General features: G+C 37.6%; 2 protein-coding genes across 20 annotated transcripts in view; both read right to left on the bottom strand.

The window, feature by feature from the left end:
- Positions 1-7,103: 7,103 nt before the first annotated feature.
- Positions 7,104-39,035, bottom strand: uts2r (urotensin 2 receptor). Its single transcript, XM_077503955.1, has 4 exons — positions 38,604-39,035; positions 35,874-36,598; positions 31,613-31,991; positions 7,104-7,882 (listed from the first exon to the last, which is right to left on the bottom strand). Exons 2-3 carry the CDS (start codon positions 36,585-36,587, stop codon positions 31,614-31,616), a joined length of 1,092 nt encoding a protein of 363 aa, XP_077360081.1. The 5' UTR covers positions 36,588-36,598; positions 38,604-39,035; the 3' UTR covers positions 7,104-7,882; position 31,613.
- A 27,741-nt stretch (positions 39,036-66,776) lies between these two features.
- cacna1g (calcium channel, voltage-dependent, T type, alpha 1G subunit) overlaps positions 66,777-72,089 on the bottom strand; it is a 255,234-nt gene continuing 249,921 nt past the window's right edge. For 16 of the 19 annotated variants that reach the window (XM_077503948.1, XM_077503953.1, XM_077503942.1 and 13 more), the window contains one exon: positions 66,777-69,317. In XM_077503948.1, the coding sequence (XP_077360074.1) occupies positions 68,454-69,317 (864 nt within the window). In that variant the 3' untranslated portion in view covers positions 66,777-68,453. Of the gene's footprint in view, positions 69,318-72,052 lie in introns of all 19 variants that reach the window. The other 3 variants (XM_077503950.1, XM_077503949.1, XM_077503951.1) reach the window with 2 other exon arrangements.

Below are 72,089 nucleotides of genomic sequence, written 5' to 3' on the forward strand. Positions count from 1 at the left end.
GAGCCTTATCTTTATAAGGCTCAGTGTTTGTTTTTTACTTTGGTTTGGTTTATTCATTTTTTCCTTTCGGACACATTACAGCTTACATCAATCACATCACATCATTTGCAACATTGACATCCGAAAGAAGGGCTGACGGGTAGAAGCCAAGGCTTATTCGAGACCCGTCCCCATCGACCCATTACTATAACGCATCAGTCAAATACATTATTTAGAATAGTCATTGATTTTTATCGTTATCCATCCCATACTATCCCAGACACTGCTCGCTCAGTTCCTCTTGAATGTCCGTGTGTAGATTGTGGCTAGTCCCAGTCATTTGGAACTGGTGAGTCAGTTCCCAGATGCCACCAGCAGGCCCACCCCGCCAGGCAAGCAGCCAAGGCAAGCAGAAGAGTAGACCGGCTTGCATTCTGCCCCTTGCTTTCAAGCAATTTTTGCCTCGATTCTAGCTCAGCTTGACACACCACTGTTGCTAGCACTTTGTAGTTCTTGATGACTCCTGCGCTACCCAGCCTAGCTCACCCTCAGAGCGGCCCACGCCAGCTGCATTCCAGGAACCAGACCACCAACCCCCATTTTGCGTATTGACAGCAGTTTCATTGTAGCCACAATACAGCCTTATCATGTAGCCTTGACTGTTACAACAAATGTCCAAATGTCTTTCAGATAGTTATCAGCATATTTTGACGTCAAACAGTCCATTCACAAGCCAATATTCTGCATGTGCTGTGGAAAATTCCATGAACTAATGATGCTGTGGAGTGTTAGAGGCGATAAATGTAAGCAGTTAAAAATAACAATTTAGCGTAAATTGTTTTTGGTGTGATTATATTGATGTCTATGGCTGTAATAAATTCAACATTTAAACAGCTCTGCAGTACAAATATGCTCATCTACATATCATCACCCTCTTAAAATAATTACCCAAGTCTTTATTTTTTATTTTTTTAATTTTTTGACTAAATCATCTCCCAGTAAATACACATGGTTCATTTAAAAAAATGAGAATTAGGCAATTATTTCCTAGACTTTTAGATCAGTTTTAATAAAAAGTATTATGTTGCTCACTCAAAACTCATTCCCAACAACATGAACTGAACTGGCTAGTTTCTTCCTGTCGTCCTTCCTTTCTGTCCTTGAAAATACAATTCCACCTTTTTAATGTTGTAATGGCTTTAAAATCAAGCTGAATGATTACTATAGTTTGCATATTTTCATATTGTAGTCTGATAGATTAATCATAGTGGCTGGAAAAAAAAACATGGTTTGATCAATGCGGATATTATGGTTGTGTGTACAGTTTTCACAATAGATTTGTTGAATGTTCCCTGCATTTACTTCATAAATGTCCGATCAAACTGTAATGTGAAAATAGAGGTCTTAGTTTGTCACATAGAGGGCATGAGGTAAACGGGTTGTATTTATATAACAGTCTTCCTTCAGTATTCATAGCACTTGGCACACAATCCAAACAATAGAGGACTTGAATATACAGTAAATTCTTCATAGACTCATATATCATTCTGACCGTCTGTATTGATTGCAATTTTTCATAGACCTGCTAGTAGTGTCTGCACAACAGATTTGTTTTCATTCACAATCACGCTTCATGTCATTCAAATTGTGTCATGTTACAGTTTTATAATTTCGTAAAAGCCACCGGACACTACCATACAGTACATAGTAGAGTTGACACATGTAACGGGGGGGGCAACAAAATCTTATGATACAATATCTTGAAGATATTAAAGCCATGGTACAGTATTACTTCGATATTGAAAGAACTTGGGGAAAATTTTTGATTTTTTTTTGTGTGAAAGTTTACTGTCAGCAATATTAACCTTTGAAAAATGATCAACACAACAATGAAAAAGTCAACTCAAAACACAAAGGAAAGATTAAATGAAGTCTTATTTAAGCAAAACGTATGTAGTCATGTAATGTAGTCATTAATTACAATTAATATCACTTCTGCTCAAACATACAAATTAATATACAGGCCTGTCTAACATTATTTTAATTTTTATATCTATTTACTTCTATGCATTATTTTAAACATATGCATAGTGCAAAGTAGTGATAAGAAAAATGAAGCTTCATGAAGCACTTGTGATATATATACGGTATATATTGTTTTACTGCTCTTGGTTTAAATATATAGGATAGTGCAATGGAAACTGATTACATTTCCACCGCATCTTTAACCCAAGACTGCCATCTAGAGGAGTCAAAAAATATTACATGAAGCTTCATTTGTCTATCAATGGACTGAAAAGTATTTAAACATGTAAACAAGAACAACATTGAGGTTGTTGGAACATCTGCGACATGAAACCTGTTACCAAGATCAGATTATTTTGCATAACAAAAATATTAAACCATCAAATGAAAAAATAAATATCAATACACATTTCAGCCACTTAATATATTCAAAATATTGCTGAACTATTACTTTGCCTCACTTATCAACAATTTCTACTTGCTGTTTTACTTATTTTTGTTTTAGTAAAAATACAACCTTATTTTTGTAAAAAAAAAAAAAAAAAAAAAAAAAATTAAAAGAGCATTTTTTTGTTTTTTGTTTTTTTGTTTTTGTTTTTTTAAAGCAGGAATCTTATGGTAAGTCAATCATACAAGGTACCCATGTAGGTATTATTATTTTTCCAAACAACACAACAACATTAAACAACACCATAATAATTCATTGCAAATTGTGTTGAAGAAGTTTTTTTTTTTTTTTTTTTTTGGAGAGGGGAAAGTGTCTATTTGAGAAAGGGTGCTCATTTGTTACAAAAGGTCAATGGCTTCCAGATGGAGGAGGTTGCGAATAAAGAAATGAAGTCAAACCAATCAATTGCTCCTCTATTTGTGTGCAACAACAGTGCAAACTCAGGTTACTTCTTAATTGGTTATCGTTCACATCATAATCACAAAGTGGCTGAACAGTGTTTACATTCGAATTTCTGGCTGCCAATATTGAAGTTGAACATTTTCTATTGTCAGCCCTGGCTGTTTTCTGAGCAGATTGAATGGACCCTTCAAGACAACATGACAGTCTGACATTGCACGGAATCGCTTCCGCCGAAAAGAATACAAAGATAATGAGAAAGAACTATCTATTGAATATTCATCACAGTCCTGCCCTTGAGGAAAATATCAGTCATAGACCAAGGCAAAATGGACAAAAGGAGTTATACAAGCGGTAGGAAGGAAGTGGAAAAAGATCCAAATTCCACACACATTATCAACACATGCTTTACTTGCACCGTAATTATGACTGGGCTTGACATTTACAGAAGTTGTGAGGATGCAGACATGAGCCTAGAGCTTATAGCCGTAATTAAAACGACCATATTTAGAATGTCATTCTTGTTCGCAAGTTAGATAATTGCCTCACATGCTGGGGATCACTGATCTGACATTTTGCAGCCACACGAGGAATCCAACCTGCATATCACTACCTGGGGTTTTCATCTCAGGCCTGCACTTGTCCGTCATGATTTTCCTGGAGTGTGATGTGTGGTAATATCACCATTTTTCTTTTTTTCTACAAATACAAACAAGGGAAGACTTATAATATAGGAACCTGTATAACGTGAACGAAAACAAACGCACATATAAAGTCTCGTTTGTCTGTTTCCAACTATGTGATTCCCTAATGACCTGCACATACAGTATCTGCGCAAGTATAAATTAATTTTCTGGATTCCCAAGGGATGGAATCAATACTTCCAATGAGTATTATTGTCATGTCTGGGGTCACGCCAGGGTTAAGTTTGAGTTCATGACCTGTTAAGTTTGGGTTCACGACCGTGAGGTCAAGTGTTTGTTTTGAACTGATGTAACCATCATGTAATCTGGTTTCAACTGGAAAAGACTATGTGATGTCATGAGCTTTGTGATGTCAATCTTTAATCCTTTACTTAGTCACAACCAATTAGGTCGATTCACTGTCTGTGGTAGCAGTCTGAGAAGTGTGTGTGTTTGCCAGATTATTGCTTTCTGTCCCTCTGTGCAACTCTTTGTTTCTCGTCTAGTCAAATTTGTTCCACGCCTTTCGATGTGAATAAATAGTTAAAATCTTATTGGGATCCAACCTTCAGCACATGACAATTACTGTGGTATGTTGTGACTAATATTGCACGAAATATTTACATTCTCACATTTTTTTTATTACGTGGGAATGATGTAAATATATACAATTAAAATGTACATTCAGTATTTAACTCTTTCACCTCCAAAAACGTTTAATACCGGTTAGTAAAATCACGATGTATGCCGTCATAAACGTTAATTTAATTTTATTTTTTTAATCAATGGGCTGTTCACCAATGAGTTGTGGAATCAAAAACCCTCACTATCTATAGCCAGCAGATGGCAGCATTGTATCTCTTTTCAATGGTCTCAATGTGTATGAAATTTAATGAAACAATGTTTTCAAGGATGATGTAAATGATCAAAGCCTTTGTCATATTAAAGTTTATATATATATATATATATATATATATATATATATATATATATATATAAATAAACGTGTGGCAGTAAAAGAGTTAATGTTCAACCGGCAATATCTTTGACGTCTATAGCCGTCTATGGCAGTGAATGAGTTAAAAGCAGAACATCCTTAGGTTGAATTGAAAAAGGCTTTTTATGATGTGAAATCAATGTCAAATGTTCCCATGCAAATCCAAGTACAAGATTCCTCCTGAGGAAACAGCGGTTAATTATGTATCACCACGGCAGTGTTTACAGCTTTTCTTTTGTGTCACTCAGTGAGTAAATCAATACATGTAACAGCTGGATGCACACCTGGAATCGTGCCTGTAGGATTTGCTCTCCTTTCTGTAGGACTCAAAGAAGTCCCAGTGTGATCAAGATGACATCAAATCCGAACAGACTGAAAGAAAACAGTAAAAGCTCTCGTGGCTACGATATCTCTGTTAAATGGAACTAAAACAAATTCCATTTCGAATGTTATTGAAAAGAACAAACACAAAACATATGAAGATTCAACACAATTTTATTTAACACATTCTGACATAACTTATTTTTGTATTTTACCACCAAAATACAATTGCATGATAATGAATGACTGAATGTAAATGTATTTACTAGATTTTAGGCAATTTTATTTTATTATAGCTACACATAAAAAAAACAAAAACAAAACAATACAAAACATGTTTGATTAGCTTCATATTTAACAAAACAGTGGAATCTCTTGACATAAAAATATTACTGTCTATTTCATAGGAACATTGAATGAAAACTTGTGCTGGTTGCGTTTTGGTTTTTATGCACCTTTCTGTCTTTGGTACAGACGGCTACACTGAAAAGAAAAACAATATTCATACAATTATATCACAAATACTATAGTGGCAATATTACAAGAAAACAATTACTTTGTGCAATGGTATTAAAAGAAAAATCCAAACATTTTACAATAATAATGCTTTTTTTCCCCTTGAAAATACAATTTCATTTATTCTTGTAATTTTATGACATGTAACATGTAATTTTTTTTCTTGTCATTGTGTCCAAATCTTTTTTTCAATACAAATTTAATGGACAATCATAGCCACATGTACTGTGTAACATATACCATATAAAATTGTAGGATATGAGTCATCGTTTTTTGTAGCATCTTTAACATCAGCAGGGCTAAACTCAACCAAAGTGTGCATTTCTTACAGATACATAATTTTCCCAAGACACAAGCCTGTTGAAATCAAGTATATACAACATGTAGCAGCATTAGACATGTCGTGTAAAATGAGTATATTTTTAAATATTCCATCTTCAAAGGAGGGATACAAATGGACTTATTAATTTGCATTAAAAATACATAAATCTCAAGTTGACTGCCTCTTTCTGAACATGTCTCTGTGAGTGAACTGTTTTTCGCTTGTGCCTTACTGTTACGACACAGTGTGGCAAATAAATAATAAACACACGACCTCCGAGTTTGTCAGATTAGCTAGGCTGGCCCGAATTCCAGGGCTAATATACATCTCTTCGACTTGCTGGACAAAGCACAACCATGTCAATCCTAAGCCAAAATGTAAGCTAGCAGAGCTGTTACAACAAGCTAGCATTAGCCAACAGCGATGTTAGCATTAGCCTTTGCTAATAATGTTCAGATAAGTTGCCGATGTGGACGTGGGGGTTGTTTCTTTTTGGTGATGTCATGTGCCACACACACCACTACACTAATTGGCAAGTGTTAAGCCCTTTTCACACTGCATTTAGCAAGGCTTCGCACACCATCGTCAAACCTATTCATTGTGTATGTGGTGAGGGTTGGCGCAGAGTTGTGACGTCAGCTAAGCACATCCAATTGAAGGGGAGCTGGCGGAGGTATCTAGTTTTATAAGTAACGGTATGAACTTATAAAGTTCCTGCCGCGTTTTCCTCTGCTGCTTCTGTCCTTTAAAAATGAATGATGCATCTTGTCAAAATGCGGTCTAAACAGTGTCAAAATCTCAATTTTTACTTCATGGTACGCTGCTTTGTCAGCACTTCGAAATATGGGCACGCTGGAAACCGGTAATTTCCTATTGCAGAGCGACACCGTCACACTGAGCGAGTGCAGTGTGAAAAGGGCTTAAGAGGAGATGGATAGTGGTAGATAAGATTTTTTTTTTTGAATGATGGCTTGACAAAGAAATACTAGGGCCACAATGATAAGAATATGGTTACAATTTGACAAGAAAAATTAGGTTTTAATATGAAAACCAAACCACAAAATTAATAAAATAATATAGTATGCTCCCAAAAAACAGACATTATTTCATAATGTAACCACATTAGCCAATCAAATGATCTCAAATTTTAATGAGATGTAAGTGAACTTTTTCTTTTTAGTGTGAAGCTTGACATTCACTAGCAATGAATATTTTTTTCTTACAATGTTTGAAGTTGAGAGTATGCAGCTGCCATTTTTAAGAAAATAATTAAAAAAAACAAACAAACGTGGAAATCATGGCGAAATGACACTTTACGAACTTGATTAAATACTGTATATATACATACATATATATATATATATATATATATATATATATATATATATATATTTTTTTTTTTATCAAAATATTTTTTACTTTCAAAATGGAGTCTATCAAATTCTGTTCTCGCCTAGGACAATTCACAGTTTTTACTCCAATATTCAAATTTCAAATGATGTCAGTGTTTGGGGAACAGGTGGCACGACATTCATTCTCTTCGCACTCTTCTTGTAACGTTCTGACAGTTTTCTTGCTATTTTACTACTTTTCCCATTTCACTGTGGCTCCATAGTATGATGTACTTATCAGAGGATGTCTTTTCAACACTGCTAATCACTAAAGTTAGCCATCCACATTTTGATTTCCAGATTTGTCCTCAACAAAGATGAATAAAAACAAATTAAATGTGGTCAGAATACTTAATTATGCATTACTGCATGTATGTTTGATGTTATGGTGGTACTGCACCTATCTAATTATCGTGCATTTTAGCCAGAAAAATCCACACAAGCATGGCCTCCGTCGTTACATTGTACAGTACTGAATTAGCCTCAATAACCTAATCACAATTTTGTGATACATATTCATGCAGACATATTGCATAACAAGGAGCACAGATGGTTTACTTTTTTAGCACAAAGGTCATTCCTATGTTCATTCGTCGGAAAATGAGCACACATCAATGTGAATCGTTTGTTTAAGCACACGGGTTCGAAAAGCTTCATCTCACAGCATCTACGATAACATCTGTTGGTGTGCAAACACATTTGGCACGTTTCCTCTTCTTCTGCCAATTTGGTAGTTCGTCTGAATGCCATTTACATGCGGTTCTTTGGTCCTTTTCTTCATTCAGCACAACTCAGACAGATCTGTCAAGGACAGAGAGAAAGACTGTTGTCATTGTAATTAAAAAAAAAAAAGTAAACAGTGATGCATGTTGTATTAGGAACTCTACATATACTGATATGTGAAGTGCATGAAATATATTGAGACTGATTGTGCTTGAAATAATTCATGTACTACACATCATAAAAGTCACAATTTCATGACAATACAATTCTATTTTTAGGAGAATATAGTCACAATGGTACGGGCATAAACATATGGTATCGCTATGTTGAGGATCTTCTAGTTATAGCAGTTACAGGAGGATTTTTTTTCCTCCTAACATGATGTGTTGTTTTGTTTTTTTCCCTAGTAATATTGCTACACTCTAAAAGGCCGCAAACCAACTTTTTGGTTGATGTATTTAACTTTATGGGTTATTTGTTTAAACCCAAAAATTCCCAAAAAGTTGGGTCAATCCCTTTGTGACTCAATTTGGATTATTTCTGACCCACCTTTTTGGGTTATTTATTCAAATTGGAATGTTAAAATAAGCACGTTTTCACCTGCAATGGACAGGAGGCACTACTGTGGCACAATGACTATTTTCCTGTAAAGTGAAATAATGTTGAGCTGGAAACTTTGCTCTGAGCATGACGTCATGCTCATGATCCTGGCCGTGTGCACGTCGCTGGCATCCATTCCGTGTTCGCCAGAGGGGTCGCAAATGTGCAAAAACTTTGAATCCTGCGTCATGGGCTTTTAACGCAAAAAGTTGCAATCACATACCTTTTTTTTGGTGGTGGTGGTGAGGGGGGGGGGGGGGGGTAGTTTTGTACAAAACATAATTTTTGGGGGGATGGCGGGGGTGTTGTTGTGGGTTATTCATTTGACCCAACATTGTAAATGAGTAAATCACCATTTTTTTCTGATTGTTTTGTACAAAACAATACAAAACAACTTTTTTTTTTTTTTTTTTTTTTTTTTACGTTTCAGCCTGGAAAGTTGTGTGGGTTCCTTTTCTGCCCAAGTCTGAGTTATTGTTTGACACAAATGAGTTTACATATGCATCAATCTAAATGCAGTTGGGTAAAAAACAAAAAAACAAAAACAAAAACAACAACAACACAATTTGGGTAAAAAATAGACAAATACACTACTTGGGTCAATTTGACCCAACTTTTTGGAGTTGTTTTTTTGTTTTGTTTTTTTTAATTAACAGGCTGTCCAATTTTAACCTGGCAATAGCCAGATGGATATGCGCTCCACTCAAGGGAGTTCTCCGCAATATCCATCCGGTACCTCTCCACAATAATTTGGTCGGAAAAGGCGGGACATTCTGAACAATAATTCGAGCTGATTGGACGATTCGGCAATCTATGCATTTGTTTTAACCAATCATGGCCATGGGTGAAAATTCCGTCTTCGTTCTTGCCGAAGGGGGGGAAAGCACGAACATCTTAGCAGCTCGAAATGCACAAAGTGCCCCTCGCTGTTCAACATTCAACAAGGAAACGGTGAGTATTTCTGCAAGACCAGAATTAATTGTCCATGTCAGGTTTGTTTGTTAGCCCCGGTGTCGGCGCTGGCTTCCTGGGTTCGTCACAGTTGCATATCCCACCCCCAAACACAGTGTCACTCTGTGATTGGTGGTTTGGAACAGCGGTTTTCAGCGGAAGTGGTACAAGATGTATTCTCCGGGATTTGTGAACTCACAAATACTGCGACAATTCATCTTGAGAGAGCAAGGCTAGTCCATTTTTTGAGGTTGGGTCAAATTGACCTAATTACTGGATGGGTCAATTTTTCACCTGTTTTTAATAGGGAGGGAGGTAGTTAATAACTTTATTCTTGTAATCTTATCCCCTTCCACGAGTGGCTTTCGTGATCATGCCAATCACACGTTGAACCATGTAACTGCCTTGGACCACAGATGGATGGATTTTCTGACTGTCTTCTACCAATTAAAATATAGTGAAAAAGCTACTCCACGATTCATTTTTTTTTAAGTGGAATGAAACAAATATCGGCAACATATTTCTTTATTAAGGACTGTTGGCAATGTACTGTAGGCTATGAATGACATTCTGATTCAATTTCAGATACTAGACCAGGGGTGTCCAAAACTTTTCATTTGAAGGCCACATACAGAAAATCAGAAGGACGCAAGGGCCACATAATGTTATGAAGAGAAATTGTGCTTAGCCCTAAAAATTGTACAAATAATTTGTGCTTTTGCATATTTAGAAAAATGCTACAGTATATAAACAAATTTATTTGTAATATGGCAGTAGGGTTAAATGGCCGTAAATGGCCCCCGGGCTGTAGTTTGGACACCACTGTACTAGACTCACTCCTTGACAATACAGGTAGTAATTTTGCGGGGGAATATATGATCCTGTAAGCTCTAAAAATATACTAAAGCTGGACCAGAATGATGAAGTACAGCATGGATCATTAAGGCTGACTCTGGTAGATGTGCATTAATATAATCCCCAAAAATAGTTATCCTGTGCGTCGGCATTCTTTAGTTGAACCTGACACGTGTTCCTGCACATTGTTTAGTTAGTGTCATATCATCAAAATCCAAAACATGCACATGAGTGCCAGTTGTAAGTTTTCATTGCTGCTCGATATATTTAAACTCATGATCTAAAATTGTTAGAGGACATTCTTATTTTAGCCCAATAGATTTGAATCTCCATGGTAACCAAACAAGTTGTGCATAACTTTGACCATGTGACAAAAACATTTACCATTACAGCCATACATTTTGTAATGAATTAATGTGTATTAATGCGCGTTTATCCTCCTGCCCTTTCCAAAACAGTTAAGCAGCATGTGGAGATTGGGGGGGCTTCGTTTAATGGTTGTCCTCCTCGTCCCCTGTTGGCTTAAATAGCAGGGAGCAGAAAATAGAAAGTCCAACGACTCACAGCCACTGGCCGTCAGTGTTCTTGTTCATTGGGCACCTGTTAACTTGAGATTGCAATGCATTTGCTTGGCCACGTGCCCTTCCGACTGATTCATTTCCAAGCGACCACTCCCACTTTGCTCCACTGTCCTGTCTCAACAGTGGCAGCCAAATGTCCCAGTTATCGCTCTCATGGCAGCATCAGCCAATGAGGTTCATATTCTCCTCTATGTGCAAAGGCATCGTAATCAAGGAGTCACAAGAGGGTAGGAGCAGTTCTCAGTGTGCCGACAAACGGAGGGTTCAATCACTGAGGGTCGTTTATCACATCATGATGAACAGTTGAGGTCACAGACTCTCACTTCAGACATCAATGACATGCAAACATAACATTTGGAACTAAAAACTGGATTTTGGTGAACTGAAATTACACATGCAGGGTCATCAATGCATTAAATATTGATTTAAATCATAATTAATTGGGTAAATGTAAAAGACTGCAATGTCCAAGTCCTTGCCGACTGAGCTACCACTACCCCGGTATGTTCTATTTATGTTTATTTCTAACACTACTGACATTGTGAGGCACTAACCTTGCACTATAAAAAGCAGCAGAAATCACAAGAAGCTCTCCATGTGCGCTAGAATGTGGCTCGGGCTTTGTTCAGGAAGAGAACAAAAGAAAGCAAAATGACGTGCGTCACAGGGAAGAGTTGTGTGACCCCAAGGACGTCAATGTACAAAAATTGTCCTTGAAGCAACCACAGGATTGCGTTTCTTATTACTTAAGTTCATCCATTGTTAATGTGAAGATAGTCTACTGTGTGTGCTTATATATTGTATGAAGTCATCATTATTTGACTCTGGCTCTTCTAGTGTTCTATCCTGTTTTTTCCGCAGTTTCTTAAAAAAATGATGGCCTTCACTGAGGAGTTTATTCCTTTATTACAAAACACTTATATACTAACTTAACATTCATACTAACTTTGGCAAACAAACAAAAAACGGTGAATATGTGCAAAAAAACGGAACTTATGGTGTTCCACAAGGTTCAGTTCTGGGACTTCTGCTGTTTTCATTGTATCTGCTGCCCTTGGGTTCCATCTTAAAGTGGAAGTCTACTTTAAACATTCCTTGACAATATGTTATATATATGTGACCTGACCAGTATGAACACAGCATTCTTATTAATATTACATTTATGCAATAAGAGTTATGAAACAAAATCCATCTGTTTTTCTCTATCTCGGGGGGCTGCCATTTTGCTACTTGCCATCGACTGAAGATGACATCAATGTTGCTAAGGGCTCAGGCAATGTCCAATTACAGGTCACCTGTTTTCTGAAGCTGAGCTCTGATTGGCTCACCTGTTTTCTGAAGCTGAGGTTGCCCTGAGCAACTTTGATGTCATCTTTAGTTGACAGCAAGTAGCAAAATGGCCGCCCCTGAGATGCGGCTGGATTTTGCTTCTTATCTCATATTCCACTAACTCAATATTAACTAATTTGCTCCCAAAAACGTATAAATATGTTCTTTTTGAAATTATACATCCCAAAGATGTATTTATACGTTTTTACGTTTTGTTTTATGCTAGAGCATTCATAAAGCTTTTATGCAGCCTCTCGACTGCAAAGAACAGTTGAAGAAATGGTAGTTATTACACAAACGGCCAACAGGTGGCAGCAGCGGAAAGGAGACCAACCAGAGCTATGTTGAAAAAAATCTCAAATACTCACAATTCTAATTAGATTTCAAAATCCAGTCAAAAATCAGTCAAAATCCAGTAGTGAAGGGGGTTGCTTCTGTGAAAATGGCTGGGAGTGAATGAGTTAACCAGAATACCATATTTCGAGCATAGAACATATAGCCAATTTTTGACTTCCGCTTTAAAGAAACAGCAGTTGTCATTTACATGGCTACATTGCCTGTTTAATTTGTTCATCAATACCTCCAACAAGATTAAGAACCACTGGTATAGAGGTAATTTGAATTCAACATTTACCAAAATGCTGATAAGTATACCTCCAACGCCTTTTTATGTCATCTTGTAGATTTTTACAAAGTCAAGCAGGAGGCCATGAAGGTGTTTAAAAGGGAGACTATCCCATCACATGTTTGAAATACAATATCCAACAGCAGCCCTTGACCTTTTGACAACCTTGTTTGAACATGCTAAGAGATTGCTATCCTACAACCTGTGCGTCCATAAATCTGTCTCGGTTGCAGTCCAGCCAACCGTGTCATGTGACCTCGATAAACAACATGGAATGCACAACATTTTCTGTAAACTAATACTGAAGTTTTTGTCGAAAGCTAAGCCTGTTATTTGCTGCTAATTTAATATTTCATCTACTCGTTCTGTCTTTTAACATACTCGCTTTATTCCTCTGCAACTGTGCCTGATTGCTTTCCCCTTGACTATTTGTGTCAAGGTGTAAGCCAAGAGTGTCGACATGTTTATGTCCACATGTCAAATTTCACTTGGCGAAAAGCAATCTAGAGCGGACAAGATTTGCGAGATCGCTACGATTACTTCAGCGACGTATTGATCTTGAACAAAAGAGTCCTAATTTCCAGGATTAAATGTGATACAAGCGCAGATTAAAGACAAGCTCAAATTCAGCGCTGACCCATTCATGCTTTGTAAAGTGTATTGATCCTCTGCGGCTGAAGGTTAGTGGTTTTCCTGCGCTCTTTTCACACTCGATAAAGTACACAAAAGCCATCCGATCTTTGGAAAAATAAGCAGCATTAGGGACAGAAATCGGAGACGTCAGATGAAAGAGATAAGCGGCACAAGGAAATCATTTATTGGGTTTCTTTAAACACTGATCTGATAACTTTTATCAACCGTGGTTGTCTTGCAAGATAAAGTTTCCAATTTGATTTCATTTCTGATAATATGATTAAATTCCTCATTTGTCATTCTATTCTGTTGTAGCAATTTCTGTTTCTGGTAGTAATACATTGTGAGATATGACTAGCTGAATGTCTTGTTATTAACTGAAATGTCAATTTGTGACAACCGTTGGTAAATTTGAACAACATTCAAATCTGCCATAATTTTTTTTTTTTTTTTTTTACATTCAACCAGATGCTGAGACTTATCACATTACTGGAATCTGAATGATTTGGTCTGAGAGCGAGACTAGCCTTGCACAGTGTTGGCAGGTATTGAAAGATATGCGCAGGCAAGCCATCCCACTGCGATGGGAAACCACTCAGTCATGTCAACTTTGGATTCTGATTCATAGTGATCCAGAGTAGTTTTCAATTTCTTGGCTGAATCGTCCTCTGTTTCTGAATCAGAAGTTGCAAGGAAGGAACGTCCTCTGTTGTTTCAGTTCACTGATCCTGGGCCATTCTTTCCCGTTTCACTGGTTAATTGAGACCACTTCTCACTTCAGTGCTTCAGATTTGGGCAGCCTTTTATGTTGTGGGATCCTTCTGATCTTTTTCAAAGTAGAATTCCATCAGTGAGTCTTATTTTTGTTTATGTGCAGTTTGCGTCACTTAAACTTATTTGGAAGTTCTCCCGGTGCTCCATAGCTTTATTTATATTCAAAGTAAATGACTTCAAACTCCAATTGTCATTGATAAAATGAGCCATGACATCAAAACATGTCATCTCAACAGAAGACAAGATATAATATGTTGACAATTCACATAAATTTGCATCATTATTACATCCATCCATTTTCTACAGGTGTTCAGGGTCACTTATGAGACGAACGTACTGCAGTCGCCGTAAATTTAAAACAAAACAAACACACACAAAAAAAAAGTCCTATTAAAGACCGGGTTCTTGATGTTATGTAAAGCTGTTATTGACTTCGTAAAGTTACTTGATGAAGTTTGAAAGTAGTCCAAGGCTGACTTTTTTTTCTCTGCCGGTTCCGTTAAATAACATTATTAAGGTCACCATCTTGAAAACAGAAACAATCAACTGAGCAATAACTTGTGAATATGAACTGTGCCCATTTTCTTAATTTATGAAGATTGTGAATGTTATTAGTGCTTTGATTCATTTTGGGGTTTTTAGACATTTAATCCCCAAGGTTTATCATGAAATAATCAAACATGATGGCTAGATGAACGACAACTGCATCATTAATGAAATGTTTATCCAAACCACCAAAACTAACCAATGAAAATCAGAAAGAGGCAAGCAACTCAATATAACAATAAGTGTGTTGTGTGTCTACTAGCAACTCGAGCCAAAAATCATTACAATTACACTTTAAGCCACAAGCCACACGTCCCATGACATCAGCTGCTATACCACATCATCAGTCGAGGATGTGGTCAAAGTTACATGATCTTTTTTCTTTTATGTGGACCCACTCACCAACACAAAACCAAATAAGGAGCTGACGTTTTGGATGACCGCGGCCGGTTTGAAGAGGTTGGAAGGCTAATAGCCAGTCCGCGCGCCAGAATGTGAGGTAGCCTGCTAGCTAGCTAGTTAGCTCGAGCTGCATTCGCCACTGCCTCATCCGTGCGTCAACACAGTCAGACATTTTGTGGCTCACTGCTGAGCTTGGGAAAGAAAACTAACATTTGATAACTAACATTCTCTCTCTCCCTGTCTTGTGCAGCGCTGCCTGCTCAATGGGTTGTGGAATCAAAAACACCCACTAACTATGGCCAGCAGATGGCAGCATTGTATCTCTTTTCAATGGGCTCACGGTATATGAAATTACAACGAAACACGACTGATATGATGAAATTGAATGTTTTCAAGTATGACGTGAATGATCAAAGCCTTTGTCACATTAAATCTAATTCACAGAGCGTCAAACAAAAAATTTTGTGTCTAAGTCACTGTGCAAAAAAAATCTTTTCAAAGTCACTCAAATTACCTCTTTTCTAATGGTAATTACTAAAAAGGTAGAAACATACTTTTTTTTATGTTTATGTAGTCGTAGCGCACACTATTTTATTTGCCTTGAAAGATGAGTGAAAATGCTCGAAATCGGGTGGCACTGTTGGGGTTGTTTTTTGGATAATGTTTGGTAGTCAAAAATTTAATGACATTCATTTTCTCTTAACACTTCTCCTGATAGAGAATAGACTGGACTAGTCATCAGCATTTCGTGACAATCATCTTCAAAGCTGGACTACTTCGTTTTTTGATATTTTTTTTTCATAATAGGTGCCAGAAACAATCTACAATTCACTATGTTGACCTTGCATGAATTTGATTTATATTATGTTTCACATTACATAGCCTATTAATTACCCTATTTTCCGCACTATAAGGCGCACCTAAAAGGCTAAAAAATTTTCAAAAGCTGACTGTGCGCCTTATAATCCAGTGCGCCTTATATATGGATCAATATTGAGCCGCAACAGGTCTCGCTGTCAAGACGCTGTCGGTGACCCTGCACGATCGGCAGAAAATCCCGCCATCTTGGATCGCTGGCAAATACTAATACTTTACCTCAGAGAAAATAATAAAACAGCTGTTTATTCATTTTGGGAGTGAATGGAGTTGTCAACAAAGTGGGTTTGTAATCTATTAATAAAGTTTGACTTACCTATCTGACTGTTTTGTTGACATTCCCTTTAGCGCAGCACCATCTAATGGATGCATAACGTAACCCCAGCCTCTACTGTAGCGCCTTATATATGGAAAAAGTTTTAAAATGTCATTCATTGAAGGTGCGCCTTATAATGCAGTGTGCCTTATAATGTGGTGCGTCATATATGGAAAAGTTTTAAAATATGTCATTCATTGAAGGTGTGCCTTATAATGCGGTGCACCTTATAGTGCGGAAAATACAGTACTCATTGGCATGATTTCAACTCATGTTAAAAATAAAACATTTTTTAAAATGATAGGGAAGCAGTGAGATGTTAAATTAGCCTTAATACATTTGGGATTTCTGATTCGCATAAGGGGGGAGAGTTGGAATGTATACAAGTGAATGACTAATCCCTTGAGAGCTTTATATTTGTATTTGACTTAGCACACTAATTAATAATGTGGCCAGAGTGGTCACAAAATACAAATAATCTGTGAGAACCATATTAAAAAAAACATTTATTTAAAGAATGCCAAATTGCTTGTTCTTCTTGTTTATGCTTGTTGTAGTCCTCGACACTTCAATGTCAAATGTCTTCGCTTTCGGTCTCCGTGCCTTAAGGCTCAAGTGTTTTATGAGGTTAAAATTTCTATTCTTGGTGCCGACTTCGAGTCGGGCTCGGGCTCTATCGATCACTGCTGCCTTTTGAAATCGCTTAATGTCAAAAAGTGGAAAGACAGAATGAGAGTGGCACAAACTTTCCACATCCATCCAATGTCATAAATATCCTGAGGGTGATTTAACTTCCACTAGAGTTAAAAAAATAATAATAATAATAATAATAATAAATAAAAAAATAAAAATAGTCAAACTGCAATGTTTTTTAAACTGAGAAAAGCAATATATTTTACCTTATTTTATCAATATTACCATAATATATACTTACTGGTGTGTATCATATACTATACAGTGTGCAACATTAACCATGCCCATTTTTATTTACTTTTACGAACCTATAATTTGCAGTATGCACGGTGTTTATTTATTTTTTTAAATTGTATTTTACCTTTAATCCAGTTGTTTACTTATTTTAAATAAGACAAAAAAAAAATCAATATTTATTAACAGGCTCTGCTGATAGAAATACGGTACTTAAATTGTGTATCGCTCAGCCCTATTTTCTAGCTTCACCGTGCTATGATTAATATTTAAAAGTGAAACCTGCATTATTTCACACTTCAATTTATTCTGAGCAAAGACTCAGGTTCATCTAGGATAGGCTTCTTCTTACTTGTAGCTATGACCCCCAATGAGGACATGGACTACCGAAAATGGGTTGATGGAAATTGTGGTTAGATGGTGACTGGCCAGGGTTGTTTGAGAAAATATCACAAGCGCATGAGTGGACTCTTTTTGTGAGAGAAGCTTTTTATTGATGGTGCAGCTAGTCGTAGTCTTTGATTTATTGTTCCAGATTAGGCCAGAGAGTGAGCATCTTTCATCAAACACAATGCGAAGGCCTTGTGATGTACAATGATGGATGATACTCGTGTTCCATGATTACATGTGAAACCATTCCCCTTAGGATATGGCACAATCTTGACTTTTTGTGAAGGAACCGCACACAAAGTCAGTTAAAAACAAACAAACACACACACATTATTTACAAAAAATCTGGTCTTCAATATGCAATCAAACATGTCATGACTGGATCATGCCAGGGTTATGATTGGGTCATGCAAGGGTTATGCTTACTGTCGTGACTAGGGTCATGTAAGGGTTATGTTTAATGTCATGCAAGGGTTATGTTTGGGTCATGACCGTGAGGTCAAGTGTCTGTTTTGAACTGATGTAATCGGTATCTGGTTTCAACTGGTAATACCCAATGCGATGTCAGAAGCTATGTGATGTCAGGAATCTTTAATCTCTTTATCTAGTCAACAGCCAATCAGATAATTCCATTTCAGTCCTGTTACCCACATGTCTAGCCACAACTAATCAGATCGATTCACCGTCTATATAAACTGTTTGAGAAATGTGTTTTTGTTGGATTATTCCTCTGTTCAGCTGGCCACCTGCTCCTCTTTTCCTCGATGCCTTCTCGTTGTTTCTGGTGAAGTTAAGTTAGTTCCACGCCTCTTAATGTTATGCGAATAAAGTGTTAAACTCTTATTTGTGTCTGCGCTTTTGGGATCCAACCTCAGAACATCATAAAACATGTTTCTGTGGCTGGAAATGTCATCAATCAGGTCTCAATGTTGCCCACTATTGGTCAGTAAAACCCCTCACCCTGTTATCCCAGCAATGCAATACCTCAAAGACAAGCTTCCCAGTTTCCATTTCGCCAGTCACAACCCGTCTAAGCAACATGAAAACAACAATGACCAACCGTGGGAGACAAAACAGGAAGCCTGGCAGGTTGCCTTTCAGCGCCCCGATTTCTTTCAGCCGCTTGATTTCCATGTCTTGTTTATTATATGGGTGACACACCCAGGGCATTACTGAGGGAGTATTTGGGAATGGAAAAATAATGGTCCATTCTGTCGATTTTTTTTTTTTTTGGCAGTACCTACCACCGAAAACTGCTAGTGAATATGAACAAAATGATAAATGATTCTTCTCAATGACTACCAGCCTTACCTCATCTCAACAGAATTAGCGTCTCCATAAAGTTTAGATCCAATTTGGACATGTAGGGGAAACTCGTTTATTACATGCAGCGCTTTTCTGGTTCTCAGTTCAACCTCATTTCCAAGATGACCACGCCCATGAAAACAGGCTCAGAGAAAATGAGTCAGAAATTGATAGAAGACTCAAAAAGGACATAAGCAGTTCTTTAGCTTGGCTAAAGGGCATGTTAGCAAAAGTCATCTTTTACGAACTATTGATAGACTGACATACTACAAAGAAACTTGTCGAAGTATATTTGGAGTTGCTCTAGTATATGCATCTTAACTCTTTGATCGCCAAAAACGTTTAATAACGTTTAGTAAAATCACGGTGTCTGCTGCCATAAACGTTAAGTGACGTTAACTACTTTTTTTTTTTTTTTTTTTTTTTAATATATATCAGTGGTCAGCGCAACGCCCAAGTGCAGCGCAGTGGGTCAATGAGTTGTGAAATCAAAAACACCGACTACCTATGGCCAGCAAATGGCAGCATTGTATCTCTTGTCAATGGGCTGCCGGTGTATGGAATTACTCAACTCAAGTTTATTAAACCTCGCAGCGGTAGCTGCTCAGACCCTAACTAGAGCTGCGAATTACAATGAAACATGACGCAATCTGATGAAAAACTTTTTAAAGGATGACGGGAATGATCAAAGCCTTTGTAACATTAAACCTAATTTGACGGAGCGTCACTAAACAAAAAAATATTAGTATCAAAGTCACTGTTGTGGAGAAAATGTATCTTTTCTTCTCAATTTTGGCTGAATGTCACTCAAATTACCTATTTTCAAATGGTGATTACTAAAGAACAGAATAAGGTAGAAACACACTTTTTTTTCTAATATAAGAATGGAATGCGATCTTTCATGTGGTACCCATGTTGTATATGTGGCAAAAGAACACAATATTCTGTTTGGTTTGAAAAATGAGTTAGAATGCTCGAAATCCGCTGGTATTGAGGGTTGTTTTTTTGATAACGTGACACTAAAAGAGTTAAGTCTTTGATTAAAAAAGCTCATATTTGGGGTTTATGGATAGTTAATTGAGGAAAAAAAAAATATTAGATTGCACTAATTAAATACAAAATATAAAAGTTTTTTTTTTTTTCTGTTGAGCCAAGAGTAGTTTAAAAGTGAGGATGTAAAAGGCTGCTGTCACGGGGAAAGCGTTTCTTGAAGGGATATTCTTCTTTTAAAAAGGTCAGCATCCATCCCTGGTTACCACAATGTGAAAAATGATACCTCCGCAGTTGCACAATATGAGCAAACATCAATCAGGATGAGCGACAACAATCTTCACGGCTCATCTCGTATGTTCTGCAAGCAGGTGATGACTTGTGATGGAGGAGGACAGAAATTCAGTTTAAGGGTCGTTCACACCTGAACAAACCTCAACTGATGTTTTGTCATCCGCCAGAAAACATTTCCATTATTAGGCAACGATAATATGGGATGGAAATTTCATATATTCAGGTTATTTTATAATGCTAATGGTATGCTATGAATGCTATTCTGTTTGTGAAAGCACTTAGTGTTACGATTGGGCGGTGTCGGAGGCAGGACCCAAATGCATGGGGCAACAAAAACAGGGTAAGGCAGGGATACAAGTAAAAAGGGGATTTAATTCAGGAAAAAAAGGTAAACAAGGTACTACGGCACAATAAAATTAACAAGGTCAAAAACAAACTAGCGACAAGGCATGGCATTGGAAAACATAGGATGACAGCAACAATGACTCAACAAGAACTGAAAGAAAGCAGGGTAACTAAATACACATGGTAACGAGATAACAACAGACACCTGGGCAAGATACAAGAGGCTCGGGGAGCTGATTGGTCAACACACTGGGAAGGGAAGACACACTCAGGTGGACGTGGTTAGACATAACGGGACAAGGGAAGAGACAAGGAATACATGACAAATAACCAAAAACACCAAAAGAAAACAAAATCCCACCTCCACAGAAGCAAAACATGACACTTAGAAGCACAATGTACAGACCAGCAACCCAGTGTATTTAACTGTTGGTCTCCCGATCACAGGAATTATGAATTTTTGGTATTTGTGTTGACAATTTGATGCCAATGATACTCAATGTGAAGTTGAGGTTGCTAGAGTAGTCATGATAGTGCATCATCCACTGCTTCAAAAATTGTAATTTTCTAAAAACAAATGTCACTATATATTTTTTAAATCTAGGGTAAGATGAAAGAAATTAAAAGATGTGATACTCATATCTCATGGCAGCACCACCATTTTTGCAATCCCCATTCTTTTTACATCATCCTTTTTCCCAGCATTGATACAGCAGCAGACACGCTTACTTCGTCGTCGTTATTCCGTCCGTGGGAGTTTCAAAATCCGCCAAAAGAACCCAGGAACACCAGCTACTTTACTTTAAGCCATATTAAGCAATAGGAGATTCTCGCCATTTTTTCCTCAACTCGGAAAGTCACGTGCTCAAGACTTTTTTTTTTTTGGGGTACAATTTGAGTTATATTAATGATGTGGTATAATCAGTTCATGTTATTTACACTCTGCAGCATTAGCAGTGAAGTACCAAGAATAAATTTGAATGACCTATAATGACCAATGGATTGAGAATCTTGAGAAACATTGCATGGGAAATTTTGCTTTACGGACAAAGTTCAGAGTAAGCACTAGGGATGGGACAATACGGGTAAAACACGATTCGATACTGTGACGATATTTGGCTCACGATAACGATAATATCACGATACCCAATATCTACGATTTTTGATACAGTGTCGAAAACATTTTGTAATATATCACGACATGTGACTGAAAAAGCCAACAAATGCTCATAAAAAGGAAAATGTCTAATTACGCATTTATTCAATGCCAAAACTTTGTACAATGTACAAAGTCCTGCTTAGTGCCTCACTGCCTCTGAACCTTTTAACTGTAAACGTTGTAAAGTGAGACAAATTAATTAAAGTGCATAAACATTTATAACATAACACTGCACAACTGGACACAATATATCGATATCTACCACCAGTATATCGATAATTTATTGCAACAGAGAGCGCAACAACCGTATTTTTCGGATTATAAGTTTTTCATAGTTTGGCCAGGGGTACGACTTATACTCTAGTGCGACTTATGTGTGAAATTATTAACACATTATTATATCATTTCACATGTTATTTTCACACTAAACCGCAAGAGGGCGCTCTAGGCCTGTGTTGATAAGTTCAACATTGCCGGTAGAAGAGGAAGCAGCGCATCGTCTACCTCCCTAGTTGGGGGAGTTGTTTAAAAGTGACACAGAGGATGAAGATTTCATTGGATTTAGTGATTTGGAGTGAAACTGATAGTTTGGTAAGCATGTTCTTTATGCTAGAGTTATATGAATAACTTGTAGTGATGGGAACATAATTCACCCACGGAACGTTGGGACGAAGGGAGAGTGGGAAGGTTTTGTTATGTGGAAAAGGGGAGTTAGCCTGTTAGCTTCTAGCTGAGTGGGGAGTTGCTGTTAAGACCTCAGAAGCTGATGTCAATAAAGCGCCAGCCTTTGGCTTCGTGCTTCAACACTCCGCCTCCGATTCCCGTCACTGCTCGCTACAAACTCTTAATATGTTACGTTGTTACTGACATTACCAGGCATGTCAGTCATGTAACGTTAGTATACCGTACGCTTATTCAGCCTGTTGTTCTCTATTTTATTTTTATTTTAAATTTCCTTTCAATTTTGCGTTTCAAAATTCTTACTTAAAAAAGCATTCCCGGCTGTACGTTTCACCTAGAGTTACCAAAATTTGAAGACATATGTAACAGCCCTCAAGGTACAAAAAACTCTTTTTGAACCATATGCTAAACCTAACAGAAAGTCCACCATTTTGATTTACTTTGGAACGTGTTGCCATTTTTTTGGCCATTTCAGGCCAAGGGGTCTTATTTTAACGAACTCCTCCTACAGAGTTTATCCCATCATCTTCAAACTTGGTGTGATTCATCTTAAGATGTTGAAGATGAAAAGTTATTGAAAGCTTTTTATTTCGTCGCACACTGTTGCCGTGGCATGCACTTGTTTGCAAAGGAAAAAAAAATCTTCTTAAGGAAGAATTCCCAGTTGGACGAAGCAGCGAGAGCTACGGAAATTTGTAGACATATGTAACAGCCCACAATGTACAAATAAGTCTCTTGGTGCTATGTGCTAAACCCAACAGGAAGTCCCCCAGGGGCCGGGCATCACATTTTGAGCTAAAAAAACTCCTCTTTAACAAAGCATTCCCGGTTGTACATTTTACCTAGAGTTACCAAAATTTGAAGACATATGTAACAGGCCTCGAGGTACAAAAAACTCTTTTTGAACCATATGCTAAACCCAACAGGAAGTCCCCCATTTTGTGCCAAAAAAAACCCCCTCCTCTTTAACGAAGCATTCACGGTTGTACGTTTCACCTAGAGCTATGATAATTTGGAGGCATACATAAGAGCCCACGATGTACAAAAAAAGTCTCTTGGAACCAAATGCTAAACCAAACAGGAAGTCTGACATTTTGATTTACTTTGGTATTTGTAGCCACTTTTTGGGGCCTTTTATAGGGGTCATATTTTCTGCAAAACTTATCACATCGTCTTCATTCTTTGGCATGTTTCATCTTAAGATATTTAAGATGAAAAGTTATAGAATTTTTTTATTTTGTCACACGCCTTTGCTGTAGCGATGCATTGTTTGCAAAGAAATTTTTTTTTTGAGAGTCTAAACATGGGCAAAAACTCACAAAATTTTGCACACAGATCAGATCTCTCACGAACATGAATATTTTATAATTTGTTGTGCAATTTGTAATAAATGGCTCAATAGCGCCGTCTAGATATTTTTATGAAGTATATCCGATTATATGGTTCAGCTAGATGTGTGAATATTGGGAGGCATACCTATCAGCCTAATACTTCCAAAAATTATTCTATAGCCATGTGCCAATCCATTTTGATTTTATTTTAATTGTGCATCATTTTTGGCCTTCCATGAAACTTTGCAAACACAAAGCATGTCAAAAACATTTACAATTTAGACGGTTTCCTATGAAACAGTACCCCAACATGCCAGTACCCCGACATGCAAATACCCCAACGTGGCCCGGGTTGCAAGGGCCCTATCTATATAGCTCGCAGCTCTAGTTTTAAATTGCCTTTCAAGATGACATGTATGTTTTTGGTGTTGGATTTTATCAAATAAATTTCCCCCAAAAATGCGACTTATACTCCAGTGCGACTCATATATATTTTTTCATTCTTAATGATGCATTTTTTGGCTGGTTCGATTTATAATCCGGAGCGACGTATAATCCGAAAAATACGGAATATATTGCTATATCGATTTTTTCTCCCACCCCTAGTAAACACACAGATAGGATGTACTTGTCAATTGACCTATACATTTCTCCCCAAACAGCATAATAAAAACATTTAAAACCTCTTGTTGTAAATCTCAATTTAGGAAAGCGTAGACAATGAAAACCTAAAATACCACTCTATGCAATAGATTTTTTTTTTTTAACTTCTGCGTTATCCTGTCTGATGTTTTTTAATGAAACTTGGTGTACTTGTTGATGGTGATGGCAACACGAAATTTCAAAGTTTAGATCAATCGGAGCAAGGCTTTTGCAGCTACGGCCCGCCGAATTTAGTCATTTTCTGTAAAAAAAAAAAAAAAAAAAAAAAAGTCATGGCCACCTTCCTTTGAACCCTCGCAGGAACCATTGAAAGTTGAATATTTATCAAAAATGGGATATTCATTGAATATTAATTGACTGTTTGTGCCTGACGGTGCTTTGACTTATTAAAAAAAAATCTATAATACATTCAGGACATGTGAGAGATTACATTTATAAAAAATGTCAAGGTCAATTTCAAGGTCAATTAATTCAAATGGTCAAAAGGTTGCTAAAATACGCATGAATCTTCTAAATGATTACAGAATCCTTTTTGAATTCCCTCTCCAACAATACCTGATTATTGACTCAGTAGTTTGGGAGATATATGGATTCAATGGAAGGAGGCCACACCCCTTTTTGAAATGCCCAAATTTGACAGGCTGTAGCTCCCAAACCTTTGTTCTGATTGACCTAAAATTTGAGATTTAGTGTTGGTGTCCTCACAATCAACAAGTACACGTGTCATTAAAATCAAAATCTGATTTGGCATGAAACAACCCAATATGCATGGAACTTCATGGAAGTTCAAATGTATATCACAGGCATTAAATCTGAGTTATACGCTTGGACCTGTACTTTAAATGGAGCTTAAAGGGATACTTGCCTCATTGAGCAATTTTCAGCAGTGAAAGGTTAACATTTTGTCCAAAATTAATTTGATAACTTCATTATTTTTCATGTACAATTAATACCTTTCAAAAGTAATTTTTCTACTTGCTGTCGACTGATGATGATGTCACCTGTGCTGAGGAAGTAGGTAACGGACAATCATGGCTCACCTGTTTTCTGGCTTTGGTCAGTAAACTGAGCCATGATTGGTCATTATCTACTTCCTCATCATCAGTCAACAGCAAGTCGAAAAATACTTTTTACTGCTGAAAATGGCTCAATGATTTAAGTATCCCTTTAAGGCAAGGTCCACAATGTCCTAGATATTAATTACTAGGGATGTGAATTGCTTAGTACCTGACGATTCAATTCATATCACGATTCATAGGTCACGATTCGATTCGATACCGATTAATCCCGATACGAATTTGTAAGTCGATTGTTGCGATTTTTTTTTTTAAACTCAAATTTAGAAAATACTAACCAGTAAACTTGTACATGTGCACTGTAAGATTTGTATGAAAATGTATTATTTATCTTAAAAATTCAGTCTTCTGTTTCATATTTGAACAGCTTTGAAATAAAATATTAAGGCTTAATGTTCCATTAATTAATATAATATTTTTCCATGATTAAGGTGTGAACCCTAACCCTAAGTAAGACATTTTGTTGAATATTTTCCATCAAAAATGAACGTTTAAAAATCGATTTGGCCGCCTATTGAATCGATTCGAGAATTGCGTGATGTAATATTGCGATATATTGCCGAATCGATTTTTTTTAACACCCCTATTAATTACCCAGAATTGGCTTGCTTACTTTTAAATTATCAAAGCAGTCTTAAGAATGTACACGTATAAGCACAAAATTGCAGAAGAAGCAAAGTCTAACAAATTCAATTGTGCACTTTTCTCAATACTACATGCTCTTTACATTTACAGAAATAAGCTTGTTATCAAGTTGGCAAGAGAACTTCAATTACCATTTCTAGCTCCCAAAATGGGTCAAGTCAATGTAATCATTTCGGAAGATCAATCGGACTTCCACAATCATGGATGGAGAAAAGTGTTATTCCCTGCATGTCCAGATGACCTTTACAGGGATGACCTCTCATTCAGTCTGTTAAAAGACAGGAGTCCCGCTGCGATTACGTTTGTCAGTCAAAACTGTGACAAAAAGATGACAACCAATTCAAGTTGGTCGTCTGTTCTTTAACATGTTTGCCACAGATGGGGACTGCTTGAAGGTGGTGCTGACGTTAGCAGCTCTGGTCGTGCGACTGATGCAATTTTAGCTCGACAAAAGGAATGGCTTTCTTTTATATATTTCCACTTCCTTACGTTGTTCGTATCTGACATGAAATCCGCAATCAACATGCAAGATACTGCATAATCCCGTGTATGGAGAACTTGAAAAGTGGAGCAATTAATCATTGTTATGCAACATGTTTTCATGTGCAATTGCTCACATTCACATTGTAAAGTTTTTTTCTCCCTAGACACTGCCGCTTATTAAATATGGATGGAAATGCTATTGTTGCTGAGACAGCATTTCAATAGCGCCCTAAACCAACGTCTTCATCAATTATTATAGTCCTGTTCATATTAACATGGCCATTTAATGCTAATCTTAGTCACTTGAGAGGGACTTTTCATCCTTTGTACGCACACGCAGCATGGGATAATTGAACCAGCGCAAAAGGGGGTTACAATTTTGCCGCAGTGAATATTAAGCACAACTATAAAGTATGCTGCTGCAAATGCTGTATTCCTGCCGTTTCCTGTGTCCGCTGGCCATTTCCTGCCTTTTGTTTCTGTGATCAAGATACTATCAAGTGTCATTATAAGTTAGAGGCACTCCGCAATTGGAAGCCAGGGATCTGTCACTGCGTGGATTCATGTATTTAACCTGCAATATTTTATAAGGACCTTTATGGTTCGCCTGAGAATTCAGTGGTAAAACTGCGGCACTCTTGAGACTCGCGATAAAATATCAAAGGAGACAGCACAGAGTAACAAAACAGTGAATTCCTATTTATTTTCAATAAGGGAAACACGTTTCCACAGACTTTTCACAAATGATTGACTCTCTAAAAATCAATTTATTGCAAAATTAATTTTTGTAAGGCTGGCAGTGTTCCCCGAAAGACCATTTCTGTTTGTTGATAAGAAAATGAATAATGAATAAAATGTCAGCGTAAAATTCTGCTTTTTTGGTATATGGTTTATGAGTCAGTTTTGGATTTTTAATGCATTGATAATGAGTCAATATTTTCATTGGCGTTTTAGAAGGTTCACACTAAGAAATCTATGTAGTCCATCTATGATACATTTTCCCTTTAACATACAATACCATTAACAACAGATACATTCCTAACATCAGGAAATCTCCAATTGACAATTTCAAACATCCGGCATTTCCGCAATACAACACAATGCAAATGTTTCCTTTATACCGGGTAAACAAACAAGGCAGATTGTTATAGTAGTCAAACAACATTTCAGAACATTTTTAAATCAAAATAATCCTCACAAATCAAATTACAATGATCCAAAGTCCAGTTTTTGATAAGTGGAGAGCTTCCTTTCACCGAGTTGACCGCCTTATTTCAAGGTATCAGTACTCGCGATACACAATGGAAAATTATCTGTCATTGTTTTGTTTTTGGTTGCTTTTTTTGATGGAAATTTTATGTGTGAAAAGTACTTGTGGTATTGGTACTACTACTCGCCATTGGTGACTACTCAAGAGTTAAGTACCGTACTCATACTAGTGTCGGTCTGAAAACAGTGATGGTAATTATTTAATTAACATTTTCTTAAATGTTTTGAAAATATTAAGCTACCCGTTGTTAACAATAAAATGTAAAAACAATTGAACACTGAAGAAGCAATTTAATCTAACCTACTAATAATTAGGTGTGTTCCCATTACGGTCAGTTTTGCGCAAAAGGCATGTTTCGCAAAAGTAAGCTGGTAATGGAAACACCGGATTTGCGGAAAAAAACTCTCAAATATCGCAAAAAACTTTTTGCGCTCTCATGAGGTGGTTTTTGAGACGTATCGAAAAAGAAGTCTTTCGCAAAATTGTAATGGAAACACTTTTTGCGCATTAGTAGTCATGTGACACCCGCCCGGTCACGGAGGAAAGGACGGTAACACGTTAAGTGTATTTTTTATTTATTTTTTTATTAAACTTGCAATTAACTATTTGTTTTGATAATTATTCATTCTGGTTTTGTATTTTAGTTTTACACGCTGAAGTGATTTGTATCGGCTACTGCACATCATGAGCGTAAAAGAGAGAGAGGTGTAATATAGTGAGCCTCCTTTGAGAAGTTGAAGGAGAGGAGAGCATGAAATCCTGTCCTGCCATGTCTGGTTAATTTAGCAGGGAGGACGCCAGAAAACATCAGAAACTTTCTAACAATTTGTAACCCGCCTTTTACCCAGCTCTGCATGGGAACAACAACATTTTAGGATTACAGGAAGTAGGAAGTACGGGGCCACTCGCTTTCGTGTCAGAACTGCTTGCCGGCTGCCGAGGGAGACACACAACAACACTAAATGCCCGAAACCGCCCGATGAGGGGAGAGTGTTTTTAAAGTAATATAACTACACCGGGCGTCCGTCTACCGTAAACATCATGAGCACCTACTACAGAACAGCGAGGTCTCGCGAGACGGGACATTCCGAGAATTGCGCCTCAGAAGCAAAACAATGGAAACACCGACAATTCAAAATTATACTTTATCGAAATAGTACAATATCACTTTTATTTTTGCGAAAAAGGGTAATGGAAACGCACCTATTGATTGTTTCCCCAGAAATGTTCACTACGTGTAGTATAAATATATTTTTTTTATTTTTGTTGTTGTTGTTTAAGTTTTCACCCAGCAATCTAAACACTAGTTTCTGATTTTATTTATCAGAGGGTCGCCATTTTGACCATTAGGGTTAGGGTTAGGGTTACTGCTGACTGAAATTGACATCGCAACTAAACTGCCTTCGGGCTCGCATTGCAAACATCATCTGACCAAACCTATATGAGTCACGACGAATGGGCTTAACTCTGTGTTGACCCCTATTCAACATGTTTCAAATTTGCATCCCTGACTGTATTTCCTCGCAGATTGGGGAGTAGAAGTTAATCTTCAAATTTAGCGTAGTTATCAGTATGTGTATACCCCGTGTTACTTTCTCTACAATTGCTTGCATTTGCGGTTCTTTGGTCGTCATCACGTTTCCTGACGACTTTAAAGCTAAAAAAATAAAAATAAATATAAAAAATAAAAATAAAAATCCCAGTGTAAATATTAATATATAATAATATCCATTCAGTTGTTTTTAATTTGGAGAGGTATGAGAGGTGAGATTGCACGAGAACAAATACAAGTAGCTATTCCTCGTTCCTACGGATTAAGGTAAGTATCAGTACAGGTAATTCCAAGGTACAGAATACAGAAATAACAGCAATAAATAAAGTTATTTGAATATGGCAGTATTAGAACCAAATGGCTTGTGTAGCAAGTCAATATATATTTCAAATCTCATAAAGTCATCCATAGGCATGAATGTTGTTTGTTTGTGAATCCATTTGGCTGGCGACCAGTCCAGGATGTACACACCACTAGCTCAAAGTGAGCTGGGATAGGCTCCAGCTCAACCGTGACGCTAATGAGGTCAATTGCGATAGGAAATGGATGCCTATGTGTGTGCACATTCCCCTACGCCACACTTCCATAAATTTCTTCAGTTTCCTCTGAAGGGAAACATTTGCAACGGACATCTAAAATTAGTATGAGAGTGTTGTGTGTATGTGTGTGAGAGCAATCCAGAATTACGGTATGTCCCTGACGGCCTCTCATAAAATACCCACATTGACACATGCATCAATTCAGACAAAATACTTGCTTACTTATACTATTTAAAAACAAAAGAAAAAGAAAAGAAAAATAGTCTGTGTTCTGCCTTTGAATAAATGGCACTTAGACACTTTATATGGGTACCATAAAAATGGCTTTTAGTGTCTTACAATCTCATACATTAGAATTAAAGTGATTGTTGCAATTTAGAACCTAGTGACATTTAACTTTACACCCCATTACTTATAAATATTCAAATAAATCAAACTTTTCAGACATTTTTAACAGATACATAATACATTTTCATACACGTTTAAGAATAAACTTTTATAATAAAACAAAAGCAACATTATGTTTGTTCAACTGTATCAGCCTGTAATTTAAACCGTTCGTAATAATGCTATTAAAAAGTTTGGACAGCATTAGTCAGATGCAAACATTCTCTTAAAATAATTTGCTAGGTGACAAATCAGGACTGCTCAAATTTAAAAAATCACTGTATGCATAGCTTAAAATAAGCGGTTTCACAATGTAGCATGCGGATCAATTTTTTCTCATGTTGTGCCTTATTGCTTTGTGCTCATTTTGTGTGGTTTTCAATAGCAAAAATGACACTGAGACAACTGTTAAAAGAAAAAGTAGAAAAAGAACAACCACCAAGATGGTTTCAAAAAAGCTTCACTATCTCTGCGCTACTCACGCAGAAGCAGCTAGCTAGCAACAGCTTCGGCTTGCTACGGTACTAGTGAACGTAAATATGCTGTGTAGTTGCTCTGATGCTGCATTCGAGGATGGTCGGAAGTCGGACTTTTGCGAGTTCAAACCAGGAAGTGTGTAGGGGAACGCCCCCTTGAACTCGGAAAATCCACTTGCGAAGTCGGAAAAAAAATAAAATAAAACGGACCCCGACTTCACCAACGGACTACAAATGACATCACTATACAATGGCGACCCCTTCGGGAACACAGACCGTGAATAGTAAAACACAATTTACTCGAGTATAAAACTAGATAACTTTCTTCATTCATAAATATTCGACATAACCCCACATAACGCAACATATGTGACAGTATGCCGTTATCTCCCTGCATGAACTTATAACTACTCAACTGTATGGAATGCTTATGAAACAAAATAAAAACAATAAATGAAGCAAAAATGTGAGTAGGTAAGTTTGCTGGAGGTCAAAATGAGTTTTGAGAACCAAAATAAAAAGCATTTTACCACTATCCGCCATTTTGGTTGTTTACTTTCGCCTCGAACGCTTTCATGTCGGAACTGGGAAAAAACAACTTGGATATATCCGACTTCCGACCATCCTCGATGCAGCATAAGAATCATTGCGTGGCGGCAAATAAGTTACATTGCTGACAAGTATCATACTCACGAAAGGGTGACGAGGAAAGACGGACAAGCCATGCTAAATGCTAAGCTAACCTAAGACTGACAAGGCTAGTGGTTTGTATATTTTTTTAACCTTGTCATAAAAACATGAGCCTACCTCACAAGCTGCTGTTGTGGGCACGCAAAGAGGCCGTATGGGTGAGCATGAAGCTCTCCGTACACTGCTGACTGCTTGCCGATGGCGACCTGCGCGGCGAGCGCTGTAAACGGCCCCTCCTGTCAAAAAAACTTCCAGCTGACCAGGACCGGTTGTGCTTCCTCAAGTACTCCTTGTAGTTCTTGGTGAGCAGTGTGTATAGGAATGGGTTGATGCAGCTGTTGGAGTACGTCAGACATGTCGTCAGGTAATTGATGTTGCGCTTGGCTGTGGAGGACAGGGGCAGTGACGAATGGTACTGACCCAGGAGTTGCCATATCCAAAAAGGCAAGAAACATGCCCAAAAGAGGAGCACGATGGTGAAAATCAGGTAGAGAACCTTTGGAGAAAGGAAAATTAAGATAAATACATCATTGACAGCTTTGTTTCCATGGGACGTAAAAGACACAATTATTTACTATTTACACAACATCACAAACTCAGATATTATGCGCCTGAACTCTCTGTACTCATCTATTAAACATTACCCTGATTTGCTGGTATTCATTACATCTGGTCGCACTTTAGCAAGTGCTCCCTCTGAGACAGTCTCACCCTATATTATTATATGACATGTTCTTTTTCACTGCTTTGGTCAATCTTCTCCACCTGAAGAGATGGCGCCAGATGGGCGAGCACATGGCCTCATCAGGCGTCCATGCATATGCGCACTATAACATTTTGCAGTGTAAAGCGTGAGCCAAAGCCGCTATTGTCTGGAACGTTGGGGCACACAGAGTATAAATAACACTTTTTTTTTGTTTGTTTGTTTATTCTGAACAGAGGCATCCTGGCTTAAAGTTGACTAAATGTTACACCTGCTGGGACCATGTCTAAGTATTAGCACAGGTAGTGTAAATAGCTGAATTTCATCGAGGTGCACGCAGATTCTGAGCTCTGCGGATGTCATCATACATAGTATACGTATATATGAAGAAGACCCTTTTCAAAAAATTTGAATATCTTTGAAAGGTTGAATCATTTCCAGAATTCCTTTCAAATAGTCAAACTTTCATCGATTACACATTCAGGGCCCACAATTTATTTAAGTTTATTTTTACACAATTTGGACTTCCAGCTCATAAAGCCCTCAAAAACAGGATTAAAAAAAAATTGAATACTTTGAAGGAATTACCACGAATACATTCCAGTCTTTTGCAAGGGAGAAAAAAAAAAGATGGACGGTATTTTCAAAACAATAATTCAAGGCAGTGGTTAAGGCAAATGGATTCCCAACTAACTACTAAAGACTGACATATCGTTGTGAAAATAACTTGCATCCATCCATTTTATATATATATATTTTTACTAGAATACTTTGTGTGGTGCATTTAATGAAGTTATAACTAAGGACGTTAATCCTTGTCATATGAGTTTATGTTACCAGTAACTTAATTTGTGTCGTATTTAACACGTTTATGTCAGTTTATGATTTTATTTTTATTTTTTTAACATAACTTTAGGTGGTGTGTAAAATAATGACATCCATTATAATTTTTTAATTTTTAATTTTATTTTTATTTTTATTTTTTAACGAAACAAAATCAGCTCGCGGGCCGGATTAAACCTCTTTGCGGCCTGATCAGGCCCACGGGCCGTATGTTTGACACCCTGATGTATATCCATTACTTTGAGAATATTGTAAGATACAATAATATTACTATCTTGTTTTACAATGTTACACATTGTTATATTGTAAGCTGATAGGAACATGCTGTGTATTGCCTTGTAAATACTGGTTTGTCATAGAGAACCATTATTAAGCAAATGCATTTATTGTGTCCAAAAAAACAGTTTGCACAAAACTGTTACATTTTTATCTGACACTAATGATTTAGAATATACCATTTCTAGTGTGCTTTCCTTTTTATAGTTGCAGTATCTTGGAAATCAAAGAAAAACAAATATTTGTTTTTATAGGACATAGTGGCAATGGGTGTGACATCTTCATTTTTATAGCGTGGATGTTTACAGCATCGCTGCAATTTGGCCCGGGTCCTTATGGTTTTCCTAATTCTGGACTGTGATTGTGAAGCCGATGGTCTCATCACAGCCACTCAGATGGCTTCCTGCTACGTGCCTTATGTGCTCTTTTGTGTGCTCTTATCATGTGTGCGCTTGATACCAGTCCATTGACAGTGACGTCTGTTGCCAATGTGTTTGTGAGAAAGAGCAAGGCAGGAGCAAACAGATCAACTCATATTCAATAGTAGTCATGTGATGAAGAGGGGAAACTGGAAAACAGGTTGTGTTTTTCCTGTGAATGAAGTTCTGTTCAGGTTGGACATTTTTAAGCCCAACAAGCGTTAAAAGGTATTACACAATACGAAAGGGGCCTTTCTGTCTACCAGAACATCAATCAAATTCACCAAAATCGCGTTAAGCCACTTGTGCCACACCTTCTAGTCTACTTTCAGTCAGCAAATTGTGCGCCGGTGATGGTTAAAAGAAAATGCCTTTGGTACGCCGGAATGCCTAATGCGGTCTTTCAAATTCCCAAACACATTAAACTAAACTTGCCCTGGCATGCAGATCAAGGTCTGCCTGTTTTATACCGAACGCATGTACGCAGTTTACGAAGATAACGCCTTAGTGTTACAGTCGCACTCCGTTACGAATAAATTGTGCTTCCGAAATAGCAGCCATAGTTAACATCGGCTTGTTTACATTGAATCTTACGTACAGTGCACATTAGTGAGCTGTGGTCAGCTATTCATTGGAGGAGGGACACATTCAAACATGGTCACCATTAGAGGTGTGCAAAATTTCCGATTCTTAGATTATTCACGATTCGGCCGTGGAACAATCGAGAACGATTCACAAAAGTCCAAATTCCGATTATATAAATATGCCAAGGGAACCGAAACTAAAAGTGGACCGGAGCGGAAAGTACGCGGAACTGAAACGCAGTAGCGCGCGCGGTCTTCGGGACGCTTAATGGGACGGACCGAGAGTACACATCCACAACTCACGCCTCGACATTCAAAACAACAACAAGCATGGCTGAGCTGACCAACCCACCTCTTCGTCCGATCAGACCTGCTCCGAAAAGGCAAACAACTTCAGGCGGAAGTATCAGCTAGCTGGCTGCAGTGCGTCGGTTAGCGTTCTACAGGGCGCCGCGCAGTGATACGAACGAACGAACAGAAAAGTAGTGGCTGGCGGTAATGGCGTCTGACTTTATTCAAAAAAGAGTATTGTGGTGGAAATGTATCACGCTTTTGAAAACAAATAGTTTTTTTTTAGAAGAAAAACGCTTTATTTCCGAGACCCCAGCCAGCTTGCTGGACTATTTTCCTCTCGTCCAACGTCGAACATGAACGCGTGTCACCGAACGCTGTCAGAAAGAAGTCAGTGCTGATCGCACACACGGGAGGTGAGGATCAAATTGAGATTCATGTTAAAAAAGCCGAACGATCCCTTTAATGTTTACACGTTCATGTTTACACAAGTTAAAAAGCAGAAAAGCACTTGAGGGTTTTTTTTTTGTACCTCTGAGAAACTTTAATGTTTACATGTTCATCTTTACACAACTTAAAAAGCAGGAAAGCACTTTTTTTTTTTTTAGGCATTTGTATTGAAGTAGTAGTTCACATTGTCTTTCAATTATATCTCAGTGCACTTTTGAGTGGATAAAAATATATTTTTGCTCAATGCTATGTTTTATTCTGTTGAAGACTGAATATACTTAAAAGCTGTTGTTACAGAATGAGGACTTGAGTATTTTATTTACTGTTTTGAACTGTTAACTTGATACTGAAATAGTAGTTTATTTAGGCCTGAGAGGACTTTTGTACTATTTTTGTAACTAATGTACGAAACATTAAAAGCACCAAAATACATTGTTTTTTTTCTGCTGCCTGGGGGGAAATCAATAATCGTTTTATAATCGAATCGTAGCCTCTGAATCGTAATCGCAATCGAATCGTGAGGTGCCCCAAGATTCCCACCTCTAGTCACCATGGCCTAAATCATGGGTAGGGAACCTTGTGTCCAACCGCTGTCTTGCCTGTTTTCATTGTTTTCCTCCTAAAACAGACTTGCTGATGATCTGATCATTTGAATCAGCTACGTTCCTGGATGAAGACAGTGAAAACAGGCAGGACAGTGGTTCACCAAGACCGGAGTTCCCTACCACTGGCCTAAATGCTGATTCTTAAAACAAAACCTAATGGTTTCTAAGACTTAGAAAAAATAATAAATAAGAGAGAGATCCACTGACCTTCAGATTGGGAAGCTTATTGGTCGTTTTGAAGGTCACCGTCTGTGAAACCCAGTAAGTCCGAGCAAGTTGGATGTAGAGGTATCCAATGATCAGTCCCGGGGCAACAATGCTCGTGCAAAAAAGGAAGGTGATGTAAATCTTATAGGACAGGGACGACAAGGTGGGAAGACACATAGCCTTGTTGCCCACTTTCATGAGCTGAATGCTCACGATCATCGGTAATGTGAGGATAAGAGAAGCACCCCAAACTAGCAGAGCGATGGCTTTTCGATACTTTTTAGACCGCTTCACCGTATCCAATGGTTTGAGCACCGCGAAGTAGCGCTCAGTGCTCATGATAGTCAGAGTGAAGATACTGGCGTGCATAGTCAGAAAGTCCATGCTAATAAGGATCCGGCAGCCAATGTCCCCAAAGTACCAGCGCTTTAGAAAGTGTGTGCACACCACGAACGGGATGGTGAGCAGATACAACAGATCTGCTAAAGCTAGGTTGATGATATAAATGTACATTGAAGCTGCGTTCCGCATGGAATGGCACATCACCACAAGGGTGTAGATGTTTCCCAAGACTCCCACAAGAAACATCATGGAAAGAATGGTGCCGATGGTGAAGGTAGCAGCTGGGTCCTCATGAGTGCTCTGAGGTGGTTCGGTGGCATTGGTGCTCCTTTCCACCAGCACTCCTACAGGCTCCATGGACACAGTGGTCATCTCCGTAGATACTGCAAGAGAAATACAGTTAAGAGTTAACGAGAACATTTAAGGTAATTTAAGGTCATTACTGTCAATAAATCATTTCATTTCTTACATTGATTGGGGGGGCCTGTTCCAGATAATTTGGGGCGAATGATGGACTATATCCTGAACTAATCCCCAGCCAATTACATGGCGTCAGTCACTGTTTCCGGAATCCTAACCCCACAAACTGGAGAGGGAATTAATCCCGTAGAACTGCAGGAAATTCAGCTACAGTTAGACACTTATGATTAGACAACTAGCTCCTTTTCCAAGTGGAGGAGTTCAAGTATCTTGGGGTATTTTTCACGAGTAAAGGAAGATCGGAGGATTGGCAGGCATTTGGGTACAGCGTCTGCAGTGATGCGGACGTTGACACGATCTGTTGTGGTGAAGCAGGAGCTGAGCCAAAAGGCGAAGCTCTCGATTTACCAGTTGATCTTCGTTCCTACCCTCACCTGTGGTCATGAGTTTTGGGTCATGACCAAAAGAATAGGATCCCTGATACCAGCGGCCAAAATGATTTTCCTCCGAGGTTGTCGCTCTTAGAGATAGGTTGAAGAGCTCGGACATTTGCACGGGCATCAGAGTTGAGCCGCTGCTCCTCCACATTGAGAGATAAGGTGGCTCAAGTGGAGAAGTTCAAGTATCTTGGGGTCTTGTTCACAAGTGAGGGAATAATTGAATGCGAGATTGACAGGGTGATCGGTGCAGTGATGCGGAATTTATATTGATCGGTTGTGGTGAAAATCACCCAACTTATGTTCCCACCTTCACCTATGGTCACAAGCTTTGGGTCATGACTGAAAGAACAAAATCCCGGAAACGAGTGACCGAAATAAATTCCCTAAGAGATAGGCTGAACAGCTTGGTCATTCGTGAGAGGTTCAGAATCGAGCCAAATGCTCCTCCACGTTGAGAGGAGTCAGTTGTGGTGGCTCCGGCAGTTAGGATGCTCCGGGTCACCTCCCTAGAGAGGTTTTCTAGGTATACCCCACTGGGAGGAGGCCCCGGGGAAGACCCAGGACACACTAGAGAGACGTCATCTCCCATCTGGCCTGGGAACGCCTCGGCATCCCTCCGGAAGAGCTCGATGAATTGGCTGGGGACACGGAAGTCTGGGTTTCTATGGCCCTGCGACCTGACCCCGAACAGGCAAAATCAAATGGATAGATGCATTTTTGTAAATTTACTTTTGCCTGTGTATTACATATAGAAGTTTTGATGAAATTCCGTGCCAGGAATTGGAGTTCTTTTCCTGCCAAATATTTTGTGAAACTGCTTTGAGTTTCTTTTTGTTCGTTACCTAACTTTGTCTCCACTAAGTGAAAAGCATCCTCGATTGGGTTGCAATCAGACCACTGAATATTCTGACATTGGAAAATGTTTAATTTCTTTGGCTTGAAAAGCCTTGAGCGGACTGCACAGCAACTGGAAGTACTGCATACACTTATTTCACTGGGCTTGCAGCCATTTATTCATTATTTTAAATAATCTGAGGTACACTATACAGCTTGTAGATGTGAGGAGACTAACCTTGGACAGCAGCCATTAAGTGGAAAGCATACACTCTTGATGCTTCTAAACCAACTCTGAAAATAGCTTAGAGCTTGAGTGTCAGGGGTGCTTAAAAACAAGACTAAAATGCCAGTTGTTTGATTGTAGTGTAGTTTTTTTTTATTTAGCTTCTGTGTTTTAATTGATTTACATTACAGGAAAAATTACATTAATCCTGATTAAAGTGTCCACCTTAGATCATGGATAATATCCTGACTGACAATGATTAATTTCAGAGTTCTAGATGGTAATATGAACATTTATCGCTATTATCTCTCAGACAGTGCTGAGTGGACTGCCAATATAATATTTTGCTCAGTCTTTGCTAATTGCTCCAAAGTCGTCTAGAAATCACTTTGAATGGCCCTTGGAGTAATTTTCAGTTACCCTGTATTCCCTTTGCAACTATAATTAAATGGCAATGCAAGTTAGTACCTGAGGTGTCTTGTTTGAAAGAAGCCTTCAGCACGTTTCAGCAGTTCCATCAGCCATGTTTTGATGTACTTTTTCCCTTCCAAAACTGGCACGTATGTTCAACATTTCACACTTCATAAAAGCAGCTTCTACCAGGTGTCCGTGAGGTGAAACAAAATGTGAATTAAAAAAAAACAACTAGTCATCCAGTCTGGAGAAGCACAAATTATCCGCTGTGACCAAAAATCCAAAATCTCTCAAAGGTTGTAAGCAAAAGGTGTTGATTTAGATCAATCTTAAGTTCTCTTCCATTGAATTCATCCAGCTTGGCAGCAAAGTTGTGACGTGAAAGGAGCAAGAAAAAAAATCCAAGATATATAGAAAAATAAAGAGACTTTCAATGAATTGAATGTGACAGAGAAATGACGATCGCATTTACGCTTCCACCCATCTCGGAGTATTCCCCCTCAGCGAGTGTGCGTGTGCGTGAGTGTGAGGTAGAGAGGCAGTGAGGGAGGGGAGAGGAGGGGATAGCAAGTGAGGCTCTCTTACTATAAAAATGGGAGGGAGAAGACAGAGATGATCTGGCAATGGTGAGGTATGCAGGAAATGTGCTGTCTGACATACTAACGTATAGCACTGTGATCCAAGACCCACAATGGCAAAAATATAGAAAAAAACAAATGTAATCAGGATGAATTGTTCTCTCCAAAGACGGTATACACTCAACAATGGCATCCAGGAACACTTTCTGAATGGAGCCTATTGGGGTGGCTGTTACCTAGCACTGCGTCAATGCTCTGTTCTGCATTGTCTCTGCTCCATGGAGGTGACCCAAGCTTTGTCATGTCAACGGAGCAATTCATTCACAAGGTTGTAGTACACTTAGGGGGGTATTACGGGCGTCTGGGTCGGCTCGCCGACCGGTGTCCGCTCGGGTGCCTTGGGGGTGGCCTTGGTGCTGCCGCGGCCTGGGGATTCCGGGGGGGGGATGGTGCTCGCTTTGCTGGACCGCGGTTGACGGCTTCTTTCTTTGGTGGTGGTCCTTATGCATGCCAGATCCATCGCACCAGCATCTACTGAAACTCAAACAGAAGTTGCCTCTCCCTCCCACAGCCCCTTGAATCAGTGGGTGCTGGTGTCTGTGGATCTCACTTTGCTTTATCTATCCTTCCCTCCTTCCTCTCTTTAGTTTTTCCTCTGGTCACTTGAGATCTCAATTTATTGGAAGTTTGAGGTTTCTGGGGTTGGCATAAGACTCAGTTTTTGTAACCACGCAGGAGGGGTTTGGTTGGTGCTGGATTTCACTTTGATGGATTGGATGTACTGGCTTCTATGGATCTCCCTCTGCCTCATCGATCTTTCCCTCCTTCCTCTCTTCAGTTTTTCCTCTGGTCTCTTGAGATCTCGCTAATTTTCTGGAATTTAGAGGCTTCCGGGGTTGGCGTAAGACTTTGATTTTGTAACCATGGGGAAGGCAGGAAGTGTTTGGTCGGTGCTGGATTTCACTTTGATTTATCTTTCTTTTCTCTTTATTTTTTCTGACCTTTTCTCTGGTCTCCTGACCATTTGAACCTCACGACTCTGGCAAGATTCTGAAGTACCTGGTTAAGGCGAAGGGTAATGGGATATTTATAAGGTTTTAGGTGAATTAATGAGTATAAATTTATACGTATTTGCACGCACGCACACGCACGCACGCACGCACGCAAACGCACACACGCAAACGCACACACGCAAACGCACGCACACATACACACACACACACACACACACACACACACACACACACACACACACACAAGAGCAATGATGATAAGACGTTGAATCGGTAAGACTACCGAATGAACAATTCTGAGCTCTTTAAAAAAAAACAAAAAAAGTTTGTCGTGTACTTTATACAGAATGTCCATGCCATAACAATATCACTGTTCGGTTTGGACATTTATTTATTATTACTTTAACATGGAACCATCAACAGTGCTGTCACTACTTGCTTTGCTTTTTTTTTTTTAATGACCACTTTTACGAAAATCATTCTGACATACTAAATAGAACAATGACAGATGTCAGATTATCAATTATAGAAACAAAAATCCCACATTGAATAATGAACTTACAATTTTATGAGAGTGAAGTATAATATTTCAAGTTTTTTGCCTCTCTTCCAACCATCTGTGTTTTTGTTAGAATTCTGAAGAGAAAGTAATTAATTATCTGCACTTTTCATTCTTCAGCATACTTTAAAAACTTTATTTATGTCTCTAAAATGATAGGGTGTGCTTATTTTAGTCTATTTGATTTATTTAACTGATAAACTGAAGACAGATCCTGCTATTGCTCAAAAAAAAAATGTATGTTTTGCCACACTGTATTTTTCTGATATAGTCTGAACTAGTTGTAGTTCACTTTTAATACAAAGACTTTTTATTTTCACTCTTGTGAAGATAAAATCTAATTGGTTTGGGAATATTTGTAGTGACTTCTTATTTTGAACTGCACAAGTTCAAAAGTTCAAATGAGTGAGTTATGGTTTCCTTTTTCAGAAATGTACGAGGAGCACAGTATTACAATTTAAAGGTGCCCTCATATGAAATGTTAACTTTTGGGGTTTTATTTTTTTGGTCATAAATATGCCTTACTACAGCCTGACAAAGTCCCCAAGTTGTAAGATAAACGATCCATGTTTCCCTTTTCTATGGCTGTTTGTATTAAAGTAGGTCCAATAGCACTCTCAAATGGGCTGTTTCAGCAGGTCGGTTTTACACGTCACTAACCCCACCTTTGTCAGTTTTACACGTCACGAGTACAGCGCGAACTCCACCCTCACAATTTTCAACCCCTCCCACCGCCAGAGATTTCCAACCCACGAACAAACGGCAGCAGTGGCAGGAGGACAGCATAGCAGCAAAACAACTCCATAGGAACTGCTCTGAACCAGATTGTACAGAGGACAACAAAAACATTTTTCTTCTGAGACAGAAACGCTTGTGGTTGGACTGTATTTATGTATTAAATATGCCCAAGCAACTCTCAAAACGTTAGTCCCGTGAGTGGGGTGGCTGATTTTGCGGTCCTGTATCTCCGGCCTGGAGAGTCGTGCACGGCCGGCACCGACACCGATGGAAAGCCGAGATCGACCCGGTTCCGGGGATGTGTTCATTTACCCCGTATGCCTTATGGTTGGACCGGTGCGGGGTTGTAGCTGTACCCGGAAAATGTGCATCGTGAGGAGCGTTAGCAGCCCTGACAGTTTGTGGCAAACATTTTACTGCCGACTGCTTCAGGAATTTGGGACAATACAAACGTGGATTAGCAACGTGGCACCAACTATTGAAAGTAAAGCATGCAGAAGTATTACCAATATTCCTTCAGGTAAAGACGTGAAGACTCCGTTTGTAAACAGGAGCACACGGAAAAGATGAGACTTGGCCACGCCCAACTCATTTTGTAGTCAAAAACACACGGAAGTCTGGCAAGTGTTGGGCACACCCACCAAAATCCGCTCGTTTGATGCTAGGCTAACAGTAAACCTTCCTAGTGGAGACTGCAAATCTACAGCAAGGTACAATTTCGTGAACATTTCTTTTGATACAGTATTAAGGCATCCAGAAGATGGTTGGCGTCATTGCTGCAGAGCTCATATCAGGTGATCTTTAATACTGTACAATTCTGCACCACTCTAAACTGTTATTTACCGTATTTTCCGCACTATAAGGCGCACCTAAAAGCCTTCAATGTTTTCAAAAGCTGACCATGCGCCTTATAATCCAGTGCGCCTTATATATGGATCAATATTGAGCCGCCACAGGTCTCGCTGTCAAGACACTATCGGTGACCCTGCACGATCGGTGACGCGCATGCGCAGAAGATCCCGCCATCTTGGATCGCTAGCTAATGCTAATACTTTATCTCAGAGAAAATATTAAAAGAGCTCTTTATTCATTTTGGGGGTGAATGGAGTTGTCAGAAAGCTGGTTTGTAATCTATCAATAAAGTTTGACTCACCTATCTGACTGTTTTGTTGACATTCCCTTTAGCGCAGCACCATCTAATGGATGCAGAACGTAACCCCAGCCTTTACTGTAGCACCTTATATATGGAAAAAGTTTTAAAATGTCATTCACTGAAGGTGCGCCTTATAGTGTGGAAAATACGGTAATTTAAAACTAATGCTGAAGAAATACTTCTGTGGCATCTTTGATTCTGCGCATGTATCTAATGTTGGTACAATGTCTGTGTTTCTTTCAGTGTGGTCACACTGGTCAGTGTTACACAAGCCAAATGAGGTCATGGTCTGGGAAATTTCAGTCTGTACGTCTGAATGTGTTCTTAGTTTGTGGTTTTGCTTTATTTGGTTATCCGCCTCTGAATCTGGATAACCACAAATAACCAAGACGATTAGAGTCAGACAAATGGGCTTTAGTGATAAGGGAACTCTTTGTCTATCACGCAAAGCCTTTTGCTCCAAAAATCAAAATTATATTGATTGCCTGCCCATCCTTAATGTCGAGAATTTTGCTAACAAGTAGTTAGAAGTTTCCTGACTCATTGCAACTCCATTTTTTTTTCTCTGAGACTGGTTGTAATTGTTTATGTGACAGCAGCAATTGTAAAGCTAAAACCAATAAAGTTTACTTGCCTGCTGACAGAGTTGCATTCACAGGAAATTGGCAATTAGAATCCAGGTTCTCTCTGCCAGTCCTCCCTGCCACAGATCCACACACAAACAATATCTCAAACATTTTTCAAAGCATAATCAGTCAGTGTAACTGCTGGTTGGGAAATGGTTTCTTACCCTAGAACTGTCTAAAGCTGCATTAGTCATTCTACTTGCCATCACTGACAGTGTAGTAGTTCACTCACCTGACGTCTACTGTGCCCTGTTATTGATTAGGGAATCCGGGGTGCTGTCCGCATTTCGCCCTATGTCAGCACAATTGTCCCCAAGTCAACTGTGACAGGCTCGAGCCCCCCGCCCCGTGACATTGAACAGGATAAGTGGAATAGAAAATGGATGGATGGGCAGTTCTGCATGTCCCCATTACTAGGTGAAATATGAGACATAACCTTGCTTAGCACATCGTAGCACACCCCTTAAAAAAGACGACTTACGTGACTGTGCAATGATTCAGGCTACCTTTATCTTTGTTGTTTTACTTTCCTTTTTCAAAGAAGTTACTCTGAATTACTGTAAATTACTGTGTTGGGTTTAATCTGTACAAATGTTATATAGCAGTGTCACGATGTAACAAAAGTATACAATTTATTTAGTGATTAGCGCACCATGTTGAAGAGAATTGCTCAGAAGCAAGCTTCCAATTTAAAGATAACTTTACTATTATTACATATTTCATTTCAACCATTTCATTTTAACAGATTGTGTGGGCGCCTCGAATGCGGCGGAGCCTTTTGTGTTTGTTTAATGGACGATCGGTTAGCTGTGTGGACACAAATCTCATTTTCCACATATCATCGAGCCATCCTCCATGTATAGATTGATCTTTTGTAGAGACTGAAAATCATACAACCTTGGATGTTCCTGTATTTCCGTCAGTGATCTTTTAACCCCAAGGTCATAATTCACAATCAGAACAGTAAAGGCTCTTTGAAGCAAGTCAATATCACCATCAGGACCAATAGGGTGATTAAACGTAGTCTAAAAGTGTTATCAACTATCTATCTATCTATCTATCTATCTATCTATCTATCTATCTATCTATCTATCTATCTATCTATCTATCTATCTATCTATCTATCTATCTAGCTATCTATCCATTCATCCATCCAGTTACAGCTAGCTAGCTAGGTAGCTTAGGTAGCTAGCGAGCTAGCCATCTAGACTATACAAATACAAAAAAAAAAAAAAAAAAAAAAAAAAAAAAAAAAAAAGGAAAAACAAAACCCTTCAACAATGTGCATGCAATCTTGTGTCGCATGACGTATTCTTACGATGCTTTTGCAACGTTGAAACAATCGACACGATTGTGATCTCCCGTACATACAACATAAAGTACATCAATAACAGACCTCTGCTGCCTGAGCTAGGAAGATGCTGTGTGGTTGCTTATCACATCTCATTGGGAGGAAAACACATCCAGGCTGGAAAAGGATGAAAAGGAGGGAGAAAGAGTGGAGATGATTATGTCCTAAATTGAAGCTTGGGTATCACAAAATGCTGGTCCATTCCCATTGTGCTAAATTGAAACTGTAGCGTTATCAAGTCACATTCTATAATAAATAGAACAAACTGTAAGTATCTTTGATCCTGTATTGTTGAACTCCTTCGTTTCCTTGGAGACAAAATTGTGTCCTTGTAGAGCATTTCGCTCTCTTGGAAGAGGTCTACTTCGAGCAGGAAGCAACTCGCTTCATCAGTTTGTGTAGATGTTTGGGACAATAAACTGGGGCATAACACACTCACACAAACAAACTCTAAACGTTTGGGAGTGTGTATACATCCCATTTATAATTGTGAATCCACATTGTTGTGAAAGAGTTCATTAATTATTTGCATTTTGAAGGAGAACGGAGCGATTTTTATTTTTTATTTTTTAAAGGGGACTTAAACATAAAACTTACGTTTGGATTGTATGAATAGGCTTTAGTTGGGTCTCTGGAGTGCCTGCCAACATCTATGAAATTCAATGACCAAGAAAATTTTTTAGCTTCCTGTTCTCTTGGCGATTAATGGTCACGTGAATGATAAAATTGTGCTGTATTTTTTTTTTTTTTTTAATCCTTGTGTTTTGACTGAAGAATGTGATTCTAATTTGTGTTCTAATTTGTCATTACGTTGCAGTACATTGATGAACAGAAGCAATTCCATTCAATAGTAGAATGATTGTTCATTTTTCAGAAACGCAATCAAGGGAATTTTGACAAATGTCCACCATTTAAAATATAGTGTGATGCTAATTTTACAAAATTATATAAGCTACTCTACATTTTGCTATCCTTAAAAAAACCCTGCTGAAATAATAATAATAATAATAATAATAATAATAATAATAATAATAATAATAATATTTTAGCCCTCAATAACAAGCAGATTTTTTTTCCCTAGTGAAGAAATTGTACGTTTTTCTTTGGGAAAATACAATTTGGCAAAGCGCTAGAAAGTGCATTAAAGAACGTTTGCAATGTTCGCCAAGGTCTGAGCGGCATGTGCCTCACGACGCCAATTGATGTTGTAAAGAGCGTGCAACATGCATTATGCATCCTCGCATCAAAGCGGGGAACGTTGGCAAGGCACAACAGTTGTCTGCTATTTCATTTGTTCTACTGGAGAGTTTGTCATCTCAGTAGAGGAGAGGGACTGTTTGCAGTTTTATTGTTAAAAATGAATGTGCATCAAATCAAATTTGAAACACAGCAGTGTGAGTTGTTGAGGTAACAGATCAAATATAAAAAGCTTAGAAGACTACAAAAATATTAATAATCACTCAAATTGTTGAGTTGTGCCCACCAGCTAGTGATAGAGATGCATTTCAATCAATCATTTAAAAAGTTATCTCCGAGTTCAAACACTGCAGTATTGCTGGCAAGGTGGAAGGGAGCCAGTCAGTCTGAGTGCAATAATTAGTTTGTGGCATCTGTCTAGTGGAGTAAGTACGCAACGCAAATGTCACCCAGGATTAGTCTGCCATTTTGCCCAGCAGTTGACTTTGCACATTTTGAGAGGAGTAGGCCATGTTGAAAACGAGCTGATTTCCCCACAGTTCTAACAAGATTTGTGAATAATGATAAAACTTAGTTATACTCTAATGCTAATTGCGGCAAAACGGAAACAGATAGAATATACTTTTTTTTCCCTAATAAAGGAAGAGACTCTAATCTTTCTTTTGGTAGGGTCCATGTTTTTATAGTAATATAACACAATATTCTGTGGGCCTTGCAAAATCAGTCCAAATCCAGTAAAACAGCCGGGAACGAAGCGGGTTGCGCTTCAGTGAAAGTGGCTTGGCGTGAATTAATGAGGTATGAAAATGCACTTGATCCATATTGATAAGTGTTTGTATGTTTGTTTGTTTTTACATCCTCTCATGTGTAGCACCATGATAACCAAAACATATCTTTTTTTTGTAATAAAAATACATGACAACATAAGAATCCAAAGCATAGCAACAATTGAACCAAAGAAGATGATGATGTTACTCGTGACAGTTTGACAGCCAAGGACAAAAAAAAAAAAAAAAAAAAACACGATTTGAGACTGGTGTAGGGTGACTGGATTGAGACTAGACCAAAACTCATGTACTGCACAGCATGTTTATGGATCAGTGAATCCAGCCAAACCACAGCAGGCAATGAACACTTGGCCAATTTTTCACCGAAAAAAAAATGAGGTGCCGTCTGGGAACACGATGTCCCCTGGTACATTTGTGGTTTTAATGGAGTATGTCCTGCAGGAGCCTGAGCACGTGAGCGGAGAATAAGAGTCTTCAAGTACATTTGGCTGGTAAAGACAAATGTCACTGTAAAAATCACACACTACATCATCCTTATGAGCGAGGCGCTACGGTTTCAACCTGGCATGCACATCACAAGTAGTTGGTTGTCAACAGACAGACCCTCAATAGTAATCAGTTGAATAACATAAATACATTTTTATATTATAGTTTGAACTTATACAGCAAACTTTGTGACAGGATCGAATCTCTTGTTTACGTCGTTATAGATTCGAACTAAATCATTTTGACATCCTTATTGAAATATTCGAGAATCCCAATATACAAACAGTTCTTGTTATTGAGTATATTCCTCTGCCTGGGCATGTCGAAATGTTCCATCCAAAATGATACATTATGAGCAGTGTGAACATGAATAATGGAAAAAAAATACAGCATGTCTAGCAAGCGGTGTGCTTAGTTTTCCTGCCTGCCCGCCAAAGTGCCACTTCATATCGGCTCATTTCTTTGTATGATCTTTGTACTAAATCTGTTATACAAATCAGCAACTCTCAGGCAATAAATTTTATTTTTTTAATTAGACCTCGGTAGAATTGTCAAAAACTGTACTCAAGTAACAGTAGTGTTGGTTCAGAATCACAATCAGAATGGGAAGCCTGGCGGTTCACTAATTAGTGCCCTGAGTTTCTTAGATGGAAAAAAACGTCAAAATGACAGAAGAATAGAATAATATTACTCAAGTAAAAGTAAGACATAGCCCTCCAAATAGTTGCATGAGTACGAAGAAGTAGAAAGTCAAATGAAAAACTACTCTAGTGCACCAACCTCAACCTGGGTTCTTGATTTTTTTATTATTGCAATCCCTTCATGCTATGACAAGCAAACGGAAAAAAAAATGATTGGACAAATGTAGACAACATGAATTCCCATGTATAACGGAACTTATGGTGTACCACAGGGTTCAATTCTGGGACCTCTGCAGTTTTCATTGTATCTGATGCCTGGGTTCCATGTTAAGAAAACGCCGGTGGTTCTTTTCAAATGCGCTTTAAACGACTGGATTTTGCTGCTTAACACATATTTCACTAACACAATATTAACCACAATACCATATTTAGAGTAGTGAGGCTTCATAGAACAGATTATGGTCAAAAAAAAAAAAAGACTCACTTCTCCTTTAATGATCAGTTGAAATAGTCAGAAGCTGTATTTAAAAAAAAAAGAAGCTGCATTTAGTGCATTGGTAAAAACAATTCTGCCAGGAAACAAATCTGAGGCAAAATGACAAATGAAAAGCTCTTTCCAAAAAAACGTCTACACTAAATCATGAGTTATGACTATGTGACAAGTACACATTGTTAATGGGGCATTATTATTAGCCCCGAAGTCTAAAGCGCTAAGATAAGCATTTCCTAAAATGGGCGGCATATTCTGCTGGACGTTTTGACCTTGATTTGCCATTATGTATGTATGTATGTATGTATGTATGTATGTATGTTCACTGACTTGATTACTTTATTGAGTTGAGAGGCCACAAGTGCACTATCAACTTTAATCTTAAGCACGTCTCGATTGCACGTTAACTTCGAGGCTCTCACAGCATGTTCCTGAAGAGTGATTCCCTAGCGTCAAAGTCAAGCTGCTTAAGGTGTGAAGTGCTGTAAGATGATACGCGAGGCATAAAAATGAATGGAATGAATCAAGGAGGCTGTTTCGACAGGCAATTTCATACACGTTACTAATGAGGAGAATTGAAGTCCTCAGCCAAGTCTCTCAATCTTCAGTCTATAACTGCCTTCCTCGTCAAAACGTGCAGCAAGTTAATAGAATGTAAGATTGCGATGCAGATTGTTTTGTAACACGGTTTCAGTCAGGGTTATAAATCGCGACAAGAGTGGGGATGGAAATAATATATGGTCAGAAATAGACTGCAATCCCTTGCAGGACACTTCTCAACCTTACTCTCAAATTTCAGAGGACAACAAATCTCTTCCAGGGATCAAACATTTGCCATTGTATGACTTTGAAACCTTAAAAATGCAGAATAATAATGTGAATTTGAAGTCACTTTTAATGGAAAAATTTATTTTTCCGTAATTTGGTACTGATAGCAGTTTAATTTACATATTACAATAATCCTGCTTTCAACAGATGTTGTGTAAATTTTGCTGTCTCAGAACCATTATGGCTGCCAGCAGAGCTTTATCACATAATTTTGTATAATTGATTGTTCACAGGAAATACAGCCGAGGAACATTGAGTTGAATGCTTTTTGCCAGGGAGATTTATGCCGAAAATTTAATAGGACACAAACAGCAAGGCAAGTATATAATCATTTGTAATTTGTTCATCATTTTCTACACTTGCCTAAGAGGAGACGTTTGTGTTCATATATGGCATTGCAGAGTGCAGTCTTTTCAGGAGATGTTTAATTTTGTGGAACACCAAACATGACATTATGACATTCTTTCAATTTGTTTTCAGATGTTGGCCAAATTCAACGTACTAGTTTGAAGTTGAGTTAATGTGTGTTCCCTCGTTTGACTCCCGTGCAGGATTCACGTGCTACTTAGTGAGTGTAAAAGGTTCTCTTTCTTTATACAGTATCTCATAAAAGTGGGTACAACCCTCAAACCACATTTCTGTAATATCTACCTACACTGAAGAAACAACACAATGACAAAAATAACTCAAAATACAATAATTAACTCCTTCACTGCAGCCCAGTTAAAACTGATTTTTGACGTCTATAGCCGTCATTGGCACTGAATGAGATTATAGCAACAAAAGTGAGTTCATCCTGAAGTGAAAATGCCCAAGTGTCAATATTTTGTGTGGCCACTTAGGCTCCTCCATGACGACATCACGCAGATGGTGGATATTCCCAGACCTCACGCTCCTCCACTTTCTATGTGAGGATGCCCCAGAAATGTTCAGTAGGGTCTAGGTCTGGAAACATGCATGGGCAGTCCATCACCTTTACCCTCAGCGTCTTTAGCAAGTCAGTGGCCATCTTGGAGATGTTTTTGGGGTCATTATCAGGTTTCACTGAACCAAATAAGTTTATATTGGGCTCATCAGACCACAGGACATGGTTTCAATATATACAGGACTGTCTCAGAAAGTTAGAATATTGTGATAAAGTCCATTATTTTCTGTAATGCAATTAAATAAGCAAAAATGCCATACATTCTGGATTCATTACAAATCAACTGAAATATTGCAAGCCTTTTATTGTTTTAATGTTGCTGATTATGGCTTTTTTTTTTTTTTACTTGGTCTGAGGAAATATTCAAATATTTTGAGACAGGATATTTGAGTTTAAGTAAGCCATAATCAGCAATATTAAAACTATATATATATGTATGTATATATGTATGTATATGTATATATGTATAAACCATCTCTAAATGGCACTCTTGGTTTAAAAATGCAGTGGAAATGTAATTAATTTCCATTGCACTAGCCTTTATACCAAAATATATAATATTTATACCTTTAAACCAAGAGCACCATCTAGAGGAGTAATAAAAATAAAATGTCGCAAATGTTTCATGAAGCTTCACGAAGCTTCATTTTCCCAACACTACTGTATATGGTGTGGTTTTAGATTTAACTATTTTGTTATTTCTCGGAAAAACAACAACAATACGTTTATTCAGAGCAGGAAGGCAACGACAGCGACATGGGTGATAATAAATTTAGAAATTCAAAATCACTAAAGAGAAATAAAAATAGAGAGCTTGTTAGTTGGGCTGTTGAATTGTAAGGTACGCCCTACAGTATAAATTTACTATTCAGTCTAACAGCTGAGAAGCTCCTTGACAAGTCAGTGCCAAGAGAGACTAATTACTTGGATGTCAAGTGTCGCAGCATTTGAAATGCAATGTGAAGATACGGATGTAAGTTTACTTCGAAAGGGAGAATGTTTTATAGAACTAAATAAAAAATTGATGAATAGAGAGATATAGTAATGAGCTGAGGCATACTGGCAGAACACTTCATTTAGCAGTTAACTCATGTGCGAGCGGTCCCGTCGCCATGGGCGGGCCTTGGGGGTCCGTGCCCGCCCTGTCAGCCAGCCGTGCCCGCCCTAGCAAGATGACTCACCAACTATTCGTCCTATCAGTCACGTAAACTTGCGTCTTCTGTTTTAAGTAAAGCATGGCGTGCCAGCCAACCACATACCTCCTTTCAAGTTTGGCTTTGATTGACAACTAAGGCTAGCCAATTACTATCCGGATCACGAGGGCTGAGGTGGGGTGGGGGGGATGACGCGCGCTCTGCAGACGTGCCTTAGCCAAATCTACTTCCGGGTAGATAGTGCGCGTTTGCCGGCTGGCGCTGGCATAAAGACTGAGCAGTGAGCACGTCGTGCGGCTTTAATGGGAGCCACCAAATGCCAAACCTTGATCCAAGATGACACAGTTGACATCATTGGGAATCCTGAGTCCACTGGTTACGTTTACAAGTGAGTGGCAAACTTTTATTTTAATTAGTCAAGCCACACAGCACGGATGAATTGTAGCAATACACAGTATGCTGTTAACAGACCCAAGCAGTCACACATACACAACAACAACTAAGGAGCATAAAATTATTTATCACTAAAGCAGTTGCAGTACAATGTGAGTTGAATTCTCTTTTTTTATTGCCAAGTTTGTTCATGTTGATGACTGTCACTAAGTTCTAATTTAAAAAAACAGCACTTTACACATCCTTTTGGATTGATATTCTGCTTAGTTTTTTACTGAACCCATATGTTGTTTCTGTATATCATCGACATAACCTTATTTCTAAATCACTTTAAAACAGCCATTGCTGCATACAAAGTGCTTTGCATGGAATAGAAATTAGTCTTTTAGTAGACACAAGTGAAATAAAATAACACAAAATAAAATTAATTAGAGTAAATATAAGTACATAAGTATACACACAAATAAAATTAATACTAAAAAAGAAATCTGTATAAGTATAGAAATAAAATAACACAAAATACAGAAGGCACCATAAAAAAGTAAAATGATGTGAAGTCTCATGCTGAGTCAAAGATCAAAGAATAGAGATGTCTAGCAAAAATGATATCCATATCGTACAGCCCTATTCCAACATGCAAATGAAGGCAACTGCTAGCCAATTCCAGATAGAAGGGGCTGGGTCACAGAGTCATTCATTCGGACATAGTTGTTTACAGAAGTGAAGAGTGGATTTGTTTCAAATGAACTTTTGAACTACACATTTTTTTTTCAGTTTGTCTTTTAGATTTCAGATTTCCGCTTTTAAGTGACAGAAAATATTTCTGAGCACTTTTGCAGTTGTCACAATGCCGCTGTTCAACCTGATGAACATTAGATTTAGGTTGATGAAGTGTGCCCCCCCAAAAAAAGGTAATGCCGCCCCCCCACAATTTCTTTCTGGTGACGGGTCTGTGTGCGAGCAAGGTGGAATAAGTGTACCTTTAGTTTCAATACTGTAATTAGAATTTCGAGAGCAAACTTTGAGAGCTTCATCAGCTGGCTACTAACAATACTTATATTATCTCAGAATAGAAGATGACATAAAAGCTCATAATGATGAGACGGTAGTGAATGAAACAAGGCGATTCAATAAATCATGGACTAAAAATGTCTTCGGGTTTACTTTGTGTTTTCAGTGTTATGAATGTTAATCCTATTTTTTATTCTTAACCTGCTTGTGTGTGAAGGCTTGGGAGGGTTCAACTTGATGTAATGAATTTCAAATAGATAGTCTGTGGCAACACGGCAGTAAGCTGGTGGAATTATCCAGAAGGCACGGTGCCTCCGCGCTCTCGTTTTTTTATCATCATGAGGACATGATTCACTGAAGCGCAATATGAAGAGATTGCTGATAATGCGTGCAAATGATTTTCCGCAGCACCTATGCACTCACTAGCAACAACATTATGTATATTTGCACATTCCAATGAGATCTGATACAACAGCTGCTTGTTTTTTTTTTTTTTTTTTTTTTTTTTTTTTTTTTAGATAATTATTAATAGTAGTGCAGTTCTTCTATTTTTTTTTCCCCAATTTAAAACCGTCCCCAATTGTTAGCTGGACGGATGGACAACAGATTTACTCCCCCACCCTCGCCACACCGACGTCACCGAAAAATTATGTTTGTGCCGCTTATCAGAAACAAACACTGTTGGCCAACGCTCATTAGTCCATTAAGCGAAAATGAGTGCCGCCGTGCTGACCTTTTGGCTTTGATACAGTTAATTTCAGGGGTGATGAAATTCAACGTGGGGGTAGTCATTATATTTAACTCATTCACTGTCGGTCCAGTTAAAATAGATTTTTTTAAAAAATTTTTTACGTCTATAGCCGTAAATGGCACTGAATGAGATAATGGTCCCACTGTAATATAATATCAATGTGAGTGAACTGATGCAATGTTGAATTCTGCATCCTTAAGCTAGGCCAAAAATTGGACCAACCAACTAAATTGTCTCCATTTGACCCAGTTTTGGGTTAAGAAAGTTGGGTCATATTGACACGGCTTGGTCCAAATTTTGACCCATGGATTGGTTTTGACCTAGCAGTTTTAACAGTGTAATAAGGGTTCAAGTGATGTCAGAATGGTAGTGATGGGGAAAATGAAGCTTCATGAAACACTTGCAATATGTTTTTAGTCCTCTAGATGGTGCTCTTGGTTTAAATAGACAGGCTAGTGCAATGGAAAGAGATTCAAATTCCACTTCATCTTTCAACAAAAAGTGCCATCTAGAGGAGGGAAAAATTTTGTGAGTACTTCATGAAGCCTCATTTGTCCATCACCACCAATGGGACCCCCCCCCCCAAAAAAAATAAAAAAATCTCTCTCTCTCTATATATATATATATATATTTTATTTTTTTTCCCGCTGTTGCTTTTGTCCAGAACACAATGCAACAAGCTTTCACATTCATACCCTCACCTCGGAATGGCTGAATGACTGAAGATGAGCCTCACAGCGACCTCAATTGACATTGACAGTTTCCTTGTGTGCTCTATAAAGAGCAGTGACACCGCCAACAGGTAAACAACCCAGGAAATGACCCATATCAATGATAAAACAATTATAGACAATGTATTGTTTTCACAATCTATCTGATCAATAAAATATGGACCACTGGACAAACAAGGAATTTTGGTGGAAAAGGGGCCTTGATAAAAATCACCAAAGTGATGTTTTTTGTGCACACATTGCTGGAATGCAGTCTAGTATCTCATACTTATAATTTCTTACTAAACTCTCATGGAAACATACTGCAGAAACCCTCAACATGTTTTCTTTGGTCCCTTATGGAATAAACCAGACCGAGATCCTAATCCTTTTTCTTGACAGTTCCCATCATGAGCTGCATTTTCGACTTAACCAGAATCATTCGCAGGAGCGCAACAGAACATAATTCTCCAGAAAATAACTTTTTTTTTTTTTTTTTGGCAAAAGGGTCGTGCAGCAGGAGTTCCGCAATTAGTGTGGGAAATTGCTGTTGAAACAGCAGGGATACAACGATCGACGTAAATGACAACGATTTTCCTCTTTTATGAACTATGGGTGATTTTTATTTATTTTACTTCTGTGTACTTTTCAAATGTCCCTGCTGCGTCCCTGCTGTAACATTTACTTGCTTTTAAATTTTGGAAAGACATTTTTATGTAAAGGTTTTGCATCTTTGGCTGTCTTATGAATGTAACTTTTGTGGTTCCCTGTGGATTTCTTAAAAAAAAAAAATAATAATAATAAAAAAAATAAAATAAAATATATATATATATATATATATATATATATATATATATATATATATATATATATATATATATATATATATATATATATATATATTATTTATTTATTTTTATTGCATTTTTTTTACATGTCTTTGTATATTATATTATATATATTGTATTATATTTTATATTATTTATATTCATTATTGTTATGTTATTTTTAAAATATGTTTAGATAAAATATTCTTTGAAGGACTTAACTATTTTGATTTTGTAAAATGAATAATTAAATCTTCCAAAAATGTCAGAGTCCAAATTTGTAAGTTGTCAGGAAACGAGACGAACAGTAGATGAAAAATAAAAAATAAAAAAACCTAAAAATGACCATAAATGTCCAAAAAGATCCAAAAAGGGCAGAAAATTACAGAAAATTACAAAAAAAAAAAAAAGTCAGACAATTTATTTTGTAAGTTATCAGAAAAAGAGACCAAAAGGTAGATTACCATATGATGTACACATAATTTGAAAAAAAAAAAAAGTCAGAATGATTTTTAAAAAGGCAGAAACGAAAACATTAATAACTACCATTAAATGTCTTTGGAAATTGCAAAAAAATAAAAAATAGTCAGACAAGAAAAACAACCAAAAAGTAACTGTAACATGTCCAAAAACAAAATAAGAAATTTCAAAAATTATCATGTAAAGTACACAAAATTGTCAAAAAAAAAAGTCTTTACAAAGTCAGAAAAGAAAATGTTTAAAAATTAACTATAAAAGGCCCAAAAACAAAAGAAAAAAATCCCGGAAATTACCCTAAAATATCCACAAAATTTCCAAAAATGTCTAAAAAAGGAAGAAGAGAGGCAAAAAAATTACCATATTTATTTCCTGTTTGTTCATTACAATGTTCAAAGTTTTTGCGGCTCTAGACATATTTTGTGTTATTTATTTGACCTAAAATGGCTTTTTTGACAGTAAAGGTTGCTGAGCCTTGGGTTAGGCCTTCCCACTGTACTGTTTGATTCCCAATTGTGAGTGTTGGTTGGCAATTTGAAATAGCTGCTGGCGGTTGGACTGATGATTAGAGATCAAAGTGATGAGTGAAATGAGATCATGGCAACAGTTTGCCAAAGACAGCATACTACTTAGACAGCACAAATTGCTCATTTGCTTTCTACTTAATTTCCTCCATTTGAAGGGAGACCACATGCCTGATGTGCGCTGAAAAAAGTTGGAGTTTGCTTTGAGAAGGAACAGCCTATTATGTTTGCAGCACGGCGGGGTCACGCCACATGCGGCGTGTTAATTAGCCGATGAATGCTGCGCAAACCGAAGCTCGACTGTGCAAAGTGCATCCGATGTCTCGCTTGTCTGTTGAAGCCGATGTTTCAAATCAAGCGTCGTCAGCTTCTCCTTCGTCCATCACAGCTGCGGTTCCATCTGCAGTTAGTTGCCGCGCAGCTGGAGACTCCAAAACAACCAGCAAAACATTTGATGTTTTTGTTGTTGCTGGAAGTCTCAGAGAGTAGTAAAGCATCAAAACAAAGAGACTTTTAAAACTGCTTTCTTTCACACAGTGACAAAGATAAGTGAGCAACTAAGCGTCAGCAGTGGAAAATTATTTACTTATTTTTCAATAATCTTGACCAAGGCCACTTTGTAATTCACTCTCCATGCTTCAAGGAAGAGAATGTGCCTTAAATTACGCTTTGGGGCCGTTAATAAAAAAAAAAAAAAAAAAAAAAAAAAAACTACAGATAAATAGAACTTTATCTTTGTTTTTGTTATATATATATATATATATATATATATATATATATATATATATATATATATATATATATATATATATATATATATGTATATATATAAATAAAAGTAAATAAATAAATAAAATATTCTACTCAAATGTCAAATATATCCATTAAATTTAAGCCATTAATATCTTGTTATTTTACACATGGACCATGTATAAAATGAGAATTTATATGCCTCATATTGCACTTAAAGTGGAAGTCAACCTTAAACATTACTTGACAATATGTAACCTCACTAGTCTAAGCATGACATTCTGATTAATGTTGCATTTGTGGAATATGAGTTATGAAGCAAAATCCAGCTGATTTTGTCCATCTTAGGGGCAGCCATTTTGCCACTGTTGACTGAAGATGACATCACAGTTGCTCAGGGCTCAAGAAACAACCAATCAGAGCTCACCTGTTCTCTGAAGCTGAGCTGTGATTGGTTGTTGCCTGAGCCCTGAGCAACTGTGATGTCATCTTCAGTCGACAGCAAGTGGCAAAATGGCCGCCCCCTGAGATGGATAAAGAAGAAGAAGAAAGAAAAAAAAACGGCTGGATTTTGCACCAGCTCAGATTCCACAAATGTAATATTAATCAGAATGTCATGTTTTGACTAGTGAGGTCATGTATAACATAATATTGTCAAGTTTTTTGGGGGTTGACTTCCACTTTAAAGCTGTGTTTCTAAATCATAAACCGCCATGTTAAATATTTGATTTTTTTATTTTTTTTAATTTAGTGAGCAAGACTGTTTTACAAGACAAATGAAGACAAAGTACTATTTAACCCCCCCCCCCCCCTTTTCCCCCTTTTTTGCTGATCCTAAAAACAATCCGATTTATGATGCAAATCACACTCAAATGGGAAAGGGGGGAAAAAAAACAGGACAAGGATTACACATCATTTATTGTTTAGAAAACATTCAAGAGACATTAAATAGACTGATTAAAATTACTTGGCCTATCAGCATCATTTGAAATGTGGTTTGAGCAAATCACGAAAGGGCTGAAAGTGACAAATTAAAAACAAAAACAAAAAATCATTATATTTTCAGTGGCTATTAAAATAAATAGGTTTGAGTGAGAGCAAATTGAATGAAAGCAGGATTCATATAAATTGCAATCCGTTGTTTTGACGTCTTGCTAAAGGCCAGCAAATTTGAATTCAATAAATCTCCCCCTACCTTAAAGGTTTAGCACCACGAGTTTATGCGGGTCCGAGGGTCTGACAGGCTTTTAATCAATACACATCAACCACACTTTCCCTTTAGAGGAAATTGGATTGAAATTCAAATCAGATTAAGTCACAAACTGGAGTTTTCCATTTTAAAAGGAACGTGTGCCGAATCTAAGAGTGCAGTCGCCATCTGAGACGTGTGGATCCTCTGAAGTGCCCCAAAGGACAGCTTAGTGGTTTAACCATCGGTGAGAGACCCCTCCGGGAATTGTAACCTTCCGTTCCACTCCCGTGGGTGTCTTGCCCTTTTGATTTCCCTTCTTAGAACACAGAGTCACTTCCCTCAGGCCACCTTGCAGCCACTTCTATGGCTATCCAATGCTGAAGGATCTCTTCCATTGGCATGAAAAGTGCAATGAAGTCAAGAATTGGTATCTCGTTTAACAAAACATTACAGTGCTAACTGTATGTTTTTCCAGTAAATTCTGTAAAGTTTACTCTAAACAGAGTCTATTTGGTCCCATTCTAAATAGGGTAAAATTTACACAAAATAAACAAAAAAATCACTCAAGGGTTGAGGAACAAACCCACAACTTCAGGTTGGGAGACAGCCAATCTATTCCCTCAGCCATACAGGTGGGTTACTATGTCGCTTGGGTCAGCTGAAATCTTCATAACTCCAAGACCAAATGTTTTTGGTCTGTTTTTGGATCTAAGCAAACAGTTGGAGTGGCATAGCTCAGGTGGTAGAGTGGAATCGGCCAAGCTGAAGGCCGTGAGTTCATTTCTCAAACCTTGTGTATTTTTTTGTAACTCATTCGCTCCCAAAAACATACGAATACGTTGTATTTTAAATGTTTCCGGTGTTCCAAAGACGTATTTACACGTTTTTTGTTTTTGTTTTTTATGCTAGAGCATACAGAAGGCTTTGATGCAGCATTTCACCTGCAAGAACGGTTAAAGAAAAGGTAGTTATAACACAAACTGCCAGCAGGTGGCAGCAGAGCAAAGGAGATCAACCAATAGCTTGCATTGCATTTAAATTTCTTTATTTATAGGAAATGCAACTCTCACTTTAGGTTTTATAATGCGCAGTAAACATTTGTGTGACGGGGAATGAAAGGGGAGATCAGACACACGTATGGACCATCTAAGTGAACCGTAAAAGAGAAATGGAGGGAAACTCTTATGATAAGCCAGTGAAAAAGTTAATGGCAACATGGATGATCTCAGTTGATCCTCGATAATCCTCCTCGTGTTCAGTGGAAGCAAACCTCAGCACAGCGACAAGGCTATTTCTATGGTTAACCTCACATATAGATTACAAAGCGTTCGTCATTTTGATCGTTGGTCCTCAATGTAACCTTGTAAAACACAGGACCCTGAATCTTGTTTCAAACCGTACATATAACACATCACAAAAATCTGAAGTGTCTTCAGATTTACTGATAAGAAAGTCCTCTGTCTTCAAGAGAACGCTTTAAGAAACTGGCAGCGGATCTCAGCTCCCTCATGACCCTATAACTTATTTCAGTTCTTTTTTTAAAGTGGTGGCGCGAAATGTGGAGCTGCCAACTGATAACGGTCACGTCGTGTTGGCTCCAGTAGAGTCCTCAAGGTTCGGGATTTTATGGGTGTCACGAATGGCTCAGAGTTGAGCTGTTCCTTCAAATGAAAAGGAGCCTGGTGAAGACCCAAGACACGCTGGAGAGATTGTGTCACTTGGCTGGCCTGGGAACGTTTCGGGATTCCACGGAAGAACAAGCTGAAGTGTCAGGGGGGAAGGAGGTTTGGCCCTGTGTGCTTGGTGAGATAAGTGAAAGATGGATGGAGCATTTTAGGGATGGGGATATTTGTGCAAAAACATTGCCAAGCTGATCAGACGACGCTATCCACGAGTGGTCCTTGATTAAACCACCCGAGAACTCATTAGTTACGATGCGATACTGCTTCTCATCAGTCACGCTCAGTCAAAAGAGAATCTATCCTTTTTTTTTTTGCTGTGAGGCAACTGTAGGCAAATCTTCCTCTTCTTTTTTTTTCCATCTAAAATACTTTTTCTTCCCTCACTAGTAGCATTTCTGCTCGTGTATTATTTTTTCTCCAATAACTATGAATTTAAAAGCATGTCTAGGGCATTATATATTCTGTGAAATTATTATGACATTTGGTTGACAGTTTAGAATTGACAAAAAAAACATCTAAATCCATGCCAATACATAAATAAATAAATCCAGAGATGTTGGAGATCAATTATGACTTTTCAAAGAGCCTCAAATGTTTCTGAAGTCATACAAGTGACCTGATTTCAACAGGAAATAAACAGGAAGTGGCCTAAAATCAACAGGAAGTGACCTGTTTTCAACAGGAAGTGACCTGGAAGTGTCTGTTTTCAACAAGAAGTGACCTGGAAGTGACCTGATTTCAACAGGAAGTGACCTGTTTCAACAGGAAGTGAGCCGTGAAATGGCTTAAAATCAACAGGAAGTGACCCGATTTCAACAGGAAATAACCCGGAATGTCCACATATATGCACATCACAAGTAAGTCTAAATTTTGTGTTTTTAATATTTCTTAGTTCAAGACCCCTGGCAATTTTTATTTTATTTTTTTATTTTTTATTTTATTTTTTTTCCTTTTCCCTTCACTGTAATTGTGAGATTGTTGTGTGATGATGATTGTTTAATATTTGCCATGTTTGGCTTTTGATTTGTGTCCGTTTGCCATGTTTGGCTTTTTATTTGATTTCAATTTGTTCAATAAATCAATAATTAAAAAAAAAAAATAAAAAAAAAGTCTAAAGCTTCAAGTCTCAAGCACGTCCCAAGTTTCTGGGGGGGAATCAAGCAAGTCAAGTGGAGTCTCCGCTAAATTTCAAGCAAATTGAATTTTAAGTCATACACACTTGCTCAGTCGCAACAAATATTGGAGTGATAAAGTTTTTCATTGTACTCATGAATGAAACTCACTTTTTATGCATAGAATGCCCTTGATTTTATGCTTTACTTACTAACACTATTAATAATTTTCTAGAACCAAGCAACAGGCAGGGGGGCAATTGCGGCCCACCATCCATTTTTTAGCGGACTGCAGCATATATTAATAATGACATTTGACACAGAACACAAGGCACTTTTAAAGAAACAAATTAAATATTTCCGACTAAAAATAATAAGACATTTTTTTCCTCAAAACACTGTGGTGAATAAAGATAATTCAATTTTAAGAGCAAAAATAGTTTCTTCCAATTTCTGCTCTTATGTCAAGGTCCGATTTATGAAGATATCACATTAATAATTCTCAAGAAAAATTGTTGATCCACCTGAAAACAACAACAACAATGGATTAATGAACTTCTGTCATACTGTACACCAGAAAAAAAAAAATTGTTCAACGGAACGAAAGCTAGCAGACTTTGAATCGACTTGGACTCCTTTTATGAATATGGTGACCCAGCTTGATATGATTTCAGATTGTTAATTTTTGTGTTTTGCTATTATTTATTGTTTTACTTGTATAAATCCTTTGCGGAGAAACTGATATTTATTTTCCCATTTCTTATTATTTTATACATTGTACACATTTTGTTCTTTTTTGTTTGTTTTGTTGTTTTTGTCATTGTAAAACCTGAAAATTATTAATAAAATATTGAGAGAAAAAAATTTTCTTACTAGAGTGTGCCGACGGGCTTCTGCTGCTGTTCAGGGCTGAATTATTTACTTATTTATTTATTATTGTAATACCTTCATACTAACTATGTTGAGAAAAAAAGAAAGTGGTCGGACGAATAAGAGCAATCTAAATTCACATGTAGGCGCATAACGGAACATATGGTGTTCCACAAGGTTCAATTCTGGAGCATCTGCTGTTTTCAGAACTGCTTGATTTGCAGTGCCAAGTTGAGCAATTCTTGTTCAGCACAGCTAAACTATCAATAAAACTAAAGGAAAACTTCCTTAAGCTACATGGAGATGGGGAATAGAACACACACCGAAAACGCCACACTGAACGGAAGCTGATAGACACAGTTGCAGTGAAAAACTCTTAGAATTCAAGTAGTTATTTTAGTTTATTAATTTTTTCCATTCGTACACATTACAGCTTACATCAATCACATCACATCATTTGCAACATTGACATCCGAAAGAAGGGCTAACGGGTAGAAGCCGACCGAGGCTTATTCGAGACCCGTCCCCATCCACCCATTACTATAACGCATCAGTCATGTACATTATTTCGAATAGTCATTAATTTTTATCGTTATCCATCCCATACTATCCCAGACACTGCTCGCTCAGTTCATCTTGAATGTCCGTGTGTAGATTGTGGCTAGTCCCAGTCATTTGGAACTGGTGAGTCGGTTCCCAGACGCCACCAGCAGGCCCACCCCGCCAGGCGAGCAGCCAAGGCACGCGCAATTCTTCTCTTTCACCAGTAGCGTCTTCGCTGACCTCGGATCAGCTTTCACACTGTAGTGTCTTCCAGAAGAGTAGATCGGCTTGCATTCTGCCAATTGCTTTCAAGCAATTTTTGCCTCGATTCTAGCTCAGCTCAGCACACCACTGTTGCTAGCACTTTGTAGTTCTTGATGACTCCTGAGCGCTACCCAGCCCAGCTCACCCAGCAGAGCGACCCACGCCAGCCGCATTCCAGGAACCAGACCACCAACCCCCATTTTGCGTAGTGTGCGTCATCTTGCCCCCTTTGTGGAGTGTGTTCTCATTTTGAGATTGCCTTTCGGACTGCACGGCCTCTGACCCCAGTCTCAATTGTTTCATGGTAATACGGCTTCTCTTGTACTCTGTGTGCCAACACTTATTGAGTGAGGGCTAGTAGACCAAATAACTTTTAATGCTAATGGCGCCATTTTTGTTTGGTTTCTAAAGGATTTCTGTCCGTTTTTAGTGATATGCTTTCATAGATTCTACTAATGATTTTAAGACATAATTTCTATCCGCTGTGTCTAATCTTTTTTGTTCCATTTGTTAAAAAGTACTTCTAGTGATTAAAAAGATTGGCCTTCCTTGATGGAGTTGTTTAGAAACCAAAAAAACTTTTGCATTGAAGAATGTTGTGCCTTGAGAGCATAAACAACAGATTGGATTTGAGCCTTTTGGCAAGCCATTTGATGAGGCTTTCAAGAAAGTCATGAATGCAAATTAAAAACGTAGACATGATGAGTCCTCCAAATTGGAAGTGTCTCTTCTAAGGAGGGAGAAAACAGTGGCAGGAGTTTGTATTAAATAAATAAAATAAGGTTTTGTGTATGGCAATGAAAGCACCTCACTTGAACTGATTTCATCACCTTGAGGCTTTAAATGGGCCTCGAACACATCAGATGTAATCTGAGTCACTTTCATCACTTCATAGGTTGCACTTCAACTGTGTTGCGCTCTCGAAGGGCTTGAACTGAAACCTTACATGTCCACAGAAATTACACATCAACCTGCTCCCAAACAACCGGCGCCGTTGAACATCTCAATGCCTTAAAATGCTTTCTCTGCGACTCCAAAATAATAGCCCATAGGTCATTCCTCTCACAATTTTATTTGTGAGTGTTTAACACCGCTCAGACTAATCATAAACCTCCGTTTTTGCATCGATTTTCCAAACCATTTGTTCTTAATACAATCGCAGGTGAGCTGGAGGTGATCCCAGCTGGCTTTGGGGGAGAAGCAGCATTTTAGTAGCAACAGTGATCCAATCAAGTACAACACTACTTTATGATTTGCAGAATAAGACTGCAAATTTAAATCCAATAAATAACTGTATTTTTAATTTCTGATTACAATATTTTACTGTAAAATATTATTTTGTATTCAGTAAAAAATTAAGTTCCCCCATTCTAGAATTTCTCTTTTTTTTTCCTTCCAATTTAAACTGTTTTAAAATTTTACATTGTTTAGCTTATCCCAAACACGTTTTTCTCCCCAAAATTTCAAAATAAACGCCTTTTATTTATTTATTTCTTTGATTCAATCTGTTCCAACTTTAAACTGTTCATACTTGAAAATGTTTTCAAAATTTCTAAATAAAAGCCAAATTAAGAATTCCACCCTGTAATTTATAAATGTATTGACCTTTTCATATCATTACAACTTTAAAATGATTAGCTTATTTATACTGCAATTTGTCTTTCAAAATTTCAAAAATAAGCCAAAACTTAAAATTTCTTTCTCCTCTAATTTCCACATTTTTGACCAATTTAAACCATACCAACTTTAAAATGTTCAGCTTATCTGTAACGCAAAATTTCCTTTCTAATTTTCAAAACCAAAGCAAAAAATGTCGATTTTATTTGTACTTTTCCTTTCATTTATATATCTTTGACCGATTCAAAACATTTCCTTATCTCGAACAGAATTTTTTTTCAAAATTGCAAAATTAAAGGCAAACATTTAGATATTTTTTTTCCCCCTCTAATTTTTTTTAACTTTTTTTTTTTTGGACCAATTCAAACCGTTCCAACTTTAAACTGTTCAGGTTATCCCTACTGCAACTTTTTTCCCCTTCAAAACACACATACAAAAATACAACATGAAATTACATTCTCTCGTACACTATAGACACTACATTTAAATTCCACATGACGCCGTTAGGTATCAAAATGTGAATGACCCAATTGGCAGGTTTTATTCAGATGGCAGACATGAAATTGAAGTTGTCGAACTTGCTGATGGGATTAACTTTTCCTTCACATTGAAAAAAACATGGCACCCCAAAGAACAATTTTCCCTCTCTTTATCCCGCTTCCCATGATGCAACGTGGTTTACAGTAAAGTCCTGTATTTTTTTAAAAACAATTTTTTACTATGTAATTAATATCAGTGAATTTAAAAAAGTGCTTAAAATATGTTTGTTCAAATCTTTTAAAAAATATTTTAAAAGTTTTAAAACAAGATTTCAAATAAACAAATAAATAAATAAATACATAAATAAATAAATACATAAATAAATAAATACATAAATAAATAAAAATACGTTTGGTAAACCATCCAGGACCTCTGAATGTTCAACCTTGAAGTTACTGAAGAATGAAGAAACTGACCATGAAAGTCTTTTACCTCCTTCTGAAGTGTGAAGAGCAAAACGGTCCGATGACATCATCAGTAGGCATCCACATGCAGGCAAACCAATACTTATCCTCACCTCTAAACGATTGACCATGGCAGCAAGTTCCAAACATTAACACAACCATTTATACTTTTATGGTCAAGTCTTTTTTTTCTATTAACACCACATAAATATTGCCTAATACGATGCTTAATTTGCGTCACTTGTGGTAACATTACATGTACTTCCAGGAATGCCTGCAACGTGTACTAGATGTCGGGGAGAGAATGTTGCATTGACCAAAGTGGGATGCTTGTACATTTGATCCGAATGCTGATGTGAGCAAAAATAAACATTTCCCCATTTATTCCTCAATAATTTCACTGCACTTTATGTCAGACCTGCCAAAAAGAAACAAGAGATTCAGGCGTTTATTTATGTGTGTAATTTTTGTACACGTGATGCTCTTGTTGTGTTAGGTCATACTTTAAAGTGCCTTGTTAGCATTAAACATTATTTGTTGCACAGGAGGGCATCCATAGGTGATGTTGATTAGTTAAAGTTAACAAATATCGTTCACTATGTCAGCTAGCTACTTCTACTACTGGAAAGTGGTGCGATACAGAAAGCTAACTATGCTAAATGTAAGCTAAGCTAATAAGCTAAATGTCAACGGTGCAAGTGTTGGTGACTTCACAGCATTCTTAATTAATGTGATATTATATATATTTGTAAATGTACTCATTTGCTTATTGTTATTTCATATGTTTGGGTTCATTTATCAAAACGACACAGACGGACACATTCAAAACATGAAGCCCCAAAACACATTTTCTTCTTTCTGTTTATGTTTAAAAAGAAAAATGTTGAGTCCCTCCTGATATGTTTGTTTTGGAATCATTAAGATAGCCATGTTTTGTTTTACTTAGCTCTTGTAATTTGGCAAAATGGAAAGGACATTTTATTTTAGTTCCTATCTGTTTGTTGTTTTAATGAAAATGACTTGGAGGCATGTGGCCAGCCTGACAGACCTCAATAAGTGGACTTTTGACTCTTTTGAATATCCCTGTTTATGGTTATAGTTTCCAGCGTAGTTGTGCCACATTGCATTACGCCGACAGCTGTTTCTAATATTTTATTTAGGTTATTTATCAACTACAACCTGAACCACAAAAGCAAGTCCATACATGTTCATAATGAAGGGCCGATTTGTAGGTTATGATTAATGAACTCTGATCTTTATGCAAGAACCATCAATTTTCTGTACATGATATAACCACATGTGGACCACTGATTAGTTTGGTAGCCCTGACCCTCATGTCTCGCAATTACATATGTGGTCAGACAGATCAGTAATTGAGCCCTTTGTGGCCTATATAGCCTATATTCATCCAATAAATGATTCAACGTGAGTTGGAATTGCAGGACAAAATGGTGAATACTCCACTGCGACAGTTCTTTTCAAATGTGTTGCAGGAATACAACCTTAAATAAGTGTTTATTTTGAAAAATAAATAAATACATACGATACAATAAGGTTCATGAGGTGAAACATGAAATAATGTGCTTTTTGTTATCATTTTCAGCATCACACAAGAAAAACACAATTTGGTATTCCCCGCCTTTGTTTTTTCGCATAGAGTCCAAACAATGTTAAAGCTGGAGCTGTAGTATGAAGTGAAAAAAAAACAACAAAAAACATGAAAGAAAAGTTTTGCCTTAAAACATACTTTTTTGAGCCTTGTAACAACTTGATAGAAAATACACCAGCAGTTTTCTTTCCTCATCTAACAATCGATCACCATGTAAATGAGTGTGCTCAAAAATACAAGCTCTTTCATATATATATATATATATATATATATATATATATATATATATATATATATATATATATATATACATATATATATATACATATATATATATATACATATGAAAGAGCTTGTATATATATATATATATATATATATATATATATATATATATATATATATATATATATATATAGGGGTGTCAGGTAGTGATGGGAAAATGAAGCTTCATGAAACACTTGCAATATGTTTTTACTCCTCTAGATGGTGCTCTTGGTTTAAATATAAAGGCTAGTGCAATGGAAAGAGATTCAATTTCCATCTTTAAACACACACGTGCCATCGAGAGGAGGGAAAAATTTAGTGAGTGCTTCATGAAGCCTCATTTCTCCATCACCAGTGTCAGGCGATTAAAATTTGTAATCGTAATTCATCGCATGACTTCAATAGTTAACTCACGATTAATTGAAAACATCTATTCCAAATGTAATGTACACGTTTTTAAGTTTTCATACTCTTATTAACATAAAAGTGGACAAAAAAAGTTAAACTAATAGAAATATGGCTGCTTCGTTTAGTCATTAATACAGTAATTTCATAAATCATAAAATTTAGTTAAAATAAAAAAAAATGCACTGTACTGTAAAAAACAAGTGTGATATTGATTTTTCGTTTGTAAGAAGTTGGTGACAGCTCAGTGCATTTTTCTTATCATATTAAGAGCTATCTAACCTTCAACATGAAGTAACTCATGAAATTCTGCACATTTTTAAAAATTGTAAAATGCAACTTGACCCCAGTCCCCACAAATATATGTATTATTATTAGGGATGTTCGATACCACTTTTTTTCAGACCGATACCAATACAGATACTCAGACCCTCAGTACTCACTGATACCGATACCAACTGCCGATACCAGTAGTACATTTTGACAAATAAAAAAAAAATCACGAAAAGATATTTTTAAACAAATATATTTCCTTTAATTTTGACACAAAAAAACAAAAAACAACAGCACATTATTAAATATATTACTACTAAATTTTGATGTGGACGTGTCTGCTGTGTTGTGACTGGAATTCCCACAGTACAGGCTTTCCAAGTAAGGGGCGCTCATTAATAAAATTTAAATTTTATTATTGTACTATTAAAATTAATAGCATAAAAGGAAGTTTAAAATTAACTCAATATGAACTCAATTTTGACACCCCTAATATATATATATATATTTCTACAAATACATGGTCTTTAACACTTGAAAAACGTTCAATAAACTAAACCTCAATAAACTAAGAAAACTAAAAATATCCTAGAGTGGAAAGCTAGACAAAGACAAACCATTTAGAACCCAAGCCCGAGAAAAAGAAGAAAAAAAAAAAAATCACACAAAAATAACAGAACAAAGAACAAAAAAGAATCAACGCCCTGTACAAACACGATGGCCCAATAATTTAAGAAAATAGTGCCTCTAAAACGTTCATATTGCTTTGTACCTCCGATGAGCGGTCCAAGTCGACCCTGTGGAACACCAAAAAGTCCGAACGGCAACTGAAGGTGGCGTCATCCACCTGATGATGTCACTCCAGACGTTATCGGATCCAGCTGCAGCCACTGGCATGCGAGTGTAGCCGAGGAAGGGAAGTCTTGTTCGGTCTCCCGTCTTGTAGTGTTGGCATTAAAAAATACAAATACCAATACACTACTACAGCGGAACCAAAGATGTTTCAATCTTTTTTTTTTCATTTTTTTTTTTTTTCATAGTTTAACCATTATTACTCTCTACAGCATTATTACTAAATCTATCACCACCAAAGATACACAAAGTGCATCAGTGTTTGAGTTTTCTCTTTGTGTGTTTGCGGTTCAACAATCAGTGCTCAGTTTGAGTTCTCAAAGGTGAAACTGGGAAGCGTCAGTAGCTTGGGGTTTGGAGAGTCACCGTCCTGCCCTGAACCCTCCCCAACACCAAGATCAAAAGAGTCCTTGGAGTCACTGGAGGGTGCTCTCCTCCTCAGGCAGGTGTCCCGATTGGGCATGGGAGGGGGAAACCCAAACCCCCCGAGAGCCGGGAAGAGGCCGGACCGGGGTTCCGATCCGTCGGGGGGTTCCACGGAAATGCAGGGGGGGCTCATCTTCTTCTTGCGTCGAGGTGAGGTCTGGCTGCTGATTTGCAGACTATCAGCCTGCGAGACGAAACCCGAGGAAGCGGACGTGGCGCTGTACTGGGGGCCGGACTCCACCGGGGAGCAAACCTCCACCGAGTGGCGACGGGGGTCGTCCAGCCAGGAGGAGGGGCGTGGGCGGGGAAGGAGATTGCTGCGACCCTGCGCGTCAACACTGTGAAACCTCTTCAACGGTCTCAAACAAGTACTCCCGCTTTCTTGGCAGTCCACATTGTTTTTGGAAGCCTCCTTAGCGCCAACGCCGAGTTCATCGTCCCGTGTCGTGACGTCATCACTTCCTGTCAACGCTCCCGCCGTAATACGAGACACTTCCTGGTCCATGGAGGCCTGATTTTGTTGGGAGTCGAGGCAGTGCTGGGTGCGCGCGGGTTTCGGGGAGGCGCCGGGCGTGGCGGGGACCAGGTGGAGAGCAGGCTGCTGCTGGGAGAAGGGGAAGGAGGTGGAAGAGGAGGCAGAGGAGGATGGAGGGAGGCCAAGAGAAGCCACATTGGCAAGTCCTTCCTTGCTTTCCCCTCCTTCTGAACACAGCACCTCCTGAGACTCGGTAGACACTGCGACCTGCAAGACGAGGAACGGGGGAGAAAGGGGGAGGGAGGATGAAATATTTAGGGTGGGATGGGGGAGGAGGTCGGACATAAATGTGTAATGAGGGGAGAATTTGGTGGAAGGCCACACGGTATGGGATTAAAAATGAGGTTAGTGTGAGCCGATGAGGATGAGAAGTCGTAGTTTGGGTCAAAGTTCACAAGCTGGTCAAGATATCCTGTGATTAGGCACTGCAGAAACTGGATTCGCTTCATCCTTTAATATTCACAAAGCGACAACAAAAATTTCGGTTTCTTTTCACACAGTAAAACAAACAATCAAAAAAAATAAAATAAAACACATTAACACAATCACACCTATTGACAATTTAGAGCCATTTTAGGTCAAATAAATAACTATAATAAAAAAAGTCTAGGGCTGAAAAACCTTTGAACATTGTAATGAACAAAACAGGAAGGATGGTCATTTTTTGCATCTCGTCTTCCTTTTTTGGACATGTTTGGCAATTTTGTGGATATTTTATGGTCATTTCCAGGATTTTTTCTTTTGTTTTGGGGTCTTTTATAGTTAATGTTTTGAACATTTTCTTTTCTGACTTTGTAATATAAATTTTTGGACTTTTTTTTTTGACAATTTTGTGTACTTTATATAATAATTTTCGGGATTTCTTCTTTTGTTTTTGGACATGTTATAGTTACCGTAATTTTTTTTGATTGTTTTTCTTTTCCATCTTTTTTTTTTTGGCAATTCCAAAGACATTTTATGATAATTATTCATGTTTTCATTTCTGCCTTTTTAAAAATCATTCTGAAATTTTTGACAATTTTTATCATCTCTTTTTCTGACAACTTACAAAATACATTATCTGACTTTTTTGGGGGGCAATTTTGTGTATATCATATGGTAATTGTTTTTCTTATCTGACTTTTTTTTTTTTTGGGCAAATTCCAAAGACATTTATTGGTGGTTATTAATGTTTTCGTTTCTGCCTTTTTACAATGTACATCATATGGTAATCTACTTTTTAGTCTCTTTTTCTGACAACTTACAAAATAAATTCTCTGACTTTTTTTTTTGTAATTTTGTGTAAATAATTTGGTAAATTTCTGCTTTTTTCTGGTTCTTTTTGGACATTTTATGGTCATTTTTAGGTATTTTTCTACATTTTTCATCTACCGTTTGTCTCGTTTCCTGACAACTTACAAATTTGGATTCTGACATTTTGGGAAGATTTAATTATTCATTTTTAAAAATCTAAATAGTTAAGTCATTCAAATAGTATTTTATCTAAACATATTTTAAAAAATAAAATAAATAATAAAATAACAATATGATAATGAATATAAATAATATAAAATAATATATATAATGTAATATATAAAAAAATGTTAAAAAAAGCAATAAAAATACATAAATAAATAAATCATAAATATTTAAAAAAATCTATATACCAATTTCTACTACTTTTTTTTTTTTTTTTTTTAGAAATCCACAGGGAGCCACAAAAGAGGGACTAAAGAGCCACATGTGGCTCCGGAACCGCAGGATGCAGACGCCTGATTTTTTAGACTCTTCATTCATCCATAGATTTTCTGGACCACTTATTCCTCATAAGGGCCGCGGGGGTGCTGGAGCCTATCCCAGCGGTCTTCGGACAGTAAGCGGGGTACATTCTGACACTGAACTGGTTGCCAGCCAATCACAGGATTGAGACTCTTCACTTGAGCTAAAATGAATGTTTTGAGAATGCGGGTGAAAGCCACACAAGCGCGCAATCTTCACAGCCTGATCCGAAATTTGAAACGTGGAATAATAATTTGACACCTGACTCTCTTGCCAATGAACAAATATTGTTTATGAGATTTTCCCAAGGTGAGCGTGTGAGCGGTGTTTCAAACAGTGAAACTCTTGCCAGCTAGACCCAGTGAGCTCTGAACCAGACCACTTGCCAGTTTAACCTTTGACCTTCACACAAAACAACTGTCAAAAGAGTTCAGAGTTACTGTGAAATACGATCTGCTTTGTGCATTTTTTGTGTGTGAGGTCAGAAGGCGAACACATGTAATTACAGCAGCAAAAGTGTTAGTGACAACAATATCTTCTAATACTCAAAAGTCTTCAAGTCGTGACAGACTCTAATCCTCAATTGACCACAGATTGGTTAATAACGTTTCACTTTATTGTGGTGTCAGTTTAAATTGCCTGTGGAGATGAGGAAGTAGGACTTGAATGAGTTTTAGAGATAGTCATGCCGTTCCCTGCATGAGTCTTAATGGTGTGACTAGAGAGACACCTAGTGGCCAAAGATAGCATAGCCAGCCCAGCCTCAGTAATATAACCAGAGTAAAGAATGATAAGAGTACATTCTAAAACAATGCTATAAAACAGATCAGGTAATTTTATGTTAACAGTTACTAGTCTAGTCGCTAAAAAATATATATATATTGTGCTCCATCACAATGACTCATGGCCAATTGCATTTGGACATCACTTGCTTTTGTTTTGAAACCCCCTGAGTTCTTGTATTTTAGTCATGAATATACCTTTAAGTAAGAATCTTCTGGTCATATACAGAATGCTTGGCCACAATTTTAGATGTGCTAGCTAGATGGCTCGAGGTAGACAAACAGTTGAAGAAATGACAAATGGAATGAAGCCAGCAGATTCGTAAATCTGTCCCGGTATGAACATGGAGTCCAGTGTTTCTGAAAGGCCAAATGGTGGCTAAAGTTCACTTTTCCCCTCACTGTTTCAGAAACAGGAGTATCTGTGCTTGAGCAGGAG

Source organism: Festucalex cinctus, chromosome 17 (assembly GCF_051991245.1).
Source record: "Festucalex cinctus isolate MCC-2025b chromosome 17, RoL_Fcin_1.0, whole genome shotgun sequence".
NCBI lineage: Eukaryota > Metazoa > Chordata > Actinopteri > Syngnathiformes > Syngnathidae > Festucalex > Festucalex cinctus.

What these genes read in the sequence shown, in the direction of transcription:
- uts2r (XM_077503955.1), bottom strand. Translation starts at nt 36,587, where the DNA reads ATGACCACTGTGTCCATGGAGCCTGTAGGAGTGCTGGTGGAAAGGAGC. An exon ending in ATAAGCTTCCCAATCTGAAG is followed by an intron (nt 31,992 to 35,873) that starts GTCAGTGGATCT and finishes CTTTCTCCAAAG; the next exon opens with GTTCTCTACCTGATTTTCAC.